We start from the raw sequence: 72089 nt of genomic DNA on the forward strand, positions 1-72089 counted from the left end.
AGTGCCTAAGCCATGGGCCCTGAACATGGGGGTTTCAGCAACCAAACCCCTTTCTCTCTCACTCCCTATTCCTGGTCTCCTCCTGCTCCCCACCAGTGGCTGGGGTCCCCAATGCCAGCTGCCCATCCACAGCTTACTTGATTTTAGTATCTGCACAGAGTCAACTGCATCGGCGCCCGACACTTTATTAGTGTTCTAAATCTTTGTTGACAGTTACCAAGACTCCCCAGGTGGCAGCAAAAAAGTCAACAAGGAAATAAAACTCCACCAGCTGGTGTATTAGTTGGGGATAAAACCACCACACAGGTAACAGCTGGCTATGCACCCATGAGCCCTGGGGCACTGCTGGCCCCGAAGGCTCATCTGGAGTTGCATGTTTTAATCCCCCTTTCCAAGCCAGCCTGTTTATCCTCCACATCTTCCAGTTCCTTTGCACGGTGTGGGCCTCAGGAAGCTGAGGCAGAAATGAGCTTTGAAGCTGTTCCACTGCCTTTGACAGCCCCTGACAGTCATTTGATTCAATTGCGGACTGCTACCTCCAGCAATCTCTTGGCAAAATCTGTGCCCTTACACCCCATTATCTCCTTATTCTAAAATTCCTGTCTTCCGATGCTAAATCCTATCTGCTTCCTAGTGTATGAAATTAACACTTTAATGCAGCCCTGAAAAAACTCTCCAGCCTGTTTTATCTGGGACTAAAGAAATTAGGGTGGGGGCGCCTGGGTGGCTCAGTCGGTTAAGCATCTGCCTTTGGCTCAGGTCATGATCTCAGGGTCCTGGGATCAAGCCCTGAGTTAGGGTCCCTGCTCAGCGGGGAGCCTGCTTCTCCCTCTCCCTCTGCCCCTCCCTCCCCCACGCTCATGCTCATGCTCTCTCTCTCAAATAAATAAATAAAATCTTTAAAAAAAAAGAAAAGAAATTAGGGTGGGTCCAAAGGAAGCTGTGCAGAGGGGCCAAGAGAAATATGCTAACCATTGCCATTCCTGTTTCAGCTTGCCTAGACCACATGCATGTAACCCATGGGCTAGAGACCCCATGAGAGCTGCAGTGAGCTTGGGCTTGAGAGCCTGTGCTTGAATCTTGGTTTCAACAAGTTGGAGCTGGGTGATCTGGGGCAAGTGACTTATAATCTTCATGCATCAAATTTCTTCTCTCTAAAATAATAGAAACTATTACACAATTGTTATGAGGATAACATTTGAAAATACATATTGAACATTCTGCTTCAAGGCTGTATCTACATTTGGTGGGGCCTGAAGTTTCTACAAATATACCCTCCCACAAATTAAAACAAAGAAAACATTTACATTTGCAAACTTTATGAAAGCATGACCATGTGAACATGCTCAATCACCTTCCAGAGCCTTGGGAAGGGTCCTGCATGTAAGGGGCCCCAAGTTTCAGCTTCACTGGCTTTACTGTAAATCTGCCTTTGCTTGACACAATGACTGGCATTTAGCCAGTCCTCACTAAAGGTTAACCATCATGGATTTTTTCTGGGAAAGAGAGGCCCCTGCTTCTTATACATGTGCTCCTAGTTAGACCCAGTGCCTCTTGGAAGTGGCCCAAAGACCTGTCCAGGAGGTCTGGAATCTAGGGGGAGTTTAGGCTTTTTTTTTTTTTTTTTTAAGATTTTATTTATTTGTTTGTCAGAGAGAGTGAGCAAGCACAGGCAGTGGGAGCGGCAGGCAAAGGGAGAAGAAGGCTCCCTGTTGAGCAAGGAGCCCGATGAGGGATTTGATCCCAGGACCCTGGGATCATGACCTGAGCCAAAGGCAGACGTTTAACTGACTGAGCCATCCAGGCATCCCCTAGGGGGTGTTTAGGAGAATGTATGTATGTCTGTGTGGAGCAGTACCTTAGGAAAGGGATGTGACCAACTGTATTACTTAGGGTAAATAATGTTAGCGCTGTACCAAACAACCTCTGCAATTTCAGCAATCCAACAATATAAAAATGTATTTCTTATTCATATAAATTCCACCAGATTCTCCCGGTTTGGTTAAGGCCCAGACTCCTTCATCTCATGACTCTTCATCTTAGTTTGTTAGAATCCTCTCCATTCACCTGGTAGATAGGAAAAACAAAATGGTAGAGAGCTCATGGAAAATTTTCATGGGTCACATTCTGTTGGCTAGAACTCAGGTATATGGCTACAACTAACTGTAGAGGAGTCTAGGAAATGTAGTCTAGCTGTGTAGCCAGGAAGAAAGGGAAATAGATTTGGTGAGCCAATTTCATCTTCGCCAAGTTAACTTTCCTCTAAGCTTGACTAAGGACCACAATGCTGGGGTGAAGTAGTTTATCGGAGCCTGATAATGGGGAGAGTATTGTCCATAGACTGAGTAGGCAAGAGTTATAGGAAACATGGGAGATCAAAAGGAATCATGAGAGGCAGGTCCTTAGCTTTAAAGGTTAGTGAAGGCTTTCGTTGACCTTCTGTTGATGCTACTGAAAGACACAGTCAGGGGCAACTAGCTGGCTCAGTTGGATGAATATGTGACTCTTGATTTTGGGATCATGAGTTTGAGCCCCATGTGGGGTGTAGAGATTACTTAAATAAATAAACTTTTTAAAAAATGGAAGACACAGTCCATGGGAAGATCAAGGGAAAACCTCTCTACTTCTAGGATGTCCAAGAAGAACAAGGGTCTGCTGAAGTACTGGAAGAAGACCCTGGACCAGACCATGTAGACTAGCGAGAGATAGGAGAAAAGGGTGAAAAATAGTCCCTACCCCTGAGAGGTAGAAAGCAATTCATGCTCAAGGAAAATTCCAGTTTTGGAGAATAGACCAAAGGAAGAGAAAGCAAAGAGAGGTATCAGAGAAGAAGCAAAAAACATCATAATCTTGGTAGGGAATATGGCAGAACCTGCAGTGGAAAGCAGAGAGTCAACTCTACACTTTGGCCATAGCATCTCAGAAAAGAAGGAAATCTGAAGGCATTCCACATCCACAGAAAGCAGTAAGCAGGCCTTACTCTGGATTAATAGCCTCCATTATGTGAGGATGTACAGCAGTTTCTTCCAATAGAATCACCAAGCCCTACAACAACCTCAGGAGCCGAAAGCAAGATCTTGGCCTCATGATGTAGTAGGGTGAATTAAGTGACTTGCAGTGAATTAAGGTGATTTGGGATGAATTAAGTGATTTGGGGATTTCTGTGTATTATGGGGCCCCAAGAAACTTTGGGTTATTCTCACCTGCCTACTGCAGAACAGAAAACATTGGATCCTTTATCTTTTTTTTTTCTTTTTAAAGCTTAATTCCATTCAGACACACTTTAGTTAAAGTTTATACAAAGTCCAGTCCTCTAGTACATTTCCAGGATGGCAGATTAAGCCAAGAAGGAAGCAATCACCATCCACCTTCACTGCATAGAATGAGGTCCCCTGACCCTCAATTCTGAAAACTGGTGGACTCCAAAGTTAAACTTGTCAGACCCTTTCTGCTTCAAGGCCTCCACATCTCTTCTCAGCAGCTGCTGAACCTCACCATTCAGCTCAGTTTTACCCAAATCTCAAAGGTCAATCTTTACCTGTGAAGGTAGAATTTACCCAGCTTTCATGGTATCAATTTTTCCCCAATGCTCTGGCTCTGAGCTGTCTGTAATCCTGTTTAAATAGCTGGATCATTGCTTTCCAGATACAGCCCACTACCAGATGGCTCAGCACCAACTGGGTATGTGCTACTGAAAGTTCCCCTGCTCCTTGTACCTCCCTGTTTGTCCTGTCCTACTGGGGGATCACTTGCTTTGTTCCATGCTACCGTCTCTGCCTGAAACCTTCCTGTAGATCCCCGCATGACTCACTCCTTCATACTCTTCAGATCTGGCTTAAATCTCAACTCCTTAGAGTATCGTGTTGTGATTCATTTATCTCAAACACAACCTACCTCTGTCATTCTCTTTCACCTTACTCTGCAATTATAGAATTTATTTATTTGCATTCATTTCTTTTCTCTCTCCCCTACTAGAATACAACTTGCACAAGGGAGTCATTTTGTCCTGTTTACCACAATGACCTTAGGACCTATGGGAAATTAATAAATATTTGTTGATTAAATGGATACTGTATTCTACCTGCCCCTTGATTATTTTTCCAGCAAGAGCATCTTGGACTTTCCCTTTTAGCTTAACCCTAAGTTAATGAGTCCAATCCAGCTCTGTCCCAAGCTACAAAATTTCACATTGATAGAGAATGACAAGCATGCACTTTGAACAAGTATTTGTGATTTTCTATCTTGGGGAAATTTAACTAATAGATTCAGGCTTCCGGAAAACATTTGCTATTATATCAGCCATGCCTGGGGTTCTCTGTACTTTGTCTAGAAAGTATTACAGGACTGGGGGAAAAGGGAGAGCATCACTCAACTGTAAAGCTCAGAAAACTTCCTCTTGGTCTCCCTCTTGGCTTTACAGTAGAAATGAATAATGTATAGAACTTCCCGCAGCCAGTTGTTTTTCCAGAAAGACATGGTACTAAATTATACGTTCCATACATCAAAACTATGACTGCCTTGTTGATTTTTGTAAACCAAGTACCGAGAACAACCGCTGGCATGTGGTGGTGCTCGATAAATGCACGTTGAATGCCTGTGGAATGAACCCCAGTGGCCAGCATCATAAACATTTACCAGTTAACCAGAGTCCCAAGCCGTGGGAAGAAAGATGTTGGCTGTAGCATTCCCAAGTTAGTTCTGCCAGAATCACTAGTAAGAGGATGGATTTCACAGGCCCAAATGTTAGCACACTAAGGAGAAGAAAACCAAAGACCTTCTTTGCTGGTTTTATAATTTTACCTAGTACTCTTTACTCAGCAGAACTTAGCTCTGAATAATAAGCCAATTCTATAATGGAGAATTTTATTCTTCCACTATTTTGAAGGCATTTAGGGTCCAATGAAATGGGTTAGGCCTGGGCTAGGTGTCAGAAATTACAAGGAAGACAATTTGCATGTCTTTTGCCTATGCAGTTCCTTCTTAAACACCATCACAAACATGTGAGAATGAGGATTCCTTAAGCCACTTTTAAGTGGTTTCCTCTGAAGGGTTAGGTAGATGCATTCCTATCTTGCTTTCTCCCTGCCTTCTGATTTTACATACATGCTGGGTAATGACCACAAGATGGACTGGTTGCAGAAAGCAGAGCATTGAGCCTTGGTGCAGTCAGATGTTTGTATATTTTCCCTTTTACTCTGAATATGAAGACATGCCAAAGTTTTCAATTAACACTAGAACTCATCTTAAAGATAACATTGTTTTTTCCAGAAATGATCAAACTCCAAGTAATAACAGATTGTATCACAGTCCCTCCAGAGTGCCTGACTACTATTTTTCTTGAGTTTAGTTGTATTCTGTAGCAAAAGCTCAAACTACTCGGGTGACGTATTGCAATATTTTCACAAATGTTGAAAAGGATCCCGACTATCAAAAATATGTCAATGTACCCAGATGGAGACCACTACATTTGCATGTGATGTCTAAGCCTCTTTTCTGGAACATGGTTGTTTAAGAAACCACTTTTCTTGCTATGCCCTGATAATCTCACCTCACTTCCACCAAGAGCAAGACAGAATCAGAGCAGCATGACCAAGGATAATCCCTGAAATGTGATTTTAAAAGTGTGAATTGGTTTCTTGGAGACCTGGAAAGCATGCATTGTTTAGGTTGACCCAAAGTCATCCCCAGGGAGTAAGATGGTTTTAAGAGGGCTGTACATTCTTTGACACATCTCCCACTAAGAGTTAGAATCTATGCTCCCACCCCTTGAAATTGGATGGGTTTTGTCATTGCCTCAACTGAAGGAGTGCAACAGAAGTAACACTGTGTGACTTCCAAGGCCAGGTATGAAAAGGGGCATATAGCTTCCTCCTAGCTCTCTTGGAACACTCATTCTTGGTGTCTTCATCTGCCCTATAAGAAATCTGACAACCTGGAGGCTGCCCTGCTGGGGATACTATGTGGAGACACCATTGAGATGGAGAGAGAGATGAACAATGAGCCCCAGATGTTCTAGCTCCTGCCATTTGATCTTCTCAGCCTAGGGAATGCAGTACATATATGAATGAAGAAGACTTCAAGAGGACTCTAGCCCTAGCTGCTGTCTGTAACCACTAAGAGCTGGAAGCCAGAAATGTCCAGAGGAGCCTATGAGACAGTAATAAATTATTATTGTTTTAAGCTACAATAAATGACTGGAACAGGAGGCTCATGGCACAGAGTGTGGTGTAGAACTCAACCCAAATGATTCTCCTACCTATTACTGTACACAAGTCTATGATAGCACTGATGAGGACACGCAGAGACAAGGCAATGCCTCATGGGACAGCAGAGCTGGTAGCTGTCAGCCTGCTACGATTTGAGAGATACTCAATGGAACCTCCCTCAGGGGACTGCTCAGGCCCCTGACTGCTCCTATGGTAATTGCTCTGATAGGATCTGCAAGCTGGCAAACTTGCAGAATGTAGAGATCCTTACATCCAATGGGCTTCAAACTAGGAACACTTGGGATTTTGAGAAGGGCCTGCCAAGGAGGTAGGGTGCAAAGCAAGCCTGGTGGGTATAGCTTATTCCCTTTGTCTGTTCTCAGGGATGGGGCTTCTTCCTTCTTCCCAGCCTCACTGGTGGAACGTGTGACTCAAGTAGCCAATCAGCACGACACATTCTTCTGGCCTTCATGAGTGGTGTAGCCTCGGACATATGGCCCATGCCAGGTCAATCAAAATGAAAGTCAGGACATTCATAGCGAATGCTAGAGAAAATATGCTCTCTCTTTTTCAGTATATTAGAATTGAGAAGGATATTGTTCTGGAGCTGCTAGCAGCTGTCCTGTGATAGGGAGGGACAGGTGATCCTGGGGATGGAGCAGAAAGAGGGAAAGCAGAGGGGAAGAGGAGACAGAAACAAGCAAACAAAACTGATCTTGATAACTTTGTACCTGTATTTCTGGCTATTCTTGAAGCTGGATCTTCCTGGGCTATTTTGTAGTATGAGCCCACAGATTTCTTTTATTTTTCTTGTTGATTTAAACAACTAGAATCAAAGAACATCAATGAATATATATATGCTAAGATCCTTTTGAATTTTATGTTTGAAAATTATTTCTGGTGCTAAAACTGTATTTAGAAATGGCTGATCTTGGTCCAGTTTATTTACTACTTTTTGTCTTACAAAAGGAATGGAGTAAAGTCAAATTAGTACCCTAGTCACCTGACACCACTCCATGGAATAATAATCATAATGATGATGATGATGATGATACTAACATTCACTGAGCCCTAATCCTGAGCAAGACAGTATTCCAAGTGCTATGAATATATTAGCTAATTTAATCATCTCACTAATATTATAGAGTACTCCATTATTATCCCCATATACAAATGATGGAACTGAGGTACAAAGAGGATAAATAACATTCTGCAGATCACACAGCTGGTAAGTGGTGAAGCTCAGATGGAACCCAGCTTATTCTCTTAGCTATACTCTACACCACCTCTGACAAGGTAGAGTACATTTTGTCGAGCAAAAGTTCTGGAACCTTTGTCTTACATGCCACAAAGTACCTACCTGATTCATGTCTACTTGGTTCTGACATCTTTACCAGAGGTAAGAAAATGCAGAAATCAAAGAGAAGAGTCTTAACAAGTTGTCAACTTGCCTCTGTTTCCCAAAATTCTCATGCTTAAAAATATGGCACAATGCTTTATTCTTCATTAGAAAAAAAAAAATCAAATTGTAGCTGACTCCAAGTCTTCATTTCACTTGGGTTAGGGAGGATTCAATCACAGTGGGTATGTGGGTTCTTCTCTCCCACCTCTCAGCTCACAGAAAGTTCCAGGAAGTTGCATGCAGAATAGAATTGGGGGTTGGGGTGAGGTCAGGATTCTCCCTGGTATTTGGTCACCCTGTATGCTCATTGTTCAGACTTGTGCAATCCCTGGAAGGAAGGTGGCTCTGACAGCCGTCTGTCATTCTTGGATACAGGATACTTACTTTGCTGAGACTGTTTTCCCAGAGCATGGTGTCAAGCTTTCCTTTGTGGGGAATTCTAAGGAGATGATAGGGTACAAGATCAGAAGCCACCATCCCTTTCTATGTCTCCATTAATTTCCACCTATCCCTTCCCTTTGATGAAGAACACAAACGCCCATACTGCCCCACTCTGTTCTTTGTAGTGCTTTTTATATTGCATAGATTTCAGCCTAAATTAAAGTGGGCCTTTAAAAGAATTGTGGGGCTCTTAACCATTCAAGCATCATTTACTTTCATATCCCCTTAACTACCTTTTGAAAAATCTCTTAGAAGTCCAGTCGATTTAAGGGTTAGTTACTGTGTATTTTAATTGACCATTCAATTCAAATAAATGTGGAGGAAATTATAACCCTCTTTAACAGCTCAATGACAATTTAAGGAGAAAGAGACCTTGATTGAAACCATTAGGAACTTAGGAACCAGACTCGGATGTGGTTGGATGTGGTCAAAGAAAACAGCCTAGGAACTTTTAAATCCTCTCCTACTTTGCTTTTAAGGAAAACTTTAAAACCACAAAACTAGGAGAGATACTACTTCAAATTTTGAAACCATTTAATAAACAGATTGAAAGCAATTATTATACTTGGCATTGAAAAATATTGATAATCAAAATTTTATCTTTTAAAAATAAAAATGATGGTTCTCATGTAGCCTATAGGCTTGAAGCTGGGAAAGAAAACATTTCAATATCCTGTCATCTGCTACATATGTTGGTCAACCCACATAACCAGACAAACTCCTGCTCAGATGGGCCATCTGCAAACTCCTAAGAACACTCTTTTCTTTCAGCTGCGTTTTATTTATTCCCTTTTTGGATCTGTGAACAGAGGTAGTGATGCTCCAAACTTGTCCAAGGTCTGTAAACAGGCTGAGGGTTGGAAGACCACCCTGGCAGGCAGTCAATTGAACTGCAAATAAGAATGAAGAAACAAGGGGCACCTGGATGGTTCAGTTGGTTGAGCATCTGACTCTTGATCTCAGCTCAGGTCTCAATGTCAGGGTCATGAGTTCAAGCCCCGTGTTGGGCTCCATGCTCAGCATGGAGCCTACTTTAAAAACAAAACAAAAAAAACAAAGAAAGAAGGAGCCTATTATGTGTCAGACAGTGTGCGGGAGCTTCTTCATAAGACATTACATTTTCTCCTCCCAACCCTATGAGAGGAGGTGAGCATATTACAGATGAGAATCACAAGGCTAAGTGATCTGGTAAAGATTACATGATGAGTAGTATAGTTACTACTATAATATATGCATATAATATATGCATATAATAAATGCATGTAAGTGCATTTATTCATTGACTGACCATCTACCAGTAGCCAGGCTGTATAAATGCTTCTCAAAATTTAGCGCTCATTGGAATCACCTGGAAAGTTTGTGAAACACAGATTCTTGGGTCCCACCTTCCAGAGGTTCTGACTCAGTAGATCTGAGGTGAGGCCCAAGAGTTTGCATTTCCAACATACTCTCAGCTGCTGCTGCTGCTGGGTGAGAACCCCATTGTGAGTGGTGAACAACACACATCACCTCTGCCTTCTCAGAGCCCACAGCCATCAACAAGCAATAATTTAGCTCACATGTGAGGGGTAGATGGGGAAACGGAGCTATAGAAACACATGGGAGGGCCTCTACCTAAAAGTTTGGGGATCAGGTTTCCTGGGAGAAATTTCAGGCTAAGCTGACAACTTTATTTATTTATTTTTTTAAAGATTTTATTTATTTATTTGACAGAGAGAGACACAGCGAAAGAGGGAACACAAGCAGAGGGAGTGGGAGAGGGAGAAGCAGGCTTCCCATAGAGCAGGGAGCCCATGCGGCGCTCGATCCCAGGACCCTGGGATCATGACCTGAGCCGAAGGCAGACGCTTAACGACTGAGCCACTCAGGCGCCCCTAAGCTGACAACTTTAGATTGAGGAGGAATTCTTGCCACATGAAGGCAGCTGGGAGATGGGGAAGAGGAGAAGGGGGAGGGTTCTGAGAGGAGGCGACAGCATTTGCAAAAACTCAGTGATGAAAAGACATATTCAAGAAGGAAGAAGTCTGAATATGATGGAATGGCAAGAGGAGAGACAGAATATGCAAAAAATGTTATAAACTATTTAAGGAATTTGGGGTTTATGCTGGTGATAAAGAGAAGCCTTGAAGGGCTTGAAGCAGAACAGTGTCAAAATCAGATCTTTGTTTTATAAGAACATTACAGGCAATGTTCAAAACTGCAAGTCTGTCAGTCTCTGCATCTTAGAGGCCAGCACCAGTGCCACAAGACGCCTCTGACCTTCCCCCCGGGGAGAACCCTCTGTCTATAGAGAAAATGTGCCTCTGGTCTACAGAAGGAAGTCCCTACGCCAGTCCTACCAGCCTCTTGTGTTGGCTTACTTAGCTCTGCATGGGGCAAACCTTCTTTCATTCCGGTTAGGTTTAGTACCAGCTCTGCCATGCTGAAGCATTCTCCCTGGCCTTCTCCTGCTTTCAGCCCCCTCAGCCCCAGCTCTCTTCCTCCTCTGACTCTAGATCATGTGTCTCCCGTGATCCTACCTCACAAGGGGCTGTTATTTTGCTAGCACGTGAGCATATTTCTGCCCTCTGCAATTAAAATGTTCAGCCCCTTATGAGGTAACCTTCCAAGTCATTTAGGCCAAAGTAAATCCCGCCACAGTTGTGCCACAAATACTGACTCCACAAATAAGCACCAATTGGCTGCTAGAGAAATGGTTGTAATGTTTTATTAAAGTAATTATCATAATGACTACTATTTATTGAGTACTTACTATGTGCCAGATACTAAAATTTTCTAGATATCTCATTTCATCCTCATAACAACCCAAGGGACTAGAGGTATATTCTATTGTTATCTCCATTTTACAGTTGAGGCAAAGATTGGGGAGATAACTTGCCCATGGTCACACAATTAGTATAGATGCCAGAGGTTATATTTATATCTAGCCAGGTCTGTTTATTTTTTTTTAAGATTTTATTTATTTACTTGACAGAGAGAGACACAGTGAGAGAGGGAACACAAGCAGGGGGAGTGGGAGAGGGAGAAGCAGGCTTCCAGCTGAGCAGGGAGCCTGATGCGGGGCTCGATCCCAGAACCCTGGGATCATGACCTGAGCCGAAGGCAGATGCTTAATGACTGAGCCACCCAGGCACCCCTAGCCAGGTCTATTTAATTCCTGACACCTAATTATACTTCATAATGAAAATATTATATGTTCCAGAAAACTGAATCAAGCAACATATAGAAAGGAATATACACCATAATCTACTGGGATTTTTCCCAGCAATGAAAGGTTGGTTTGACCTCCTCAAATCAAGTAATGTAATGCCCCTTATTGATAGAACAAAGGCCACAAACTGCACAATCATCTCAATAGACATAGAATAAACATTTGACAAAATTCAACACCCTTTCATGATAAAAATATTCAATAAACTAGGAGAGAAGGGAACGTCCTCAATCTGACAAGGCCACCTCAAAAAGCCCACAGCTAACATCATACCAACATAAGATTGGAACATTTTCCCCCAAGATCAGGAACAGGATGGTCTGCTCTCACCACTTCTATCTAATATTTTACTGGAGATTCTAGCCAGAGCAATTAGGCATTAATTAATTAATTAATTAATTAATGAAACAAATGGCATTCAGACTGGAAAGAAAGAATTAAGACTATCTCTATTCAACTATGGACTCTGAGAAACAAACAGGGTTTTAGAGGGGAGGGGGCAGGGGGGATTGGTTAGCCTGGTGATGGGTATTAAGGAGGGCACGTACTACATGGAGCACTGGGTGTTATACGAAAACAATGGATTGTGGATCACCACATCAAAAACCAATGATGTATTGTATGGTGACTAACATAACATAATAAAATTAAAAAAAAAAAAAGACTATCTCTATTCAAAGATGACAAAATCTTGCATGTAGAAAATTCTAAAGAATCTACAAAAAAAACCTACTAGAACTAATAAAAAAATTCACGAGTTTGCAAGATAGATCAGTATATGTAAATCAATTGTATTTCTAGATACTAACAATTAGCAATCCAAAAATGAAATTAAGAATAACATGCCATTTATAATAACATCAAAAGAATAAAATATGTAGGAAAAAATTAAGCAAGAAAGTACAAGACTTGAATGCTGAAAATAACAAAATATTACTGGAAGAATTGAAAGAATACCTAACTAAGTAGAAAGACATCTCATGTTTAGGGACTAGGGGGCTAAAGACTGTTAAGGTAGCAATACCCAGATTATCTGCAGACTAAAAACCAGTCCCATCAAAATCCCAGCTGCACTTTTGCAGAAACTGACAAGCTTATTCTAAAATTCACACAAGCTTATTCTAAAATTGAGAATAGCCAAAACAATCCTAAAAAGGAGTAAACCTGAAGAACTTACACTTCCTCATTTTAAAGCTTGCTGAAAAGCTTCAGCAATCATCTTGAATACAAGCATAAGGATAAAGATATAGATCAATAGAATCCAATTTAGAGTCCAGAAATAAATTCTTACATTTAGGGTCAATAGATTTTTGGTAAGCCAACACAATTCAATGGGGAATAAATAGTGTTTTCAATAAATGATGCTGGGACAACTGGATATCCACATGCAAAAGAATAAAGCTGGATGTGTGCTTCACATCATATGCAAAAATTAGCTAAAAATAGACCCAAGATCTAAATATAAAAGCTAAAATTATCAAAATTGTGGCAGAGAACCTAACAATAAATATTTATGATACTGCATTAGTCAATGACTTCTTAGATATGACACCAAAAGCACAAGTGACAAAAGAAAAAATAAATTGGGCTTCACCAAATTAAAAATTTTTGTGTTTTGAAGGAAATCACAAAGAAAGTGAGAAGACAACTGTAGACAGGAGGAAATATTTGCAAATCATATATCTGACAAGGGACTAGACTGTATAAAGAACACTTACAAGTCAAAGACAAAAAGACAAAAACTAACTTAAAAATAGGCAAAGGATCTGAAAAAAACATTGCTCCAAAGAAGATATACAGAAGGCCAATAGCACAAGAAAAGATGCTTGACATCATTAGTCATTACCTAAATGCAAATCAAAACTACAATGAGATACCACTTCACACCCACGAAGATGACTAAAATAAAAAAGACAGAGAATAAATGTTGGTGAGGGTAGAGAGTTTGGAACCCTCACATTTTGCTGATGGGATTGTAAAGCAGTGCAGCCACTTCTGAAAAAAAGCCTGGCAGATCCGTAAAAGTTAAACATAGAGTTACAATATGATTCAGCAATCCCATACCTACGTATATACCCAAGAGAATTGAAAACATGTTCATATGAAAACTTGTACATGAATGCTAATAGCATCTTGACTTATAATTACCAAAAAGTGAAAACCACCAAATGTCCATCCACAGATGTCATGTATCCATACAATGGAATGTTATTTGGCCATAAAAAGAATAACACACAGACACATTCTAAAACATGAAGGAACCTGGAAAACCTGATGCTAAGTGAAAGAAGCCCATTACAAAAGACTGCATACTGTGTAATTTCATTTATATGGACTATCCAAAATGGACAACTCCACAAAGAAAGAAAGTAGATGAGTTGTTGCCAGGCACTGAGGAGAGGAAGGAGTAGCGAGTGACTGCTAATGGGTATGGAACTTCTTTAGGGGTGATGAAAATGTTCTGGAATTAGTGATGATGGTTGCACAACTCTGTGACTATACTTCAAACTATTGAAATGTATATTTTAAATTACTGAATGTTATGGTATGTGAATAATATCTTAATAAAACTGTTCCAAAAACTATATATGTTAAATATCACATATTATATAAGACATGATCAAATAGTGTGCATTACACTGATATATATATCATATATACTATGTATTGTCAATTATATATTATAAAATGCATATGTAATTATAGTGTACAAAATGATAATAAGTAATGGGGCATGTTATAATTGTTAATGAGCCCTATACCTCTCCTGGTCTGGTTTTGAAGACACCTAAGCTCGTTTGACCCTCATAAAACTTCCTCCTTACATAAATATGCCATCTCAACTTCCTCCACAGGGAGCTTTTTATTTGTTGGTTTGGTTTGGTTTGGTTTGGTTTGGCTTGGCTTGGTACATCGTGTGGTTAGGAGGTCTAAGGTCAGCCTGCTGGGCTGCTAATCCTTGGCTTCACCACTTTACTAGCCATGGTTTAGGTTAAATTAACTGCCTCTCTTTGCCCTATCTGTCAAATGGGATGAATAATTGAATTCATCTCACGGGGTCATTAGGAGGCCTAAATGACTTCCTAAAAATTCAGGGTTCAGTCATTAAAACAAGGATTTATGCTCAATGCATGATAACAGCAGTAGTATTTATATAGTTACTCTTTGGCAGATTCTCAAAAACATCTTAAATTTTAAACTACTTAGCCTTCTTATTGGAGCAGACTCAGCCTTATTCCTAACTGGGGAAATACAAAGAATGTGAAGGGCAAAAACAAAAACAAAAACAAAAAAAAGGAAAGAAAGAAAGAGAGGAAGAAAAAAGAAAAAATAAGAAACCAACAAAAAACAAAGAATGTGAAGGGCAAAGGCTCAATATTCATAACCTGCGGATAGTGCCTGAAAACCCAAATTTGGGGCATCCCTTTTTGCTGCTCTGCAAATGGTGTTTATTTCCTTTGCCTATCTAGCCTCAAGATTAATTACTGAGTTTAGGGGGAGGACCTTGAAGTTGGTCCATAAATTTTCAGCATTTAAACGGAAGATTTTTATCACTGAATATTCTGCAGTGAGCATGAGTCCAGGAGAGTGACTCAGGCCATCTTCTTAGAGGTGGCTGGCCATAAATCAGATTTTGCAGAAAACCAATTTCCCCGGAATCCTTTGGAAAGTCAGCAATTATTAGTAGCTAGTGTGAGAGAGAGTCTTCAAAAGAGGAATGGTAAGACAATGTCACCTTGAGTTTCTTCTAAACTCACTGATATTAGAGAAAAGTTTTTCCCTCAAGTAAGCTGTGGACAGGAGTGATTCCCGCAGGCAGGTGCAGCAAAAGGAAGTCGCTGGTGCCTGAAACTCACTACATATGTGAACTGGATCCCAAGAAATACCCTGGTATGTTAAGGGAAAGATAAGATTTCATGAAGCTATTTGACCCAACCACAGATTGTTTTTAGCCACTGCTAAATCCCTAGGATGTCTTGAAAATATTTAGCCAGCCACTTTGAGAGTTTGACTACCAACACCCAACAGCTGAATATGGAGAGTATTCAGGTCTTTCTGCCAGTGTAGAAAGAGTCACAGAACTAGGGGATTCAAGAAACGGACATTGAAGTATCACCCACTTTAAACTCTCAGTTGAGGCAGGCTTCCACTGAAACCATCTGAAATAGATTTGCCCTCTTTCTGCTCATCTCTATCAGTGGATTCTTAAAGTGTGATTCCCAGACCAGCAACATTGGCATCACCATGCATTTTTACAAATGCATATTCCTAGGCTTCTCCCCAGATTTACTGAATCAGAATATCTGGGGCTGGGACTCAGACATTTGTATTTCAACAAGCCCTCCCACTGATTCTGATGCATGCTCAAGTCTGAGCATTATTACTCTACCTATTGCCAGTAACAGAGCTATTTTAAAGAAAAGAGTGGATATACCAGTTGGGATTGTTTGGGGCTGCAAGGCACAGAGAGTCGCCCATTGTGGTCTCTCTAAATGAGGATTTCTCTTTTGTCACAAGAAGACTGGGCTGATGCTGCAAATCCCACGTTATCATTGTCCCAGGCTCCTTCTACCTTCACACTCTGCCAGCCTTGGTAAGTGGCTTTTGTCTTCAGGTACAACACTTCAAGGCCGCAGGATGGCCTCTCATACATGTCAGGAAAGATGAGATGAGAAGAATGATTGATGAAGAGCAAGAGGTAAAGGGTACAAGCAAGCTGGATCTCTCTCCACTTCTGAAAAGTTTCCTGGAAGCTTCAGCTAGTGATCACCACTAACATTTTGCTGGCCAGGACTGGCAGCTGCAAAGGAGGGTGGAGTGGTGAGCATTTTTAGCTGGGTACTTTGCTGCTCTGAAAAAGAATCAGGGTTCAGTTAGTGAGGCAGAAGTGGAGAAAGGACATGGGTGTGCAATTAGCAAAGTTGCTAAGTGGGCTTGGTAAAGAGGGCTTAATGATTCAGGTCAATATAAATACTAATTGTAGACATTAAATCATCAGGGCTGAAAGAGACTTTAAGAAAGCACAAAATGTTTAAAAAGAGTGGCTAAAAACTTTATGGAATAAGATCCAGTTCTGGCAAAATGTCTATAAAATGGTTGAATTTATTTTGGAAATTGCTCCTCTTAAGATGAGTAATGCAACATTTGCAACTGTAGTTGAGACTTCCTTTATTATTTCTTCATCCCTGGATGGTTTTCGTTCTTGGGGACATTTCAGAAGTGGAATGGCTAGCATCAAGTGTAACATCTGCCTGTAATGCTGGGTCACTGTACTCGAGCAAGATGGCTTACGTTGTCTTTTCTTGACTGAGTTCATTTCACTTATTTGTGGAAATTGTTTCATATCATGTTATTTCCTGATCACAAATTTTTAGTTTGCCAAGAAGCCAAATAAAATATCTGTATCACAGAGAAGTATTCTTAAATCCACTTACTCTGAAGTATACAACTTTCATCAGTGACTTTTTTTTTCCTGGCAGCAGAGGTTTAAATTTGAGAAAATACTCCATTCATACTTACAATAGCACCCCCTTCTCACCAGCTCCTTTTCTAGTGCCAAATGAAGCCACTTAATGCTCATCACTGCCTATCATGCATCCCAGTGAATTTATACTCCTCTCCACCCACCCCCAACACCTAGGACCCTGCCAGGAGAAAGTTAAAACTCCCAATGAGCACACATGGGATGGGATGGGATGGGGCTGGTGCTAAATCTAGAAACCTAGACTCAAAGTATTGTGTTCCCACCAGCAGCAGCAGCACCACCATCACCTGGAAGCCTAATAGAAATGCAGAGTCTCAGGCTCATCCCAGATCTGTTGAATCTGACACTCTAGGGCTAGAGCCCAGTGACATGTGTTTTAACAAGCCCTCTGGGTGATTTTGCTGTAAACTAAGGTCTGTAAACTAGACGAATGGTCTTCACCTTTAATTACACAATGAAATTAAAAATTATTATGTCTCCCACCCTCAGAAATTCTGATTTTATTGGTTTAGGGAGCAGCTGGACAGTAGGATTTTTAAAAGATCCCCAAGTGGATTTATTGTGTAGCCTAGAGTCTAGAGGCATAAGAAAATGCTCCCAAGCAGAAGACCCATGTATCTGAGGGTACATCTCCAGTGAGACTCAGAGCCAGGACTGGACCATAGAGCTTTGACAGGGATGTATCTAGTGACCCTTCTTCTTAGGTTCTATCTTGATCTTTCTTTTAGGGCCCACCCTTTCTCTTTTCCTTTGTAGCTGGAGCTATATGTACCCCAGGGCTCACTGTAATTGCAAGAAGTTCCCTTCAATCCACTTCTCAGGGGCATGTGGCCCATGGGGGTAATGAACAGGGGATTCATTCATAATAAACATGCCAACACCCTGTATTAACAGAAGTGTATTTGCCCTGAATCAATGTCTCCATTGTATACTTTCTTCTTAAATCTCTGGTCAGAATGTCAAGAACTCCTAGTCAGCGTCTCTTTCTTTCTTTGAGGAACCTAACTAATGTCCTATACTATCTTCCTGTCAAACTGTGTCCATTGTCTTTTTGGGAAACTCACTACTCCTAGGATAGGCCTTTTCATGTTCATAAGACTCTAATTGTATAAAGTCTTTCCCTTATGTTAAGCACAAATCTGCTTTCATGGAGGGCCCAATTATGGATCCTACATCTGCCTACAGAAAGGGGTTATCTACATGACATTACAACTCATCAAACATTTAGACAATTTTCAAGCCTTGTGATATTGTGATTTATAATAAGAAATACATACTTGGTCTTTGTCCCTATTTCTGGCACAGAGCTCCTGAAACCTTTGGAATTTCCTAAATGATGAGAGCAATAAAAGTGTCTTTATGTTAATAGATGACTTTTGGACTGCACCTAAGGATGGGGGCTGCTTGCCAGGAGAACCAACGAGGTAATTAGAGGGTTGGAACTTTCAGTTCCATCCCCCTAACCTCTGGGGACTGGGGGAGGGAGTGGAGGTTGAATCAGTTGCCAATGGCCAATGATTCAATCAATCTTGCCTGTGTAATGAAGCCTCCATAAAAACCCAAAAGGCCAGGGTTGGGAGAGGTTCTGGGTGGTAAATATGTGGAGATTTGGGGGAGAGAGGTATACTCAGAGAGGACATGGAAGCTCCTTGCCCTTTCCCCATAGCTTGTCCTATGCATGTCTTCCATCTAGCTGCTCCTGAGTTATATCCTTTTATAATAAACTCATAACCTAGTAAGTAAAATGTTTCTCTAAATTTTGTGAGCCATGCTAGTAAATTACTCAAACACAAGGAGGGAGTCATTGAAACCTCCAAACTATATCCAGTTGGTCAGAAGTACAAATAACAATCAGGACTTGCAATTGGCTAGCTTGTGAAGTAGAGGGTAGTCTTGTAGGATTGAGCCCATAGCCTGTGGGATCTGACAATATCTCAAGTAGACAGTATCAATTGAATGAATGTTGAACATCCAGCTGGGGCCTGAGAATTGCTTCATGCTATGGGAACCCCAGCCCCTTCCCCCACACTGGAATTGGTATCAGAACCTTTAAACCTCCTCTATATTTTCTCTAGTTCTTCTTTGAGTTCAAAGTTCACTTTTTAGGGGTGCGTGAATGGCTCAGTCAGTTAAGCATCTGACTCTTGATTAAGAGTCAGCTTTCAGCGGGGCGCCTGGGTGGCTCAGTCGTTAAGCGTCTGCCTTCGGCTCAGGTCATGATCCCAGGGTCCTGGGATCGAGCCCCGCATCGGGCTCCCTGCTCGGCGGGAAGCCTGCTTCTCTCTCTCCCACTCCCCCTGCTTGTGTTCCCTCTCTCGCTGTGTCTCTCTCTGTCAAATAAATAAATCTTTAAAAAAAAAAATAAAAGAGTCAGCTTTCAGCTTTCAGAGTCAGCTTTCAACTCAGGTCATGATCTCAGGGTCATGAAATGGAGCCCCACATCAGGCTGTATGCTCAGCCCCTGCCCCTCCAACTCCTGCTCACAGGTACTAAATAAAAAATAATAATAATAAATAAATAAATAAATAAAACTTTTTTAAAAATTCACTTTCAAAATAGTGCTTCTCTATAATAGATACTGTTGGGGTCTGCTCCAGACCCCATTTCCTGGGCTGTATTCCCATTCCCTGCCTGCTCTGAGAGTTCACAGCTATATCTTCTAGAAAATTGAGGCTGATGGGTGCCACAGCAATGGAGATGTGTGCCACCCCTTACCCAGGGACAGCCACAACCAATGGCTGACATACATGGGGACAAGAAAGCCCAGCTTCCTTGTCTCAAGGTGGGACAATTCTGATCTCAAGGGGTGAGATCCTAGGCATGTCCATGCCTAGCCCCCTCCCCTTTTTCTGAGAATCTTCCCTCAACAAATCACTTCACAAGAAGCCCCATTTTAGGCTTTTCTAGGGAACTTGACCTAAAACAGCTTCTCATAAGCAGAAACATTTAAGACTGCTCCTTTTATGTGATCACCCACATTGCCACACATTTGTTTGACCAGTCAGGATTAAAACAGCCTGCTGAGCCCCAAAGGAATAATGCATAAAAGAGAGTTGGAGAACAGATTTGACTGTTTTTGTGGGGCGAGGGTCAAGGATGTCTCCTGGGAAGCCTGGAGAGCAGCTGCTACCCTATAGATGCTTTGCAGAAAGGAAAAGACTTGATTCTCAATGCCGCTGTCTTGATGCCCCAGCCACATGGAGCAGATTGATTACCAAAAATGGCACTGATTTTCTACCCCTCTCTGTACGCACACTCCTTGCAATGTGATTTTGCAGTTCCTCCAATTTAGATGTTAGAGTATGTTTCCCACTTCTTGAACCTGGGCTGGACTGGTTTTAACCAACAGAGTCAAGGAGAGCAAGTAGTTTGGCAGTTCCAAGCCTGACCCCCGGAGCCCTCGAACACCTCTCCTCTCTCTTTTGGACCCTCCAGCCACCGCTATGTGGCAATGAATGCCCAGACTAGTCTGCTGGAGGATGGGAGTTGTGTGATCCAGTCATGCTGTTTCCCCAGACAGCAGCCAGCTGACCACCAGCCATGTGGGTGAGGCCATCCTCCAGCAGTCATCCTCCAAGTGACCACCAACTCACAACTAACCCCAGCCGAGATCAGCAGAGCCTGGCCCTGAGCAGAAAGAGCACCCAGCTGACTCATAACCTTGAGACCTAATTATGGTTGTAGCTTGAAGACATTGAGTTTTGGGGTGGTCTGTTAGGCAGTATTGTGACAACAGTTCACAGATACCCCACAGCTTTCAGACCCCTCTTGGAGAAACCCAAATATGGAACAGAAACATTAAACTACAAACTACAAACAGCTCTGCATGCCTGATTCTGGTCTGGGGAGACAGGTTTGCAGCTGACAGCCATGGAGGGAGCAGGGATTCTGGTGGCCAGAGAAAAGCACTGGAGGCAAGAGCAGGATTTGAGCTCAGAGGGGAACCTGTGAACAGCAAACTCCACAGTCTGAGGCCTCCCGTGCAGTCACAGGGGAAGTGATGAGAAAGCATGTTCTATTTTTGTTCCAAGGTCTAGCAAAAGTACCTGGGAAGCCAGCAGGGAGCAAAACAGGGAAGTTGACTAATATGGCCAACAGGTGTTTCCATTTTATGAAAGACGTGGGATGGAAGGAGAGGAGAACAGAGCCCAGAAATGTGAAAATCGGGGGTAAAATTAGAAACAGGCTTTCTCTTTTTGTAGTTTTAAAGTGTCTTCGGAATGTAACAAGCATACAGTAATTAGTACAAATCTTAGAAGTCCATAGCAGTGAATTGGTAGTGTAAGCACCCAGACCAGGATGAAGGATCTTTCCAGCACCCAGAAGGCTCCCTTATGCCTGTTCCCAGTCCACCACCCCTTTATACAGAAGTAACCCTGTTACTTAATTTTGCCTGGTTTTGAACTTCATATAAATGGAATCATGTGGCATATGCTCTTATGTCTGGCTTTTTCTGCCCACTGTTTCGTTTCTAAGATTCATATATGAGGGGTACATGATATAGTGTTTTGTTCTTTTTTTTTTTAATCATTCTGTAGTATTCCATTGCATGAATACACCATGATTTATTTATTCTACTGCTATTAGACATTTGGGCTCTTTCCAGCTTTGTCTTTATGAATAGTGCTGCTATGAACAGTTTTGTACATGGGCCTTTTGGTGCACACACATTCTCTTTCTCTTGAGGAAACAAGGGCTTTCAATCAACTTCTCTTTTGTCCTCTATCTGGTCCAGGTAAGGACCCAAAACCCTTGGTCACCTGTTGATCACAGGCTTAGGTAAGAATCTACATTCGAACCCAGATTCAATCTTTCTGGGAGGAGGAAAAGAGAAGAAAAAGGGAAAGGAAAAGAGGAGGCAGCTCCAGTGACAACAGAAATGATAATCAGTCCCTTTCAACTTTACATTTTCTCTCTGGTAGCCATCTGAGATGCCTAAAATAATGACATTCATTTGAATTAAAGATGTGAAGAGTCCTTTTAAGATGCAAATGTGCTTTTTTGGGAGGGCAAATACATAAAATAATTAAAATGTTACAGTTTCCTGGTGTTTTGTAATGTTTACATTGTCCCCTTCTTTGCTAGCTCAACCTACTCAGAGTGATCCCCCGCCCAGCAGTATCCATTAACCTGGAACCTTGTTAGACATACAGACTCTCCTCTCCCCAAACCTATGGAATCAGGATCCATATTTTAACAAGATCCCGGGGTAATTCCCATGTACATAAAAGTTTATAAGCCCTCTTCTATCCCTCTTTATACTCACAAGACCCTATAAAACAGAGAAGGGAAGGGTAATTGTTCTCATTTTACAGACGGGAACATCAAGACACAGAAAGTGAACTTAATGTACCAAGGGCACCCCACTGGTTCCATGCCAGGGGAAGTTCTCTATATGGAAACTGCTCATTTTCCATTACTTCACGCCAATACCCACTGACATGCCTAGCTTGTCATCAGGTCAACTAGCCTGTTTCTCCCTAGAAAGCACTGTCCCGATAGGAAGCACTATGTCTGGGTCACTTTCTCTGGAGGTTGGCCTGAAGAATTATCAGAAGGACACAGATGAGGCAGCATGGGGGGTGGGGGGGAGAGGAGTGGGGTGGAGGGAAGGAAAGGGAATGAGGAAACGCATGAAACAGCGGAGAGGCATGGAAAGCATTCGAAGCAGCTCCAGAGACACATGCAAGTCCCTGGTGTTGCTGTCTTCCTCCTCCCTTGCCTGTAAGCAAGAGGTCTGTGCTGCGATGCAGTCTGCAAGAGACTGTTGGCAGGCAGCCCAGAGCAGGCCCGGGCCCTCACTGCAGTGCTCTCAGCTACACAGGGAGACTGAGGCTGCCTGGTGTACCTTTGCTGGGCCCCGCAGAGCATCAACACCACCTGCGCCAGAGGGGACACAGCTCTGCAGCAAACAAAACAAGCGAGACTGCAGAGCTGGCTGGAAAGCTGGGTGCAGTAACCCAACACAGGTGCAGCTCAGGGCATGCCTGTATATGCTGGCAGAGTCTAAGGACCCTGGGGTTTCACCCTCCCGTTCTGTCCCTCCAGGAAGCAGCTCCAGGCTGCAGACTTGCTCCACCTGGCCTGGAGACATCTGAATGTTCCCTCTTGACCCTGAGCCCTGTGACAGTCCGACAGCCAGGATGATTCTGGCTCAATAAGGCTCAAGGTTCAGACCAGTGAAACCCACCTCGACTCCATGGTCTTTCCTCAAATCCAGCTGGAGGGGGCTGGAAAATACCCAGGGCTCTTTCTATCTGGGTACTGACATAGGAAGACTCCAATGAAACCTAAAGCCTCCCCCTCACCAGTCCTATAGATGCCAGACGTCAAAGGAACAGGTAACAGTGGCCCTTCAACGCCAATGTCTGATTTGTTTCCTAACCCAAATGATGGCTCTGATGGCAGAGATTCCAGAACAGGCAAAAGGAGGGAGTTACCATGGGCTGGAAAGAGGTACTTCAGGCAGGTGAAGAAGCTTATGGGGAGTTGGAGTGGGGACCCAAACATCTCTCTAAGTCTAAAGAGCAGAACTCCAGCTATTGCCTTGACCTGCAGCCTCCTGGGTTCTTCCCACTGCCAATTTCCATAACTTCCACCCTTCTGCCATCAATGGCTTTCTTTCCCCCATGTTGGGAGATGGCTGCCCCTCTCTACGAACAGCTGTGGCCTGTTTATTCAGTCAGGGTCCAGTTGTGTGGCAAGGACACTGAGCCAACCAACCTCCTAGCTGATAAAGCTATGCAAGAATGAAGATCAGTTTCCAGGCCAAGGTCAAAAACTGGTCTGTATGTTGTGCATGTTGGTGGATGGTCAAAAGTGGAGAAAGAAGGAGATGGAGGTCACTGGAAAGAATCCATCAGAAATCACTGTTTGAGGATGAACTGTTTCTCAGGCAGCCTAGGCTTTCCTTCCCACTGAGCTCCTCCACAGTAAATGTTCTCCCCCACCCCTACTATGGACCTCTACACAGTTCCCCAAACAGGACAGATCAGCGAATTCACTCAAACCTTCTCGTGGCAGTGGAAATACGTTTAAAAATCTTCATGACAGAAATGGTCTGTCAGCGTATGTGTCAGATGTCACATGACTAGGGTGTAAATCAGTTAATTCCAGACACTGTGTTTCCTGAATTTGCATCCATGTTTTTCCTACCTGTTTGATTCAAGTAGCCAGAGCTTAAAATCTAAGCCAGAGCTTAGATTTCGTCTTCTCTCTGTTGTTATTCTCTCACCAGCCTCCTAGATACTGGCGGTTCATTCATTCATTCAATTAATAATTATTGAGCACTTGTGTGTGAGTCATTGTGCTAATGAAGAATATAGTTTCTGCCACATAGGAGTTTCTTTATTCTACAAATATTTATTAGTGCTGCCTGCTCACATCGCACTGTGCAAGGTGCTAGAAAGGGTGAAAAGGAAGAGAGTATATAAGCCCTCATGATGATTCAGACACATCTGGAGAAATGTGCAAGATCACAGACAGCCCATTTCTGTTGTCAGAGAAGTGGATTCTTGCTACAGAAGTGTGGATTCACTGAAAACTTGTGTGAGACACAGAGTCTCAGCCCAGCCCCCCACCATGCCCCACACCCCAGACCTGCTGAGTAAGAACCTGTATTTTAACTGTATCCCTAGGGGACTCCAAGCACAGTAAAATTTGAGACCACTGATGGGTACAATTGAAGCTGTAGGAGTTCAGGGGAGAGACAGATTATCATGTACTTCGGTGGTCAAAAATATACCCCTGCATCAGTTTGTCTCTCAAGAATGACTAGACTTTGGCTGGGTACAGAGGGCTCAGGGAATATTAATTTCCCACTTCCACCAAATTAAAAAATATATATATATATGTATATATATATGTCTGCAAACTGCAGAAGGCAGTAAATTTTGCAGACACACTTTCCACAACAGCAAAAGCTTTGAGTCAGGTAGGATGAGTCGGCAAATTCTTGTGGCTGTCGGTGTCAGGATCCCCAAATGGCAACTTGCCCAGTTTGGACGACTTCAAGGTCAGATGGCCTTGTGTCCTGGAATGGACCAGCCCACACAAGACTCCTGGCCTTGTCCAATCTGCCTGTTAGTCAAACAGATGACCAATGAGATGCTGGCTCATTATTCTCCAGCAGTTAACTCAGCCAACTGGCAGCTCCCAGCAAATCGAGTCCTGGAGTGGCATCATACGAACATCAGTGAGGAGGCTGCTTTATCAGGCCAGTCCAGGAGAGCAGATAAATCACCGTGAAGTTTCTGTTAGAGGCAGTCCGCACCATGACTATTGCTCCCTATCGGATCAGCTGAAGTGGATGCCGCAATTTTCTTGCACTCACCCTTCCTACATCCAATTTAAGAATTAAGCTTTTTGGTCTAAATATAAAAACTGAAACAAACAGATCAAAACATGACTGCCTCGGGGCGCCAGGGTGGCATAATCAGTTAAGCGTCAGACTCTTGGTTTAGGCTCAGGTCATGATCTCAGGGTTGTGAGATCCAGCCCTGTATGTGGCTCTACGCTCAGTGTGGAGTCTGCTTTGGGATTCTTTCTCCCTCTGCCCCCCCCCCCCCCCCCACCTCTCTCTCTCAAATAAATAAATTAATTAAAAAACAAAACAAAACAAAACATGACTGCCTTTAGTGTTATCCCTTGTTTCTACCTACCACCCCAAATACCTATGTGTGTCCATTAATTTAATCAGAAAAAGATGATACAGAACTTCACAATGCCATCAAATTCATTACTTAAAATTCAGACCTGCACTCCATAGTGATAAATCCTGCACATCTTTTGAGAAGTCATGCCAAGGAGAATCTGCTCTAAAGAAGGTAAGTTCTAAAGATAATGTGTCCCGACTCATCTATCATCAGGCAGATTTCTCCTTGGGATTCTTCTCTAGCAGCAGGGATGGGTTTGTGCTGAGTGCTGAGTCCTTCATACCCTCTAAGCTCTGCAACCATGGTTTGTTTTATGAAGCAGCTGACAGGGTAAGGAGCTGAGCAGACTCTGGGTAACAAGTCCCAGCTGGCTGAATCACAGGAAATGGAACCTAAGGTCTTTGACTCATAACTCTATTCTAATCCCATTGATCTGACACTTAATTAATAACATGGCAGTAACATCTGTCCTGAACCCACCACCCCTCGGGACAACCCTCTTCTGTTTTCTCCACTCCAGTCTCCAGGACACTGGAAGCATGGATTGGTCAGCTACTTCTCTTAACTATTACCATGGATGTGATTTCAAATTGGTGTAGGCTGAGTTTATGCCTGAGCAAGAGGGCAGGTAGGGGCAACCACACACCAAGAAGAGTAGACCTACTCCTCTTTATCTAGGGACTATGCTTTTAGGAAAGAGCTTTTGAGTGGGGAAGTTTGAGCCTCAAACACTAATCTCATCATTTTGCCTCCATATTTCCAAGACCAAGCCTATTGTACTGTGTTTTTGAAATGATCAAATGAAAGTATGAGAAATCTGGAAGTCATATAGGTGAGAAATGTTTGAAGGTACTCATGGTGCTCAGATGAAAGTTATTTTTGAACTCTGGAGATGTTGTCGTGTGTAAGAGGGAGCAAGTAAGTCAAGTTAAGTTTTTATTGTTCCCTGGATAGGGTGTAAGTTCAGTGGAAGGAAGCACTTCCTCACAAAGGAAAGCCACCCAACAATGGAGGCAAGACCCTGCTTCTTGAAGTAGGAGCTCCTCATCATGACAGGTACTTCAGTTCCATGACTATTTTAGGAGATACCTGCACTCTAAGGGAAAGGTTGAATAGAACTTTATCATTCTTTCAACTCTGATTCTAAGATATATGCAAAGCCAACCTTTACAGAGTAGTTTCTACGGTCTTATTTTATATGCATTATCCCATTTAACTCCCACACCATAAGATGAGTATAGTTGTTATGTTTTGTTTTACATTCCTGATCCCTCTACTTGGAATATTCTTGCCTCCAGTACTGCGTGGCACCCTCCCTTCACAATATTCTGGTCTTCTCTCTGTTTTATCTCCTCCAAGAGCCTTTCTTCTCTGCTCTTCGTAATGTGGCCATCCCTTCCTTCAACATCCCCTCTCTTTCTCTGCTTTATTTGACTCTATGGCACTTAGCACTATCTAAAATTATGTTACAAATAGATCCATTTATCTTCTGTCTCCTCTATGAGAACGGAAGGACTTGGATGGTTTTGTGTAGTGCTCCATCCCCAGCCTCTGGAATCAAGGTTGTGGTACATGGCAGAACATATGTTTGGAATGAATAAACAAGCCTGTTTTACAGATGAAGAAACTGAGGTACTGAAGAGGTAAAGCTAAATCCCCGAGGTCACGCAGTGAATAAATAGCCAGTGAGTGCTCAAGGATTTGAATAATATGGTTCCAGAGTCCACACATGTAACTTCTATACTCCATTTGATTCTTTGAAGAAACCATGTTTTCTTGAAGAAAGGCTTGGACCCTTAAAATTTCAATGGCTGGCTCTGGCCAGTTACCTCTTGTTTTATTACTTCAGATGACTAGTGCCTATAAGCAGGCGGCCACTGGTTGCCACCGACATGGTGTCAAAAAGCCCAGTGAGAAGGTAGAAAGCAAAAGTCAGAAGGCACAAGGCCACCTTTGCCTCACTGATCTTCTGCCGGCACAAAGATTTGGTGAGTGGAGCAGGTGGGTCAGAAGGGGACAGTGAATAGCTTGGCAGTCACCTGGTCCTAATCTGCCGATGGGCAGATATATTGACTCTGACACCGGTCCCATGCCTGGAGTCCTCAAAATCAAATTTGCAAATTCAAAGTAGATTCCTTGCCTCTCCATGTGATTTGAAGGAGCTGAATTTATATTCCCTGCTTCCTCCCTCTGGGTAAGGCTTGGATTTTTCCATGACAAAAATCATATCGATTTGAATATTAACAGGTCATAAAAGAGAGTCAACATTAGCTTTTGTAGTTAATGAAAAAGAATACAGACCTGAAAATCAGACACGCCTCAATTAAAATTCAAGTTAGTTACCCTCTGGGCACTTCAGTTTTCTTACCTGAAAAATAGGAACTAAGCCTTCCCACATGGTTTTAGTAAGGATTAGCTGAGAAAACATAAAGGAGGACATCTGCCATTGATTTTTTCTTAAGTGTCAGACCATTGTTTTCCTGCTAGCTGCCTTCTACTCTTTCTGTGACTGGGTACAGAAAAGAGCTTTATCGGAAGGAGATACTGGGGTTGAATCCAAAACAGCAAAATCAAATTAGGAAGAAAAAAAAAAAAGGACATTTCAGTCCACTAAGGCCAGAAAAGTACTACCTTTGTGTGTTGTCTGCACCTTCAGCTCTTTGGGTCAGGCTCTGTACCATCTTCCTGCTTGAGTCCTTGGCTCTCCATACCCTGGCTCATGTTTAGCTCACTGTGGCTTCAAATGGCAGAGCTAAGAGAGGGCTGGAGCAGGAGTTTTCATAATCAGAGCCTGCCATTGGCCATGCCTTCTCCTGGAGCCTGCAGTGGGAGGTGAGGACATTTTTGCTATGGTAGACATTTTCAAGGACCCAACTGGGCCTGTGGATCTGCCAGAAAATTCTTCTGTTTCAGGTGGATAAAAGCCCGGTGCCCAGCACTTTTAGGCTCAACCTATTAAGTTTTCTTTTGGGGTCACCATTGTTCTTCAGCTTAAAAATCATCTTCATTCACCCAGTGGTATCAGATTCTGCTGGAAAGCTCTTACTAACAAAGCATATGAAATATTTGCTTGTAAAATACGATACATGAAATACACTGAGAAATATGTCTATAAAGTGAACGGTGCTTATATTGCTACCACTAAAATTTTTGTACCTACCTCTAACCATTATTGGGACCCACTGGAGTCTAATACAAAGTTGTATGCAGTTGTATTGGGTTGTTCCTAACGGAGGGTAAGAGAATACATCTTATACATCTCTAGTGAGAGGCAGGCTCTACCTCTTTTTGAGGTTCAAAACACAGGGAAGGGTGTTCAAAGGTGTAGGGTGAACAGAAAGATTATGTTCACTCTTGGGGCGCTTTAAAATAGATGTGAACTTCCACACACTCATATACTCAGTTTCAATCAAAACAAAACAAACAGAATTAAACCTGACATCTTGGAATGAGAAATCTTAAGATTGCCTGGCACGAGTAGGTGCTCCATAAATAATTTGAATGGATGAGAGAGTAAATGAATAACTAAGTCATGAGGCCTCTGATGTTTGAGTGATACAGAAATATCCTGAAGTGCTGGTGAAAAAGGAAAGCCTTTTTTAATCCAATTAAAGAATTTTAAAACTCAAAAAGGGAGCAGATAATTACTTTTGCGGTATGTTTTTCAATGGGTTAATAAACAATAAAAGAATTCTGGTCTCTTCTCAGGAGGCTATCTGGAATGATACAATAGACTTGGTCAATTTTTCCTATTTGTTCCTAATGAATGATATCAGTTTTAATGCTGTGCTACCCAAAGATAAATTTTTTTTTTTTAAGATTTTATTTATTTATTTGACACAGAGAGAAAGTTAGCAAGAGCAGGAACACAAGCTGGGGAGTGGGAGAGGGAGAAGCAGGCTTCCCGCTGAGCAGGGAGCCCGATGCGGGGCTCGATCCCAGGACCCTGGGATCATGACCTGAGCCGAAGGCAGACGCTTAACGACTAAGCCACCCAGGTGCCCCCGCAAAGATAAATTTGATATGCCCCGAGAGAAAGAATATATAGTTGGCCCAGCTTTTCTCAATCTTGACGCTGTTGACATTTGGGACTGATAATTCTTTGTTGTGAGGAGCTGTACCTTGTAAGATGTTTAACAGCATCCCTGGCCTCTACTCAACTAGATGCCAGTGGCACCCCACCCTGAGTCATGACAGTCAAAATGCATCCAGACATTGCTAAATATCCCTAAGAGGAAAAATTGCCTTTGGTTGAGATTTAGGCCTTAAAAATGGTCAACTGTTAGAGATGTAAAATTGACTCCTAAGCTTTAAAAAATTGTAAACCAATTTTTTGCTAAGTACAGCTTTGCATTGATTTCTGCTCCAAGTCAGTTAGGCCCTGAATAGAGTAGTTACAGAGACCAGAGTTTTCCCAGGGGTTTAAATCTACAAGTAAGGTTGTTATGCCAAATGATACTGTCTCAGTTAACTATTGACACAATCATATTGCATACCACACCAATGTGGAATTCAGAGATTTCAAACAACAATCATTTATTCTGATGCTTCAGGGTCTACAAGTTGGCTGGGGCCACTCTGAGTTGGTAGGCACACTGGGGCAGTTCTGCTCCATGAATCTCATTTTGAGACTCGGGCTGAAAAAGGAGCAGCTCCTAGGGAGAAGCCCTTCTCATGACAGAAGAAGTTTCCACAAGCACTAGCAAAAACATGCATTATCTCCTTCAGGATAAGACACCATTTCAAAGAGGGAGAAGCTGAAAGTGTCAGATGTCAGAACGATATCAAGCAGCAGTAACACTGTCACCTCCACACATATTCCATCAGTCTAAACAAGGCATATGATCAAGGCCAACATGGGTTGGACAGGCAAGTACACACTTCACCCTTCCCTTGGATGTTGGGGGCAGGGGGAGGAAGGAATGGAGATAAGCTAAATAATATACTATAGTTACACACATGAACTTCAAAGACCACATTTTCAATACCACCACGTTTCTTCAGCTCTCACTGGCTCCATGTTTTTGAGAGACAAAGAGGGGGAAGTACCACTGGCATTTGAGTCATGTTTGCAAAATATATTAAGATCTTAGCTGGGAAAGCACACAACATAATAGCAAAATTTTCTTAGCTACCTTTAAGAAATCTTACTACTAAATCAGTAGATGGGTGGTTTTATTGTTGTGTTTTGTTTTCAGGACCCTTGGTGAATATTGTCTTAATTTGGGTTAATTACTTTTAAAGAAAACCTAAAGTATCAATGCAAATGGTTTAGCCCTGCTTCTCTGTAACCAGAATGCTAAATAAATCAATAGCAGCTTGACAACAGCCAGCAGCCTACGACCGACCGAAGTATAGTTTGTATTTTCTTCTGCCTTCTTATGTACTCTGCTGCATTAGTCATGACTGTGCTAGAGAGCTCTGTGTATTGTTTAGGTTTCTATATGCTTTAAAGAATATATAGAGGAACTGGAATGGGTCCAGCAACAAAATCATCATTGGAATAGAATAGAAATTGGATGCTTTATAAGATATTTAATAAATATCTACTCTGGATTTCATTATTTAATCACTCAAATGCTCCTGATACATCTTCCCAGAGACCTGATGGAGGCTAATCCCATAATTTTACAGATGAGGAAATGACCTGAAAGAAAAATCCATGTGTTGTTCAAGGTCACCCTTTAGCTATAGCAGATATTAAGTTAGATCAGCCCAGGTTTTCTGGCCCCCAACCCCAGAACTATCTAGCACACCATTTTTGTTAATTAAGTAGAAGAATTGGGGTGCCCAGGTGGCTCAGTCAGTTAAGCATCTGACTCTTGATTTCAGCTCCGGTCATGCTCTCAGGGTCGTGAGATAGAGCCCAGTGCATTGGGCTCCATGCTTAGTGGGGAGTCTGCTTGAGATTCTCTCCTCTGCCCCTCTCCCCCCACTCTCTCTCTTCCTGTCTGTCTTTCTCTCTCAAATAAATAAATCTTTAAAAAATAATAATAAAAATAAAGTAAAAGAATTGTGGGTATTTGGCCTCAAGGAGACTGTAGTAGTCTTGGATTTTAAGTACATGAAAGTTTTTTTCCATCATCCATGGTGTCGAACTCTGGGGTCTCAAATGGAATAGATGAAAAACTAATTTTTGAGAATAAAGGGGCCCTCCCCAGTGGTCTCATCTATGGAGAGGTGGGATAAGAATATTTATCCCAAAAGATGATATCCTGTTGACCCTCCCCTATCCTTACTCTGCATGTTGTCCCTGGAGCCTAAGATTATGGCTCTCAAATCTTTTTCCCCAGCCTAAATTTCTCTTCTAAATCCAGAGCCATAGGGGCACCTAGGTAGCTCAGTCGGCTAAGCGTCTGACTCTTGATTTCAGCTCAGGTCCTGACCTCAGGGTCATGAGATCGAGCCCCAGGTCTATCCCCACCTCCAACTCCATGCTCAGCTGGGAGTCTGCTTCAGATTCTCTCTCTCTCTCTCCCTCTGCTCCCCCACCTTTCTCTCTCTCTTTCACTGTCTAAAATAAATGAATAAATCTTTAAAAGACCAAAGCCTCCTTTTCATAAGTAAATAAATAAATAAGCCCAGAGCCATATACTCAACCTCTGGGTAAACATCTGTTGACCTATAGTCACCAAACAATAAATTCTCTCCTCCTGCTTGTCCTTCAAACAACTATATCCTTCTCTAGTCTCCCCATCTCAGTGAGCATCATTTTCATCCACCCAGTCGGCCAGCCCAGAAACTAGGAATTCAACGTAGATTTCACTTTTTCCCACCACACCTCACATCCAAGGAGCCAAACCCTGCAATTCTATATCCTCAATATTTTCTAATTGTCTCCTTCCCTTCACTCATTGACATTGTCTTGAGTTCAGTCCCTTTGTCATTTCTTGCCTGGATTATATACTGGCCTCCTAATTGTTCCTTCAGTGCAACTCCAGCCCTCTGTACAAACCATCTGTACAGAACACACATTCTTCAGTGAGTTTTCTCCAATAAAAAATAAATTTGAGTTTTATATGGTAGCCTGGTTTATATCAGCACTTGTACTCTGAGCATGGGACATTTGTTTATTCATTCAACATTATTTAATAAGTGCCCACTATGGGCCAGGCCCTGGAAAGACAATAGCAAAACAAAACAAAACAAAACAAAACAACCCCAATAAAAATTAAAAAAAAAATAAATCATCCCTCTCAGGGAGCTTAAAACATTGTAGGGGGAGACACACAATACAAATTAAATAGATACTTATAATAAATAATATAAATCAATAAAATATCTTTTAAGTTAAGAAATGAAAGCACTTGTTAGAAAAATAAAGCCAAGAAGAGGATTAGTGGTGTTGAAAAATCAGGGCTGAAATTTTACATAAGGTGATTATTAAAAGCCACATTAAGAAGATGACATTTAAGAGACTTGTACATAGTAGGCACTCAAAAAACTACTTTTTAAATGATAAAATACATAGGTAAATGCCTAATTTCATGTGACCCCATGCAACAAGCAGTGAATTAAGCAAAAAGTAAGTCTTCCCCTATTTTACAGGTGAGGAAATGGGGGCTCAGAAAATGAAAGTGACTTGCCATTCAGGAGATGGTGGCATCAAGTCTCAACCCAATTTTTTATTCTCTAATACAAATGAGGAAGCTACCAACATTATCTCAAAATTCAGTGTACAATAACTTGAAGGCCTACACTTGATTCAGGTGGTCTAGAACCTGGAGTGCATTCCATTGCAAATGGTTTTGGTCAATCTGGCATTCTGTGAAACGCAGTAAGGTCCAGAGTGAGTCTGGGATGGGTTCGGGCTTCATTCTGGGTTAGCCTGGCTGAGCCAAGCAGGCTGACTGCTCCCTTGCCCATTTGTGATTTGTTCACATGGTGGGAATTGAATGTCTGTAACAAGCAGTGTTCTAGACGTTATGGGTTCTGCTGTGAACAAAATAGACATTCATGGAGCTCTTTCAAAGGCAAAAAATAATATGTAATGAAGATGGTAGTGGTAGCTCTGGAAAAAAAAAATGAAGGACAGTTGGGGACAAGAGGTTAAGAGGTAGACTGACCAAGGGCAAGTGGAAGAAAACGATGGTCTTCACGCAGAGAAGGGTTTGGCCAGCTGGTAACATGAAGGGTAGATGCAAAGTGCCAGGGAAGGAGTTGGTTAAGTCGACAACTCTTGTCCAGAGGGTATAACTCCACCTGTAGGAGTGTCCCCAGGTCCCCCACCTCCTGCCCTCAGCAAAGGCAACAAGGTCCTGCTTTAAACTGCTGTTGGTATTTGTTTCACTCTCTGAAATTCCCTGGGTCACCTTTCCTGATGTTTTTGCTTCTCAGATTTGTAACTCCAGGTTGGATGAAAAAAAAGTGAGGTCTATCCTAGAAATTAAGACAGAGGAAGAGATCAAAGCACCTTCAAACTGATTACAACCTAATAAAGAGTTTCCCAAAGTTCACTGATATATACACTGCTGGTAGGACTGGTTCTGTGTGGTCCTCTCTATCCCCCCACCAGGAAAAAAAAAAAAAAGACAACATGACTATGACTTGCATAGAAGCCTGCCTTAATTCAAACATGACCTGTCATTTAATTGCAAATATTGACTTTTGGCTCACACAAAGTATATAGAGTGCAGTTTAGGGAGAGCCTGGGAAAAGAGCCTTTTATAATTACTCTGTTCTCTCAGGGAGGAAAAATATTTTTGGTAAGTGTAAAGCAAAAAATTTCCTTGCATTTATTTTGACAATACCTTCTGTTAATGGCAAATTATCCTGGGTTTTCATTTACAGTATAAATATAAGGTCTTCTTTTTTTAAAAAAAAAAATTTAATTTGTAAAGTGAGTACAAGTGACAAGTTCTTGGATTCCTTCTCTCAACCTCTTCTTTTCTTTCCAAGGTTGGAAGTCTTAAACTTATACTTTCCAGATGCCCTTGCTGCTAAGGTTCTGGATATGAATTATATTGTGCCAGTTAGATGCAGTTACCTGAGTTTTATAAGGCAGAAATAAAGTGGAGGCAGTCTTGCTACAGTAAAGGCAGTTAAAGTAAGCTTTCAAAGATTTGAGTGCACACAAGAGTCAGACTCAGGGCTCTGCTTTTCAGTCGGCAGCCTCACCGGAGTGACACTTAGGGAGGCAGCAACAGTGGAAAATGTGATGACCACATTTCTTTTTTACTTTGACATTGAAACCAAGATCCCACTGGTGCCTCTGACTTCCATTCTTCTCACCATTTTGTAAGCACTTATTTCCCTGTATTAAATCACCTTCTGCTTGAAATAACTAGAATGGTTTTGCTTTCCTTCACTGAAGCCTGATGATGTGGCACATGTGACCAAAACTGTGAAGGTGGTAAATACTGGTCTTATGGAGCCATAATCAGAAACACACATTTTCAGAATTTACACACAAAGGAGAAACAAGTGGATTTCAGAAATGTTACAACTGGCGAGGCAAAGTAAAGCTGTGGATGCTGAGGTAAATACTCATTGGTGGATGCTCTGTGACCTCAAATAATCTATCCAGTTTTTCTAATGAAATGTGTTTTCAATTAACTTAATTGTTTTGGAGTTCTTTATCTGACTCACTTTTCCGTTGGCTGAGAAATATCCATGTGGGAGACATTTTTGTGGAGTGTAGGAAAGCGGTTTGTTTCTTTGATTACCTTCATCATGGAGTAAAAACTACGCACTTACTGGAAGTTGCCCCTCCACACACACACACACACACACACACACTATTTGGCTTGCCATTCCCTTTCATAGCATTTGAACTTCACAGGAAAGCAGTCACCAGGCTCATGGTTTCTTTAATAAACATGAAGAACAATTTTAAAAAGCTGTGGATGAACCATGGACTGGAGAGTCTGTGAGGAGGACAGAACCATGGTAGTGGCTGCTGATCCTGTGAGCTCTTATATACCCAAGAAGTCTGCTAAATTTCTCAGGGGAACTTGGGAAAATCTAGCTGCCTCGGGAGGCCAGAAAGAGAATAAGTAGAGATTTTGGAAATATCTACAAATATCTGCACTGTCAATACAGCATGCAGAGGGGCCTTTTGAACACTGACCTGGCAAGTCTTGCTCTAGAATTGAGGTGCCCTAGGTTTTAGGGGGATTTCACAAACAGAAATTGCCTCTTCTGGCTGCTCCCTTTTCTTTCACTTTGGTAGTACATCTTTGTTGTTTCTCCTGCCACTATCTACTCTACCAACTTCTGCTTTATCATTCCTAACTCCTCCTTTGGGAACCACTCCCCTGCTATTCCCAGCCCATGTTCACATGGGCTGACTGGCCTGGCCCCTGAAGACTTTTGATAGAACCATTTGGGAAAAGGGAACTCTTTCTGTTGGTATCAATAAACAGGAAGATGTAAGCTTATAACTGCAGGAGGATCTCCATGTGAAGAAAGCCAGCCTGAGAATGAAGCCAACAGGAAGGAAAGATAAACAAAGAAATGGAAAGAGAAAGACAGAAACAGAGACACAGAGAGTTCTTTAAATGCCATATGAGTCCGGAATCCTGTCATACCTGAACTCAGAACTACCCTCCTAGACTTAATTACATGGGCCAGTGAATGTCCTTTAATGCTTAAATCAGTTTGAACTGAGTTTCTGTCACAATCCAAAGCATGCTGACTAAAGCTTTAATTGTTTGTTCTCAATATTAGTACAGTGCTAAGTACAGAGCATGTACTTTTTCTTTCTCCTTTTTTCTATAATTCTAAGTTTTGGACTTCTTCTGACTCTCAGTTTCATCATATAATCATTCAGCAAATATTTATTATGCACCGACCATATGCCAGGCATTGTTCCCAATGGTTTTAGGAAAATTAATAAGGTTTGGACTTGCCATTTAAAAGTTCAGAGTCATCTCAATATGATAAGCTGGTCATTTTTGTTTCACCAAAATTTCAGTTCTCAAAAAAAGAAAAGAGGGAGAGATTCAGCAATCAATTTCAAATGTTTTTAACTCTTACCAATAATTTTACTTTATTGCATATGAACAGTTTGACTTAGTAGCAAAAGTCGCCTTTCCCCAAATTGCTTCCTATTTTCAATGTGGTTACCTCATTTTTTCCCTTAAGTTACTTATTAGGCTTTCTGAGTCTTAGTTTTCTCATCTGTAAAATAGAGGGTGAAATGCAGTGGCTCATCTGATTTCTTCTCAAACTGAAATTCTGGCATTAGCTAACTTTTGTAAATCCCTTTCTTCCGTGGGAGCAATGTCCTACCCTGCCCTGTAGCAGACTTCACCACACATATCTCTCCCACCTCCCAACCCCAGGAAATCAAATGAGTTTCTCAGATAACTTCCATTCTTATTCCATTCTTAATACCTATAAGCCATTCTCTATGCAGCAGCGAATTGATCTTTCCCAACCATAGGTCAAATCAAACCACATACTCGCAACCCCTACTTAAGATCCAGTGGAATGCTATCACCTTGGAATAAAATTCAAATTCCTTAGGTGTCCCTTGTCTTCCTTTTCCTCTCTCATCTGACCTCCTTTCCTCTTGCCCATTGCTCACTATACTCCAGCCACACTGTCCTGTTTGCTCCCCCTTGAATCTGCCATTCTTGTTTCCCTCTCACAGTCTTTGGTCTTGCAAATCTCTCTTCCTGGAATACTTACCCCCAGATCAAGGCAATGCTCCCTCACTTTACTTAGGTCTTCACATGTGTCACTCATTCTGTGATTTCCTGACTCCTCCTCCTACCATCCATCTAAAATAACATCCAAATCCACCTCTTCTATTGATTTATTTTCTCTCTAGCTCTTATCACTCTCTGGAATTATAGTAGATCATGTTATGACAATACTATGTTATATAATTAACATTGAATTTAATATAACTTAATGTAAATTATATTAGTATAGAGAGGAGCAAATAGTAGAGGCTCATTTGGTGTTTGTGGAATGAATGAGTAATTCTACTCTAATTCCCAATTAGCCATCTGTTTAGCTCTGAGGCATATATGACAATATCCTGTTGTAAGCATCTTTTGCTCTAATTCATGGACAGTTTTTCTATCCAAGCAAATTTTGAGAAATGTAAAGGTCCCACAAACAGATATCCCTTCTTTTGTGAATTCTCACAGAATGTCACTAGCTAATAGAATTGTAATAATATTCTCATAAGAGACTAGATATTTTATTTTTGAAAGAACAGTTTTTTTTTTCACATTGTTAAAAGATTCAATTGGGACATGGCAGAATTATAAAACAATCTATATGGGCAGTAGATATAATTCAGTTCACCAGAAGAAACTACAAAACAATGTTCAGATATCAGGGTATAAACCCAGGGATTAAGCCAAACTGAGGCACTCTGCCAATGGGAATTTTCCACCATTTTGTCAAACCCATCCAATTTAACCACTAGAGTCTGGAGATAAAGCTCAGACAAAAGACCACAGTCAGCTGGACAATATGCTCCTGGCTAATCTAGGAAGGAGTTCATGGAAATCATCTGTCTTCATCTGTATTTGGTCCAAATTAAAAGATCAGGGACAGAAATCTGGGTCCCAGTCCTGGTGAACAGGATGAAATTTAGAAGATGAAAGGTCAAGAATCTTCCTGCTATCTGTATTTACTAAAAGGTAATAAGAATGCACAAGAATTTTTGTAACAGCACTGTTCCTAAAATGGTGAAACTCCCCATTATCCATCGAAAGTAGAAATGATAAACAAATCACATTACATTCATGCAGTGGATTACTATACAAAATGCAAGAATGAATGATTTACAACTGCATGCAGTAATATTAATACATTCTACAAATATAATGTTGAGAGACAAAAACCAAACAACCAGTCACAAGAGTATATACTAAATGATTCTATATGTAAAGTTCAAAAATAAGCAGAATTAATCTATAGTATAAGATCAGGATAGTGGTTACCCTTGAAGAGTTAGTGACTAAAAGGGGGATGTAAAAGAGATGCTGGTAATGATCTAGTTCTGTTTTTGGGTTCTGGTTACATGGATATGTTAACTTTACCAAAATTCATTTAGCTATACATTTACATGTGCATGTTCCTGTATTTATTCCTATTTCAATAAAAGTTCACTAAAAAAACTTCATGTTTTAAGGAATTCTAAGCCAAGAAAATTAAGAAAGCCTCTTTTGCAAGTACTCACAGATTGATATGCCAACTTTCAAACCCATCAGAAGCATGTGTTGAAAAGAAGTTGAATCTTTAGCTGAATCTCACAAAAAGAACACATTTGAATCTGAAGATGTCGCATATCCTGAGTTTTTCAAAAGAAAATGGCTTGGTTTTCAGGATCCCAAGTTATATATTTTTTAAAAATCTCATACCTTCTCTCCTGGTCATTCACCAAAACATATCAATCAATCAATCAATGTATATTTTTATTATAAAATATATATGTATATTTAACTGAAGAGGAAGAGTATTAGTGGATAGACATCTTTTTTCTCTTCTAGCTCAAGTCATATATTGCTAAGAGTTTTGCATCATAAGTATGGCTCTGGAGTGGGTTAGGAAAAAGAGGGCAGGAAGTGGCTATCAGAGTGAAATGAGGTAATCACCAAAAAACAGGTAATAGGGCAGTATCTGAGAAAGGTAGTAGTTCAGATATTGTTCTCCTAGCCAGTGTATAACCAGCCTTTAAAGTTTATACACAGGTGACTAGTCTATAAATCTCATTAGCTTGAGACATCTGCCTTTAGTAATGGAAGACAAGGTAATTTGAATTAACCTCATCACTGAGGACAACTAGAAAAAGCTGGGAAAATATATTTTAAAAATTAACAATAGGGACGACTGGGTGGCTCAGTCTGTTAAACATCCGACTTGACTTTGACTCAGGTCATGATCTTAGGGTCATGAGATAGAGCCCTACGTTGGGTTCAGTGCTCAGCGGGGAGTCTGCTTGGGATTCTCTCCCTCTGCTCCTCCCCCCCCATGTGGGTGTGCATGCGCACTCGCTCTCTCTCTTTCTCTAAAATAAATAAATCTTTAAAAAAATTAATAAAAGTCAGCTTGAAAGCATAAAAGAGTAAATAAGATAGCAAGAAATTACCAACCAAATCCAGGGGGAGTTGCAAATCCAGAGACGTGAACCATTATTTTTGCCCATATGGAAAATGCATGTGAGAGCATAAAGGGTTTTTGTCAGTCTCACTGTATCAGGAAGACAAAACTTGGGATCAAAATCCCTCTGCTCTCATACATAGTTTAGCTTTGAATTATCTGGATTGCCCAAATAAATCCCTAACTTGGATTAAGGTGCTCTCAAATTGCTAGTGTTCCAGGCACATGACAGAAAAAAAATGCAATTCCTTTCTAGAGGAAGATAACTTCCACAATTTTTTTTTTCAAATATAATGTCTTATATAAAATGAAATTAGGTAAAAATGAAGACCTTTAAAAAGAAGCATCAAAAACTTCAGACAACAGAAAGAAAACCACAGGGTCTCCCTTATATATGAATATAAGAAACGGACTTGAAAATAACTTTTTGCTTTATTGAAGAAGATAAAAATTAAGATTGAAAAATTTTACAAAGAATTGTAAATTTTTTTAAAAAGGACAAATGAAATTCTAGAACTGAAAGTTACAATAGCCAAAGGAAAAACTAGAGGATGATTATAACAGTAGAATTGATGGAGCTGAAGAAAGAATTTGTGAGCTGGAAAATAGCTTGAAAAAAAAAATAACCCAAATGCAGCATGGGGAGAGTGAACTGATAAATCACACCCATTCACCAAGAGATAGGCTGCTTTGTAGCAAAATCCTCCATGTTACCCCATTCTATGCACCATGTCCTTCTCTACCGTCATCACCGCCAGAACTCTGAACCAATATCCTACCACTCTGTAACTTTTTTCCTCACTGGTGCTATACTGTATGGCAATTTTAATTTGATTTGACTAGTGTGAAAAGATTCAAAGATGACAAACTTGGAAGTGGCTATAGGCTTCATTTCACCTACAGATAATTTATTTGGGGGGCATTTTACAAAGATTTTATTTATTTATTTGAGAGAGAGAGCGGGGAGGGGGGAGGTGGTAAGGGCAGAGCTAGAGAGAGAATCTCAAACAACTTCCACACTGAGCACAGAGCCCAACTCAAAGCTCAATCTCAGGACCCTGAGGACATGACCTGAGCCAAAACCAAGAGTCAGAAGCTCAACCAACTGAGCCACCCAGGTGCCCCCACAGAACATTTTTTAAATGTTTGAATGTAAATGTCTTTAGACTTATAAAGGTGGAGAACAACACTCCTTCCTTCTACTACTTACTTCTGACACCAAATGTGTGTGTGGTTTTTTTTTCCACACCAAGCAATTCTTCAATTCTCTGCAAACATTGACTGAGCCTCCTACAATTTAACTCAGTTATGACACTAACCACCCAGAGTTAGCACAGACCCCACAGGTTAAAGGCTCAGTTCCAAGACTGCTCTCTACTTCAGATGTCAGTCAAAAGTTTGAGATTGTCACTGTACTTCTGACCAGCCTGCCATAAATTAGAGGTTCTCACAGCCTCTCTACAGGTTTGATAATTTGCTAGAATGGCTCACAGAATTTAGGAAAGTGCTTCATTTACTATTACCCATTTATTACACAGGATACAACAAAGGAACAACAAAAAGGAAAAGATGCATAGGGTAAGGAATGGGGGAATGGAGCATGGAGCTTCCATGCTCTCTCTGGGCGTGCTACCCCTAGCCAGCACCTTAATGGCTCAGCAACCAGGAAGTTCTCCAAATCCCTTCAGTTAGGATTTTTTATGGGGTTTTCGTTTAGTAGGCATGATTAAGTCATTGGCCATTAATGATTAACACAACCTCCAGCTCTTCTCCCCTCCCCAGAGTATGGAGGGTGGGGCTGCAAGTTCCAACCTTCTAATCACAGGGTTAGTTCCTTTGGCAACCAGCCCCCATCCCCCCAGAGTCACTTCATTAGCATAAACTCAGGTATGATTAAATGAGCTTATTATGAATAACAAAAGGTGCTCTTCTTATGCCTATCACTAAGAAATGCCAAGAGTTTTAGGAGCTCTGTGCCAACAACCTGGGACAAAGACCAAATATGCATTTTTTATGATATTACAGTATCACAAATGAGCAAATGACCTCCAGTCAACAACCATGGTCCCCCACTACTTTTTGCACACTATACTCATATTTTCTACCTGGAATAGAAGACATTTGAGTTCTCTACCTTTGAATTAATTATTAGGGATCCAAAAATGCTGTCCTTACCCTCTTGCTTATGAAGGTCAAGAAAGTCTTTTTTGGGGAGCAAAAAGTTACATGGAGGAGTATAGACATTTGTGTGACTATTGTCTCCATCTTTTGGTGTTTCCAAGGTACCCGTGTTAATTGGCTTATTGATGTGAGTGTGTGTGTGTTTGTGTGTACCAAGACAAAGTTGAGAAACAGAGAGACAGAGAGAGAAAGAGAAATAATGCTAATGACAGAATTACCAAGCCCAGATCTCAATCCTACTAGGGAAATTATCAGATATAATCCCAACATCCCACCCTTCCAACTAAAACTGTCGTTGGAATAAAAAGCCACTGAGGTAGAACTCCAAACCACGTCTGACTCCAGATTTCATAAGATTTCACTAGAAATCTTACGATACTCAGAAAATGTCAACTCTAAACATGAGCCAAGTTGGTGATGAAAAAGAAAAAAGAAAAAGAAAGAACTCCATGCTAGAAATCTAACCATTCATGAAATTAGCAAGCACCTTGAGGATAGATCATCAGTGTTGCCTTCATAGAGAGCTTCTAGAAAGAAAGACAACAGTCCCTTCATGAGAAATTTAGCTCTTATCCCCTCAACTCTGACTGCAAATGTTCATGTAGGAGCCCAGACAATCTGGTGTGAGAAAATGAGTACCTAATCTCTATGGGGCATGCTGGTTTAGAGTTAAAAGATTCTGTTACCTCCACCAGTAACTGCAGTATGGCCTGTATAAAACCACTTGCCAACTCGAAGCCTTAGACTTCTCATCTATACAAAGGGTGCAAACCAGGTGATTTTGGTTCTAAAGGTTGCTTTCAGTTCTAAAACCCCACTTTCTAAAATGCAACATTCTATTTCTTAACCTAGGTAGTGGTTACACAAGTATTTGCTTTTAATGATTCTTTAAGCTGAACGTACATGTTTCATACAACTTTCTAAACAAGTAATGTTTGAAAATGTGTTGAGAAGGGAAAAAATCCTATCAGAGGAAGCCAGTCTAGTACCATTCTTGAATTCATAAAAGTAGGTGTGAAAATTGAATGTCGGAGGCAAAAAGCCAAGAGCAGATTGAAGCTTGTAAAACTCCTGAGGCTTCAAACCATTTCAGTGATAAGATAGAATCGAAGAAAATGGAATGAATGGGAATTTGCAGGGCATGTAGGACTGTTATGAGCTCATAAAAGTCCCCACAATGATCCTCGAGGAAATTGAAATCCAAGGGTTGTTACTTAACAGTTACATTTCCTCTTAACCAAATGTGACCACGGACATATATTGAATAGCCTAGGAAACAATTTTCTTTCAGTTTACAATAAGGAGCATCTTAACATGCTCAAAATGGCTTGGTTATAAAACTTTTTTCTTTATAGCATTTATTTCTTTTGCTAAGTCCTGTGCTGAGTAGATAGGTCTGCTCTCAAGGAGCTTGCAGACTTAGAAGCCTCTATGTCATTTAGAATAAACTCCAAACTCCTTACTCCTCTCTGACCTTGTCAAAGAACACGTCTCCACTGTCCCCCACTGACCTTCTGTCTTTGCTTCAGCAACCTCCCACCTCAGGGCCTTTGCACTTGCTCTACCCTCTACCAGACAGTTCCTTACCCCCATTGTTACCTGGCTAGTTCCTTACTATTCAGGTTTCAACTCAAATATCAGAGATGCTTCCCCTGACCTTCCAATTAAAAAACATAATGTCCTTCCTCTCCTTCTCTTCAGTCATTCTCTATCACATTTCTCAAAGTAATGGTCTTCCAAATACTCAATATTTGTAAGTATTAGTTTTTAAAAAAAAATTATTTCTAGTCTTTCTTCTCCTAATATAAAGAAAGTTCCATGAGAGCAAAGGCTCTATCTGCCTTGTCCACCACTATGCCCCAGTGGCTGGATCAGTGCCTGGCATACAACAGTTGCACATTAAGCATTTTTTAAATGTTATCATTATTTACAAATAAATGAATAATATGAGGCAAAAAAAGAGCTTTACAAAACGATTTTTAAGGTTCTGTTTAGTCTTAAGATTTACATGCTCCTAAATGCTATCAAAGAGATAAAAAAAAACTCAGGAAGTTGTAATATAAAGAAAGGTGAAATGAATCCTGAGTACATTTATGTCATCTACATTGGTTGGGGTGATAGAGGGATTCACAGAAGGTGCCATTAGTGGGATAGGGAAAGTCGTACATAATTCTTCAAGATAGGAAATGAAAAAGATATTCCAGGTCAAGTGAACATCTTGAACAAAGGCATGAAGAAATAAAAATACTCAAAATGTTGCTAGAGCAGAAGATGAATGGAAAGGAAGAGTACTTTGAGCAATAGTCATGGAAGGCTTTCAACTTCATTCTGGAGGTGACAGGGATTAAGAAAGTAAGATGACTTCACTCATCCTATAGAACTATTAGTCTGACAGCAGTATGATGAATGGGTCTCTGTATGAGCATGAATGAACACTTTGAAGTTGTGGCCAAAATTCTGTGCATGTCTATGTGTGTGAATGTGGTATTTGGACATTTTACTGGGGAGAGAGAATTCGTAGCTTTCATCAAGGTTCAACATAAAAGAAATAAAAAATAAAGCAATAAAATATAAACACTGATGTAGAGGGAAAGTAAGAAGTACCCATCCTGAAGATAAAGGGATGATCCATCAGAAGAAATAATTCCTTTTTTTTTTAAAGTTTTTTTTTATTATTTATTCATTGGAGACACAGAAATACAGAGAGAGAGAGAGAGAGAGAGAGAGAGAGAGAGAGAGCATGAGCAGGGGGCGAGGCAGAGGGAGAGGGAGAAGCAGGCTCCCCGCTGAGCCAGAAGCCCAATATGGGGCTCAATTCCAGGACCCTGGGATCATGACCTGAGCCGAAGGCAGAAGCTTAACCGTCTGAGTCACCCAGGCGCCCCGAAATAATTGCTTTTTTTTTTTTAAAAAAAGGTAATCTCAATGAGTAGTATAAGCCCCCTTTAATTGAGTCTTGATACTTTTGGGAAATGCTCAATCATACATATTATAAACATTCAGGTAGACTAAACATTTCTAGAAGATAGGAGAAAGTCAATTTTTTATTGATAATATAGGAATAGACCACCTTATATAAGACAATCTTGCTTAAAGATAGGAAAGAGAGGCAAATTCAGGTCTTAACAACCTAAGATAAGAGAGAAAAAGAAAAAAGTATGATTCATACTCAGGTATGTTCTATGTGATTCTTGCCTCTGCCTCAATGATCCGTTCTGTAGTAGATGCTCCCCGTGCTAAACAGTTCCTCCCAAACCCCCTTACCGATGAAGGGTCAATTCTTTGGTCATCCTCAAGCCAGTTCTCTGGTGATATAATTGGCAAAACTGCTTAAAGTGTAAAATTATCAGAGTTAATCCATCTGTTCTAAGTTATTATAATACTATTATAGTGAGGAAGAAACGGCCCCAAAGTAGAGAATAGCAGGATATTATTAATGGTAAAGATGAGAGAGAAGAATTCAGAAGAGAAGTTGACCAACAGGAAAACTTGATGCAAATCAAGCCAATGGTCATCTCTCCATGGAGACCAAACTGGGGAAACACTGAAGTCAAATAAGGACACTGGCAAGAGAAGGCAACAGGCATTGGAGTCAGATGGCCTCATCCTTGAAGAAGCTATGCACATCCCTTTGAAGAGGAGGAAGTTGGATTACAGGAATTGGCTCCAGTTCAGTAGGAAGAAGTTGCAGGAGCCAGGAGGCTGAAAGATGTCTGCCATCTGGAGAAACTGGGGGAAGGAGAATTGGAAGCCATGCAGATCAGGGGTGGGGAAATGAGAAGAAAGACAGGCTATTTGGCAGGGATACTTGGGTGGGGTCAGATGCCCCACAGTGCTCTAATTCTGGGATGCAGTTTGCACAGTCTTGACATCCAGTAGAGTCAGCAGTAAGAGAAAATCCTTTCGTTTCCAAATTCTGATAAATCTATATTTTGAAATGACATTTAGGAAAACTGTCTTTAAATATGTAAATGTAGTGTTTCACTGTGATCTTCCAAAAAAAAAAAGTACCAAATCTCAAAAGTCATTAATAGCAATTCTAAAAAGTACAGTAAATTTATGATCTTTTTTAAAGATAAAGGAAATGATACCAGATCTCTCTGGATATAGAATTTCTTCTTGGAGAAGCAAAATCCAGTGGAAGTCATTGAAACTCTGGCAGGGCTAAGAGAAAAGTTAAGGTTGGGGTGGTTACAGGTACAGGCTTGGCTCTTGAATGCAAATACATGAGATCGGAACTCAGCTCCACCATTTACAAATTGTGTGTTCTTGGGCAAGCTCATAAACCCTGTATACCTCAATTTCTTCCACCTTACAATGGGAGTAATACTCATATCAAAGAGTTATTATAAGGATTATAATTCAAAATAATGCATGTAAGTTGTTTAGCACAGCTCCTGGTATATTTTGAGAGGCAAATAATTATCCATCATCCCTATCATCACTATTATTAGTTAATTAGAGAGGGCTTCCAGAATTATTAATGGACAATGTCAATTAGGATTGGAGTCTTCTGTTTTCTACTGAATTGCTGTATGAATTCCACAAAACGATTCAGCTATAAAAGGGGAACAAGATCTATGTCCAGACTGAATCTCAAGAATTTAGATCATAGACATTGTTATTATTAACAGCGAATTTTCACATAGGGGTGTTGTGTTCCTTGTGTCAACTCTACAATGAACTCACTGTGATGCTAAATAAGCCACACATCTGTATAGGTTTCTGTTTTTTCATCAGTAAATACAATTGAACTACACAATCTCCAAGGTTCATTTGAATTCTAACAGTCTTTGATTCTGCAACTACTATTTCAAACGCAGCACTTGTGAGCTAAAACCACCATAACTGGCTGTATAGGTCTACACTCATGGGTAATGAAAATGCAGTGTGTATGTGACCTTCCACAATCAAGAGGTGGGTTGCCCTTCTCAGCCCAGCCTGCTTGCTCAGAATAGCCATTTTGTTTTGCCCTTGGTTAGCTGCCTCTCTGGTAATTTTCTGCAGCAAGCTCCATCCTTATCCCAGCCAGCAAGAGGAAAATGAATTTGCCCAGGAGTCCCAGGCATCTCTTCGGATGATGCAGGGAGAGAACAGGCTAGGCATTTCACTGTTAATTATCAGCAGCCTGGCTGCTGTGGCCCCTTGCTGTGCCAATTTGAGAGATGAGACTCTTTACACTGCTTATTAGGCTCAGCTAAATAAATATTACCCGGCATTAGTGTTGTCAAAGATACAGTCTGAATTCAGCTCCCTGGAGTGGTTGTTGGTACCCAAGTTTTCACCATTACATTTTCTTCCTGGCCCTCCCTTACCACACCACTATTAATCTTTCTCTCTTCCCTGGACATTCAACTGGATTCTCAGGGAGTTGAAATATAATATCATTGATTTAGTTGCTTCCTTATGGTTATCAAACACCTATGCTGTTAGACTTACGGCCTTAGTATTAATTACCTCTATTTCCTGTCCCAACAGACTAAATTTCTCAGCCATGTGTTCTTGAGTTAGAGTAACCTTGCCCCCACCCACCAACAGCTCAGAAATGAGTGTAGATAGATTTAAGCCCCCTGGCTGCAATGATTGGGATGGGAAAACAGAAACTTGACCTTAATCAGGACAATCATAGCCCAAAAGACTTAATTCTAGGACTTGTTTAAGCTATTTGAAAAACACACCCTCTCTTCTTAGTTGGATGTTGAACCTAGAGAATAGAACCCTAAGGAGCTGCTATGCTATTTTGTAATCATAAAGGTGGAAACTACCAAGAATGAAGCTAACACATAGTGAGTGGTGCAAAGAAATAGAGAAAAGAGACTCATACTTGTCAAACCATTTGAAAGCCTGGATCAAGCTTTACCTGAAGCCACCCCAATCTTTGGACATTTCAGTTCTGAATCATTATGCCCCCTTTATTATTTAAGTTTGAGTGGGGAATTCTAATACTTTCATTTCAATTCTAACAAATAAATTACAAATATATCTATTTGTTATATGTGGTCTCCCTTATGTGTCTATACGTATTAAGTGCAGGTAGAGCCCTGCCCATCTCCTTTCAGATCTTACCATTGTAATGCTCTTCTACCTGAATTCCTACTCCTGGGCTTACTGTAGTGCTTCTGCCTTAGTACAAGACAGACCAAAAATGCTGGGTAATTAACACCATTCTGAGGCAGCCCTCAACCAATGAGTGGGAGGGGTTGGTAGGGTAAATACCCTAGTTGCCTTGCTCCCTTGGGATAGTTAAGATACATGTTTCATATGCGCTTTCAGAGTTCCCAGCAGGACTGAGCCTAATTTGTTTGCAAATGCACCCTGCATTGGCTGCCTTCCTTTCCCTGTCTCACTTCCTCACTTCTCTATGGGCTTGTTGGCATCACCTTCCAACTAAATTACTTGCACTTGGGTCCTTGCAAGCCAAGACACTGTTTAGCAGAGAAGCAAACTAAAGCTACACTGGTCCACAGAAATTTATAAAAAGTAACATCTACTTATAACTTTAAAAATGCACCCCAAGAGTTGTTTGGCTTACACAATTTTCATCTTTCCACTCCCAAGTAGACTGATATATACACAGACCATTTTGACATAGACTCAGTCTAGAAAGAAGCTATGAATTCAAAATCCAGTAAGTCGATGCATTTTTTTTCCCTGTCAGTGCCAGCCAAACAGAAGGTGACGTACTAGATGGAAGATTTCAGAGAGAAAGAGAAGTAAAAGCATGAACAGCCAAGGTGCAGAGGATACTCATTAATCCTCTAGCAGTGGCCATGAGCTGTCTAGATTCTTCATTGGAAGAATCATGATCACCTAGATTATTAATTTGGTGGTGCTAAAAGATAAGCAACACAGATATGTTTCGTTTCTGGATATACTCCTCTCTCCCTGCATCGTCTCTCTTCCAGTTCCTAAACCTTCCATGCTAAGAAAAACATCACCAGGCACGGGGCTTTGCCAAAAACATGCATTTGCACTCCAAATGGTACCTGTCAGATGAAAAAAGCACTTTTAAATAGTGTACTTGCTGCCTAGTCTCACTAATGGGATGTTGTCTATTATTTACATGAAAAGTGTTAGAATGCAGGCTTCTTTGTTTTATTTTTATTTGGGGTATTTTAAACAAAACATTCACTTTAATGCCAATGGGAAAAGGTCCACTTCTCTTTTTTGTTCTTTTCCAGCTTCCAATACTAAATTCTTGCCAAAGAGCACATATGGCCAACAAGGCTCATGCTGAGCCCAGTGTAATTCCATTTCACTCCTGTGAGAAAGTACCATCATGGGATAAAGGAGTCAGCACCTTCCAGGTAACATCGTACAACCTCTTTATTTCACCAATAAGGAGAGGGAAGGCATGAAAGTCTTAGATGACAAAGCTGGACAGGACTTTAACAGCTAATTCACTCCTGTCACAGGTAAGGAAACTGAGGCACAGATCAGTGAAATGATTCACTAAGACTTCATAGTTAGTTAAGGACAAAATTGGGGCTAGAACTAAGGAATCTTGATTCCATAACTGCACCTCCATCAGACCACTCTCATTAATTTTGGTTTAATGGAATTTTTGTTTCACCTGCATGCTTGTTTTATCTTAAGCTCATGTTTCTCTCCTATAACCTATTCTGGATGTGGTATGGGATTTTTCTTCTTAGAGAATGTGAAATTATACCACTGCATTTAGTGGCCTTGCCTAAAGAGTCACACTGGGGAGGAACCCTCCCACACAGTGAGTTTTGTCATGGGATGTCACAAGAAAAAGTCACATGACCTTTCCTTCTCCCTTCAGAAACAGCCTGAAAAGTCAGATTATACTGCAGATCCAACCTTAGTCCATTTGGTTTGATGTTTTCCCTAATCCCAAACCATTTCCTGGGCCTGAGCCCAGGTACTGGTGTGGCCAGGAAAATGCCAGAAGCCATATGGACTCCCCAGGCCACCTCCTGGATGAGGTTGATGGCACATACCTAGGAACCAACTCACTCCAAGAGATAGAACAGATGGTATTCCAGATATGAATATGTAAAATTTAGACTGCTAAGGTTGTTAAATAAGTATGTGTTTTTAGGTAGATTCATGAAAATCAAGAATTTTATAACTGAAATGAAAGCCAAGCAAAGAAAACCACGAGGCATTTTCCAAGCTGTGCATTATTTCATATTCGTTGGTGTTGGTCTCCATAGCATGCTGCAACCTCCAGAGAAACCACTGGAAAATAACCAGGAGGAGAGAAGTCAAAGCTGCAACAAAGGACCTCAACTTCAGATTTCCATGCTGTGAGACCCCAGAAAGGCCAGTCATGGCAGAACAAGAAGTGAGCTGAATTTATCCTTGGCTTTACCATCTCTTTCTATGGCCCTTTCCTGAGAAGTCAACCCTGAGTATCCCATCCCCAACTCAAAGTACTTACGCTTCAATCTGGCTGCCCAGGAACAAGGCCTGAGGGGCACAGCAGTAGTACAGTCATTCAATCAGTGGAACTGGATAAGTTCTAGATGGACTTCCAGAAATCTCCAACACAAACAGTACCCAGCAATAATACTGTCTTGTATGTGCAGTTATTTCCAGTTCACAAAACACTTTCATACTTATGATCTCCTTTGACTGGATCTTTATAACAACCCCATGAGATAAATTGAGCATGAATTCTTACCCTCATTTTAGAGATGAGGAAATAGAGGCTCAGAGAGGTTAGATGACCCCTCGGGGATGCACAGAAGGTAAATGGTGCCACTGGGACTTGAACCTAAAACTTTTTGATTCTATGTCTAGTGATGCATCTGATTTGGCATTTGCCAATGAATCAACAGCCAAAAGAGCCTTCACTGGGGAAGAATTCCAACTGCTGCGAGAACAGCCTAATCCACGGATTAACTGCTTTAATGAGTTAGAACATCAGGGGGTGGAATAAAGTGATATTCCCATTTTCTGGAAACATTCCAAAGACAGAAACTGGATTCTTATTATGCATCATTGATAAGAGTGCTTCACCTTGCGGCACCTGGGTGGCTCAGTCGTTAAGCGTCTGCCTTCGGCTCAGGTCATGATCCCAGGGTCCTGGGATCGAGCTCCGCATCGGGCTGCCCCCTCAGTGGGAGCCTGCTTCTCCCTCTCCCACTCCCCCTGCTTGTGTTCCCTCTCTTGCTGTGTCTCTCTCTGTCAAATAAATAAATAAAATCTTTAAAAAAAAAAAAAAGAGTGCTTCACTCTCCTTGTACCCATGACCTTTTGCTATTCCTCCAACTAGAGGCAGAATACATTTCCCTGCTTCACTCATGATGGATGTGGCAATGTGATTTGCTTTACCCAATGAAATGTTAGCAATCATGATGTAAGCAAAGACTCAAAATGAACTTGCTTAGTTGGGTTTGCCCTCTTGTATTCCTATTACCTGCCCAATGTAGCTCGCTAAGCCAAGGGAAAAAAAAAACAAAAAACAAAAAACATGTGTGCGGATATAGGCCCAATCTGCAACTTTAAGCTGAGCCCATCTGAAGCTGAAGTGAAGTTATCTTCACTCCCTGTTTTTTTCCAGGCAGCAAATCACCACCTCTTCTTAAGTCTTAGATTGGCAAGAGTTTCAATAATGGGATTGGTATCATCATAGGATTATGAAAAGCTATTATTAAGGACCCAAATGGTACTAAAAACAAGGTAGGTAAAGTTATACTCACAAAAAAAGAGCACCATAGAAGCCAAATAATTATTTAATGAGTGATTGAAAACTTTGGGCATTTGAAGGCTATTTTATAATTAGCATGCTAGAGAAAACACATTGCCATTAGACAATATTTCCCCTGTGCCTCTTTACATAGTGACCTGGTGCTCGATGTGCTAGGAAGACAGATCACCCATCCCCTAGTGGCTTATTGACTAAAGCAGACAACACAGAGGCAGGCAATTGGTAGAAAACATTGTATAGGTAACAGATAAATAGATAAATCAAGGGCAAGTTTAGATATTTTATTTGGTCTGATTCTACCATGTTAACTTTGTTGGATGCATTCATAATCTCCAAAGCCCCAGAAAACCCAATTCTTCTGTCTCTTTAGAAACCTGTGGCAGGCTTCCATCTATAGAAAGTTATATGCTTTTCTAGGTGTTTAAGAAGTTCAAATCCCCTAGTTCTTTCATCAGCTTTTCCAAGCTGGGGTGGTTGGGGAGGGGGGGTTATCAATACCAGCCCACTGATGGAAGGACGTGGCTATTCATCAGTTGTCTGAGGACAGTTTCCAGGAGATGCTGGAAAAAGTATGCCTCACACCTGGCCAGCACTCAACAATATTTGCCAAATGAAAGGAGCGAAGAAGACAGGAACTAGCTTGCCCTACCCAGCCTTCCATCCTTCCACACTGTTTCATCTCAGTTTGATCAAAAGTCATCCATTTGTCTGCTCCCTCCAACTCCCACTGGTTCCAGCCATGTGATTCAGCCATCACAAATCTCCAAATTTGTTCACTGATCACATTTCCCCCCAGTCCCTGGCATAGTGCTTGTTTCAGATTTGATTTTTTTTTTTTTTTAAGATTTTCTTTATTTGAGAGAGAGCGAGAGAGAAAGCACAAGCAGGGGAGAAGGACAGCGGGAGAGGGAGAAGTAGACTCCATGCTGAGCAGGGAGCCCAACGACGATGACGTGGGGCTTGATCCCAGGACCCTGGTTTCATGACCTGAGCCAAAGGCAGAAGTTTAACTGACTGAGCCCCCCAGGTGCCCCCAGACGTGACTCTTGATACCTGCAGATTTTCCTTTTAGCTCTCAACCCCATTTTTATGTGCCCCAGAACACTGTATTTTGTACACGGTCTCCATCCTGGCTGTCACTTCAGAAGGATGGACCTTAATTCTCAGTTTCTTTTTTAATATTCTTTCTAACAGCATCATGATGGGTACTGAAGTACCCAGTGTTATACTGCTTACAAAACACTCTATTGCACACTAACTCATCTGACCTCACCACAGTGCTCTCAGTACAACCCCACCTGTTCAAATGAGTACTTGGAATACAAAGAGGGTCACAGAGTTGGTATACAGAGCAACCAAGATGAAAACCCAGTTTTCCTGTCTTCAACTCTGGAAAATATTTCTTTGGATTATGCCATTTCAAAAAGTACTATCCCTGCTGAAAGTCTCGGACATCCTTTATAATATTCAAACTTAGAAGAGAAAAAAACAATAATTGCTAAGAACAGGAATGAGGTATTATGGTTCAAAAAATGGCCACAATAAGACCGATCCACTTAGAATGCTTGTATTTGCCCAAATGACTGTCAGCAATATTCCAACACATTAATACAGATCTTATGATTCTGGGTTCAGTTAACAGGACTCACTCTTCCCAAAATAACTCCAGCCTTAGTGGGTAGGATGAACTTCAGTACAAAAGCCCTGAACACTATAAACCTCAACTTCCAGCCATGCTTTCAAAGGTGATTAAAGAAATGTCAGGGGAGACCAAAGGTTGGCATCATATCGTGAACCACTCAACATCTACTGGAACTTACTACCTTTATAAATATTTACATGACAGAGTAATGGAACATTTGGAGGACCCTAAAAACTGCATCTTGAGAAGGTATCCAGCTTGCCCAGTGGCCATTGTCCAATCTGATTCCACTTTGAGATCATTTCCAATAACCAGCATGAGATGGTAGAAAAGTTCTAGGTCCAGAGGAGGTGTCAAGGGTTCGGCTACTGGTTGTTACACTGACTTCGTGAAGTTGAGCAAATTCCTTGGCCTATCCCAACCTCATTCTTTCCACAAATATTAATTGAGCACCTACAAAGGTCCAGGCACTGGGAATTAGAACAGCCCACAAGACAAAGTTCTTGTCCTCAAGGAACTTACACACTAGGGGAAATGCATGATAAATAGGTAAACATATAAGGAGCATAAGAAAACAGTAAGTAGATTTGCAGAGATAGAGAGGAGAGGTGCTATGGATAGGATGCTATTTTGGATAGACGGTTTAGAAAAAGGGGGAAGAGAATTCCAGGTGAAGGGGATAGCATGTGGGAATGCCCTCAAGTAGGGGGATCCTGGTGTGTTCAGAGAACAGAGAGAAAGCCAGTGTGGCTGGAGCAGACAGGGGAAGGGAAAAGAGTGGAAAGGGAGGAGGTGAGAGGTAACCACCATCATGGAGGGTCTTTTAGGCTTGGTAATAACTTGGGATGGGAAGACATTGGTGGGATCTGAGCAGGTGACATTATGATCCAACTTAGTTTCCAGGAGCATAATTTTGGCTGCTGTATGAAGGCAAGCCAGGCTTTTCCTCGCCAGGAAGCAAACTGGTAGGGACTAGAGAAACAAAGTGGGCTTCCCACTGCCCCTGTATGAGCTGACTGAGCCGGTCACTGTGCGTCCTGGTGAGGCACATCTAGACCTGTGATAGGTCTTTCCATCCCAGAGGCCCGGAGCAGTGCCATTCCCCTGCCATTAGCCTACTAGTGACTAGGGAAGGACAGATTCCAGCCGTAGCAGCAGAGCCTGCAAAACCTGGTGACCCCACCCATAGCCCCGAAGTTAGGGTGGATTTTCAGAGTTGGACCCTTTAAGTGATTTCAGACAGAAATGACGCTATTTGCTGCTTTTCACTTCCATCCCATCACCAGACTTTCTTCCCAAAAAGTCATCTGGTAAATCCAGTAGGGTTAAGGCACTTGGCCTTGGCCCAGCAGAGTGATTATTCTGTGGATGCTCAAGACTTTCAGATCTTATTTCCTTTTCTGGGTCACCTGCTTGATGTGAATTCATCCAAATACACCAGTTTGATATTTTTAGTTATACATTATAACTGCATTTCTACTCTCCCGCAGAAATTCGAGCTAAGGGTTGGGGCAGAGCCCCCCGAGCTTGAGACTTAGAGACTGGCAAGGCCCCTCACCTCCCAGCCCTCCTTCTGGAGCCAGCCCTCCGCACCGCCGCCGCGCTGAGCGACTTCGAGAACCCTGAGTCATTTCACCATTTCTGTTTCCCCCCCTTTCTCCGGGCAACTTTCCCGATACAAAGGAACACTGCAGCTCTGCGAGCGCCTCCCTCCAGCAGAGCGGGCACCCGCACCCCCTTGGCCTCGCTCCAGCAGCCGCGGAAGGTCGGGGAGCCAGCTCCCCCCGGGCGAGCAGAAGGCGAGGGCGCGGGAGGCGAGGCGCGAGCGGGCCGGGGAAGGAGGGACACGGCGAGGGGCGAGGGCGTGGGCGGGCGGGCTCCGGCGGGCAGTGCCGCAGTGAGTCGGGTGGCGGTGACTCGTTCGCGGGTGCAGGCGGGGAGGAGGGGTTCCTGACTCACTGCGGCACAGGCGGGGCTGGCGCGGGCCCAGGCTGGAGCTGGGCCTCCCCCGCGCCCCTGCAATCTGCTGGAGGGGTCCTCCTGTGGGCTTTCCGAACAGCCTGTGCTCCTTTCCGCGGGAGCCCTCGGGGCACCGTATTGTCACCATACAGTCACTGTTTGTTTATTTCCACATCTGCCCCAGGAGACTCCGTTAGGGCAGAGCTTTCTAATCCACCCCCTGATGGGGACTGGGGGGCCCTCGCACTTGGCCCAGTGCCTGGCACGTCATCACGACTTGGGGGATCAGTAAACAGCAGTGGAAGGAAGGGAGAAGGAGTGGGGAGGAGGGAGATAGGGCCCGAGAGGAGAACAGAAGAACAGAAACGGAAGGAGACTCGAGCCTCCATTTCTGCAGAAGTGCCAAACATCCCCGTGTGCTACAGGAATTAAAGCCGTGGGTATACGTGGGATTTGGCTTAGCTGCCCCTCACATATTTGGGCATCATCCCCAGTGTTTTTGCTCCTAGAATGACAGTGATGGTGGTCAGGAGGGAAGAAAGGACAAGGAGGGAAGGAGTTGTCTCACCCTTAAAAATGGCCAGGGTCATAAACACTCCATTGGCCCCAAGCCAGCAGTTGTCCCCAAAAGCAAAGCAGGTTGGTGGCCCCTCCCTTCTTTATCATCACAACCTCGGAATTTGCAGAGCCTGGAGGATTCTCGAACAGCATCCCATTTTACAGGGCGGGGGGGCTCCGTCATATGCCCAAGTAGAGGAAGACAAGACAGGAATGGATGTGTTGGGGCTTGGATTTCCAATCCATTACCTTGCCTACTGCACCCCACTGCCTCTCCCTGAGCATTCTCCACTCCCGGTTTCTCTAAGATAATAGTTCTGGGGGAAGCCCCACATTGTAATTTGTTCAGGGCCTGGACCCTGGTAAAGGAAAATGGGGAATTCTGGGCGCAGATATCCAGGCAGCCAGAAGCCTCTGAAGCCCCCTCCCCTCCCCCACCCGGGGCGGTGAGCAGCTGCCAGCCCCCGCCTGATAACAAGCTTTCTGGAGCGGCTCTTCGCTGGGAGAGGAGTGTCTCTTGCAGCTCCAAAAACAGATTTTGCCATCTCATCCCCACATTTGCAGTCTCAAGTTGGCTTCTCGTGATTGGCCAGAACTTTTCCTCACTAGAAAGATGAGGAGAATCTGCCTCCTCCCACCAGCTGGGAGGAAACACTGTGCAGAAGCCAAGGTGCAATGGCTGTCCCACCCCCCTCTGATGGGGTACAGCGGAGTCAGGCAATGATGCCAGGGACCCCCCCCCAAGGGTCTCCACACTTGACCCTGGGAGCCGTGGCATCTGACAGGGCAGTTAACCTTGTACCTTTCATTCTGCAATTGGGGGTGTCATAATGGGTTCTTTGGCTTTCTGGAGCAAAAGGTTTCTCAAATTTAATTTTAAAAGTTGTCATCAGGACTGGCAGCTTGTGTACACAGCAGATGGTTGCTAATATGGTTCAAATTGGGGGCAATCAGAGCTTCCTGTCTGCCTACCCCCATTCACTCCCACATTACTGCACCACACTGATTCTTAGCCTCCTCCAGTGTGGAAAGCTCTACCCTGAGAGATGCAGTCTTTTAGAGTGACCGACAGCACTTCAAGGCATTCCCCAGGGTTAAGGCTTAATTAGCTATTAATATCTCTGATGCAGCCGTTCTTTGCCTCGGCTGTTCATTAGAATCACCTAGAGAGTTTAAAGGAAGGCTGATGCCCAGGCCACACCTCAGACCAAGTAAATCACTATTTCTGGTGGTATTGTCGGAAAGTTCCCCCAGGTGACTACAGTGTGCTGTAAGATTGAAAACCACTGTTGTAATGGTAACTGCTGGTTTTGCCTGCCCACAACTGTTCTTCTTTCTAGTAAGAGCACCTGATATTCTTCTGGAAGCCCCATTCTCTCTGGATCCCCTCAATTTAGTAATGCTATCCCCACCATCACCTCCTGTACCGTGTTTTTCCTGGCCGGGGGGTGGGGGGGCCGGGGGGGTGGGGGATGGGGTAGGGGGTGGGTTAGGTAACAGGTCACCAGTTTGACCAAATAGCATGTTCCATTCCCCTGTAGAAAGTAAATGGTTCAGGCATGACATGTGACCCAAAGAGGTCCAGTGAGAATCAGCCTCAAGACTTTTGCTGAAACGAAGGGGACGGTCTCTTTGTGCTGCGATTATTCAGCAGAGAACAGAATGAGTCTTGGGCTCACAGCAGCCATTTTTTGTCACCATATGGAGAAAGCCTGCCTGTAAATTAAGGAAACATGGAGGAAAAGAGAGATTAGTGATGGAGTGAAAGAGCCTGAAACCTAATTAAAACCATGCCCGAAGCCAGATACCCTTCAGTAGCAGAAACAAATTCTCCTTTTCACTCAAGCCAATTTGAGCTGAGTTTTCTATGATGTGCCACATCATAGCAGAATTAATCTGTTACATAACTAGATGTTACCTTGAAATGCAAAGAACAGGGTTCTGATCTGAATGAGCTTAGATATTCATGGTGAATGGTCCCAGGCACCTAAAGACAAGAGGATGCTGTCCACCTTCAAGGTTGGTGGCTCTCAAAACAGACGGGTGCTGAAACTAAAGACAGACATATCCCAGTCCATTGTTTTCTTTCATAAACATCAGGAGTCATGAGTATCTCAGTCTTAACTAAATAAGAAGATGCTTGAGGCAGAAGTAGATAGGTCTGAGGGATAATGTGTGAATTAAATTTTAACCCTGTCTGCTAGAGCTTTTTACTTATTTATTTATTTATTTATTTATTAAAGATTTTATTTATTTGACAGAGAGAGACACAGCGAGAGAGGGAACACAAGCAGGGGGAGTGGGAGAGGGAGAAGCAGGCTTCCCGCTGAGCAGGGAGCCCGATGCGGGGCTCGATCCCAGAACTCTGGGATCATGACCTGAGCTGAAGGCAGACGCTTACATGACTGAGCCACCCAGGCGCCCCTGCTAGAGCTTTTTAAATAGCCAATATAAGAATGATACAGGAAGTCATATGGCCAAACAAAAGCAGGCCACAGACCATCAAGACAAGGTACCAGATGCTTTCTTGGTCAGGGGCACTCTCCTGGAAAATGTACCCTCTGTCTGAAGGTACAAGTGGGAGCCAAGTCATTGACTCACTGAATTTTCAATTTGGAAGTCATATCAGTGAGCAATAGCTGCAAAATAAACTACCCCTAAACTTAGTGGCTTAAACAAATGATTTATCTGGCTCCTTATTCTGTAGGTCAGCACTTGGAGTTAGGGTCAGCTGGAGTGTTCTGGTCTCAGCTGGGCTCACTCTTGTATCTGCAGTTTCTGTTCAGCTAAGTGCCTGTTTCTGAAACTGGCTGGTTGTTGGTTGGGGCCATGGGTGACTCGGCCTTGTGTCTCTCATCCTTCAGCAGCCCAGCCTGGGCTTATTGACAGGGTGGAGGCAGGATTCCAAGAGTGAGAGGAAACTCACACAAGGAATCTTGAGATCTAGGTTTGGAACTTGCACATTGTCATTCTATTTGTCAAAGCAAGTCACAACTCCACTTTCTGACAGGATAAGTTGCAAAGTCCCATGGCAGTGAGCCAATGAGAACTCAGAGATGATGTGACCCAACCTTTCCCATTGACGGGCAGCCAGGGGGCTTATTCAAGTCCCCCTCTGACTATGGAGGATTAGTCTGGCCTCCACACTGATGCTGTGTCCACGCCAATGCTCTGTTTTCTACACTTCTTTTTTAGTTATTTCCCATATAATGTAGGTTTGCTTGACTCCTAGCAAAATCTCTGTGAAGTAACTAAGGCAGACAATGTCTATATTTGCTACTTAATAATTAAAGAAACAGATACTCTTATTCTCAAGGTCACCCATCAAATATATTGGGATTCTTTCTCTGGACCAGCTACTGGGACACAAGAGAAAATAGGGCAGATGTGTCTATCTGCACAAAGCATAGAGTTTACCATTTAAACGACAGGTCCAAGACCGTTCTGAACCAAGACCATCCTATTCTTCCTCTGGACATACTTCTCATCCCTAGTTGCTGTTATGGATCTCCTAAGGCTGGTCGGCATATCAAAGCCAACTGTTTATATTTGTGATGGGAGTTATTTATGTTAATTTATGGAGTTGTCAGCCTACCCTCATTCCCTTTCCTACCCCTGCTATGGAGAATTTTCTCTTTGACTACTCAGCTTTGTTACCTCTCCCCTGGGGAATTGTCTTTCCTGGGTAGAGTCCCAGGCTTCTAGTGACAGCTGAATGTGGATAATGGGGAGAACAAGTTGAGAAGAAGCAGGAGGAAAAGACCAAGAGAATGATGACACAGGGGAGTCATGTGTGGTGGGGCTTCAGAAAGAGCAGAGGTAGGGAATAGAAAGAAAGGGATTTAGAGAATAGGAAAGTCCAGAAAAGCTACAGGTTATATGAAAACTAGAGAGAAGAAAGAATTTTTTTAAATGCTATGCTGAGTTTAAGTTGGATCTCTTTTGTTTTGTTTTTCTTTCAGATATGCAAGTAAAGTTTGCTCTACCTTTTATTTTGATAACTTTTGGTTACTAACTTTGTTGAGTTTTTTTTAATGTAACATTTTGGTAAGCTTAGACCACATGAAAACTGGAAGTTTAGCTGGGGCAAATTTAATTAAGAATTATTATGTCCCCTGGCAGGACAACCAAATTCTGTACCCTCACTAGATACATGGTCCAGATAAAAAAATCAGTCATCCTTTTCTTAAAAATGCAAAAACAAAGACAAAACAAAACCCCGCAAACTCCATATTTCTTTCAGATTTCATTGATTTTTCCTTAAGGATTTTTTTTTTTCTGCTCCAAGATCCTAGTTAGGATGTCACATTCATTTAGCTTTTTTTTCTCTGGATTGTGACACTTGCTCAGACTCTCTCTCTCTTTTTTTTTTTTTTTTTGGATAACCTTGACAGTTTTGAGGAGTCCTGGTCAAGTGTTTTGTAGAATGTCTTTCCATTTGTTTGGGGTTTTTTTCTCTCTCTTTTTTTTTTTTTTCATAGTTAGGCTTGGGTTATGGATTTACAGAGGATGACCACAGAGGCAAAGTGGGATTTTTTAAAACACATCATATGAAGGGCCCATATGAATCAATATGACTTATCACCGATGATATTAACCTTGATGACCTGACTAAGGGAGTGTTTGCCAGGGTTCCCCACTGTAAAGGTACTTCTTTCTCCCTTTCCATAATCCTATTCTTTGGAAGCAAGTCACTCAGTATAATCCATCCTTTAGAGGTAGGACATTCTGCCTTTTACCACAGTAAAGAATTTTATTTCCTGGAATTTCTCTTCAAGTTAGGAATGGAAAAGGGCATAACTCTCCAAGTGTAATGTGCTGGGAATTCCCACGTCCAGCACAGTGGGCGGGCATATCAGAGAGTCTGAAATGAGGAAATGGTAAGCCACATGATGCTGAAAGGGATGTGTGGGAAGGAAGGGAGAAAGTTTAGCAGTTGTTCTTCCTGGAGACTTGGGAGACAGGTACCTGGAGAGGATATTCCCAATGTTTTCTGGGCCACTCACTGTGAGAAGCCCCTGTACTGCATCTTTGAGGAAATGTATAGTAAAGATTTCCATTTGTCTCCAAGGCCTCAGAAGCCACACTGCTATCTTTTCCAGGCCAAGAGTGGACCACAACAGAGTCCTATCACACTTGGGTTGTATGGGCAAATGATAAATCAGGCTAGGTCTGGCCCTGAAGTGAGAAATACGTAGTCCAAAGACTAGATCAAGCCTATTGTGTAATTTCTTGACCCTCATGGAAGTTTTTAAACGGTCTCATGGAAGTAGGTTTTTGCAATAGCATTCCTTCCGGAGCTACTCCCCATTATTTATCTGAACATGCAAACGGTCAAGTGGCTGGTGGTGACATTTTTGTCCAAAGATTGGACTTTTGTGAATCTTGTATTCCTTGATTATTGTGACCCCTGTATTCTTTGATCATTGCTATTTACCAAAAATTTTATATATATATGTATATATATATGTATAAGTAGATAACAAACATATTTATATATACATGTATGTATATAATATGTATATTATATATAAAGTTATATATATATATATATCCCATAATTGTCTTATTATTTTTCTACCACAGAGAGAAAGATTGGTCCCCACTCAACAGCCTCTGAGTGGTTGCTTTGTGTTTGCTCTTTTCATCATGTACATCTGTATTAAAAGATAAAGCATCAGTAACTTCTACCCAGCAGTCCAGCATGTTGCAAGAAATGAAACGTAGGATCCATGAGTTTCCACAAAGGATATGCAAGCTTCCACTAGAAAGATTATTTCAGCGTTTAGGGAAGAAATAAACATGTTCTAACAAGAACCTTGCAGTCAGCAAAACAAGGTGTGTGGTAAATAGGTCCTTTCTTGGGAATTGGCAGAGCCCCAGGGTGTGTGCTGCTGGTGCATCCAAGGAGACCAATTAAATTAATAGTCTGGTAGGTATCCAAAGAGATCTTTGGCTGGGGGGCAGAAGCAAGACCCTAAACAGGTGCCACTTCCCACCATTTCTGGGCACAAAGTCTCATTCCCAGCCCAAGCGGAGGCAGTAGGAAGTGCAATAGTTCAACCAAGCTTTCTTTCATCTCAGCATCCTCTGTGTAGTAATAATGCAAAGAAATTTAGTTCATAAAGAAAAGAAATGCCCATAGTTTTTAAAGAACCAGTCCTAGTGATAAGCCTGGGATGGGCAAACATTCTCAGTGATTCAATTACTCTTAGACAGAGGCCAGTTTCCAAGTGACATTGTGTGCCACATGCAGCCTTTTTTTCGTTTTTTTCTGTGGGCTTATTAGAGTGAAGACATTTGCATGCTGTTTGTTATCCACTAATATCAGTAAAGCCATCAGTGACAATGGAGCCAGCCATCTAGTGTTTGCCATCGGTGTGCTGGGAGACAGGTGTCCTTTCTTCTTCCATCTATGTTTTTACTGGTTTCTGAAACCATATTTGCTTTGAGAAGGAGCAAGGTTGGCAGCCTAGATGCTCATCTGAGTTAGTGTCTGAAATATGTTGGTCACCTAAATCTAGACTTCACGGAGGTCTCCAACTGGCTAATTCCTGGGCCCCCTGTGCTCCAGGTTAGCTTTTGTTTTGTTTTGTTTTATTTATTATTATGTTATTTTAATCACCATACATCACATCTTTAGTTTTTGATGTAGTGTTCCATGATTCATTGTTTGCGTATAACACCCAGTGCTCCATGTAGAACGTGCCCTCCTTAATACCCATCACCGGGCTAACCATCCCCCCATCCCCCTCCCCTCTAGAACCCTCAGTTTGTTTCTCAGAGGCCATAGTCTTTCATGGTTCATCTCCCCCTCCAATTTCCCCCCCTTCATTCTTCCCCTCCTGCTATCTTCTTCTTCTTCTTTTTTTTTTTTAACATATAATGTATTATTTGTTTCAGAGGTACAGGTCTGTGATTCAACAGTCTTACACAATTCACAGCGCTCACCATAGCACTTACCCTCCCCAATGTCTATCACCCAGCCACCCCATCCCTCCCCCACACTCTAGCAACCCTCAGTTTGTTTCCTGAGATTAAGAATTCCTCATATCAGTGAGATCATATGATACATGTCTTTCTCTGATTGACTAATTTCGCTCAGCATAATACCCTCCAGTTCCATCCATGTTGTTGCAAATGGCAAGATTTCATTCCTTTTGATGGCTGCATAATAATATTCCATGGTATATATATACCATATCTTCTTTATCCATTCATCTTTTTTAAGACAGCTGAGAAATGATCAAACTCAGCAAGCTGCTTCTCTTGCATTAACAATAAAATAAATAGCGCTCCACAGGGAAACATAAAATTCTTTGTTTCAATATCAAAATCCAGAGCGGGGTGGGATATAAACCAGAGAAGAAGCCCATCCTTGGAAAAACCTATTCCAAGGCCAGAAGCAATCAGATCCTTAGCCAGGAGGAAGCACTGGTTGGGACAAATGCTGTGCTGCCCCAATAGTCTGGATGACAATGCTCTGCGAGACTAGGATGCCTCAGTCTTGGAAAGAATCTAAATTTCTATCAGATAAAAATGTCTATACCGGCCCATCCCCTTATTCTCACGGTGGTAGGGCTGAGTGCAGGATGGCTGTGCTTGCCACATTTGGCCTCATCAGCTGTCCCAACCAGCCTGTTTACCTCTCTCCATCCTGAATCCACAACGAATGGGCCCATAGGTGGGAAGGGAAAGGCAGAAAGTAACTCAATAACGCTATCATCTGAATCATTTCTAATGAACTGGTGTATTAACACTTGTCACTTAGTTTTAAAAAAAGACTTCTTATTATTTAAACTATATGACTCCTATCCATTTACAATTGTAATGAAACTAGCCTTCTTTAATTAAATTTTTTTAATTTAAAAGTAATACGTACTTATTGTAGAAAATATAGCTAACTATTACCCGTGATGCCAGCAGCCACAGAACAGTTCAATTTTATATGTGTATATGTAAATATGAACATATATGTATATATAGTTTTGTACCCCACTTAGTTAATTTAACAGTTTATTGTGAACATTTTGTCATGTCATGAAATATTTTTTAAGAACATGAATTTAATAGCTGTTTAATACTGCCCCCAAAGACATGTGCCAATTTTATTATTTGAGACATTTAGAGTTTTCCCATTTTTTCTGTAGTAAATAATGCTTAATATTTGCCTGCAGATTCCAAAGCACTAAGATTTTCTTTTTTTCTTATTTTTCTTTTTTTATTAGTTATGATAGTAAAATCAGAATTTTGGCACTGAACAAAGCCTTAGAAAAAATATCTCTCACTCTATTTTAAGGAACTGTACTTTGAGATTTTTTTTTTAAAAGATTTTATTTATTTATTTATTTGACAGAGAGACACACTAGAGAGGGAACACAAGCAGGGGGAGTGGGAGAGGGAGAAGCAGGCTTCCCGCGGAGAAGGGAGCCCGATGTGGGACTTGATCCCAGGACCCTGGCATCATGACCTGAGCCGAAAGCAGACACCTAACGACTGAGCCACCCAGGTGCCCACTTTGAGATGTTTTTAAAAGCACAGCAAATTAGATGGAATGATGAAACGAACATTAATTAATTATATCTCCTTCAGAATTTTAATTAAAGAAATTAGAATATAAAGCTGAAGCCTTGCTTATTCTATTTATCTCATCTTTTCCCCTTTCAAACTGACTGTCATAAATGTGATGTATATCACCCAGTCCAGATTTTTATATTTTTGCCACATACATATGGGAAATATATAGAGTTTCTTTTTCATATGTTTAAATGTTATCAGACTGAATGCAATATTTTTCTATTTCTTTTTCCATTCAACATTTAAAAAAAATCTGTCTATGTTGATTCATATGATTCTAGTTCATTCATTGTAACTGCTGTATAGCATTCTATCATGTGAATATATAATCTGTTTATCCATTCCATTTTTCATAGCTCTTTAAGTTATTTCCGCATTTTCTCTAGTACAAACAGTGTTGCGATTTTTATGTGACTTTGTTCATATCTCGGCCATGTGCAAGGCCAGCATTCTTTCAGTATTTACCTGATGTATCAAATGCCTTTTCCATCAACCTTTCTGGGTCTTGTTACTTAAAGTGTACCTCTGGAAAGTAGCAAATAGATGGATTTTTTTAAACCAATATGATTGTCTGTACCTTTAATGTAATCTATTTGTATTATTATAATTACTGATATATTTGGACTTCTCTCTTCCATCTTATTTTGTGCATTCCGTTTTGGAGATTTTTCTTTGCTTCTTCTCCCTGTCCCTGAGTTTTGTTGGATCCATCTCCTTCGGCTTCTTTTATTGGTTGAGATGTCATATTTTATTTCTACTATTTTAGTGGTTAACCTTACAGGTTTAAGATGTATACTTAAAAAATCTCAAGTTTGGGGTGTCTGGGTGACTCAGTCGGTTAAGCGTCCAATTCGTGATTTTGTCTCAGGTCATGATCTCAGGGTTGTGAGATCAAGACCCATGTGGGACTCTGCGCTGGGCATGGAGTCTGCTTGAGAGTCTCTCTCTCTCCCTTTCCCTCTGCCCCTCTCGCACCTCTGCCCAACCCCAGTGTGCACTCTCTCAAAAAAAAAGGAAATCTCAAGTTAATTTGCATCTTTCTCCTTCTTCCAAACAGTACAATTCTTAGTAATGTGCTAACTCTGACCTCTTGCACTCATGCTATTATTTTCTAGTACATTTGTTCTCGCATTTCTATGTGTTTGAAGTGGAAGGAGAGATTTCCTGGGTCAGGTCAACCTTCCATTGGAAGTCACAGAATAAAATTTCCAAGTATTGAATATTTGAAAATTTCTGGATAGATATGCACCAAAATATTGATAGTAATGATCTCAAAAATGGTATGATTAAAAGTGCCTTTTAATTCTTTTCTATGATTTTGTTTTTCTACATGTCCTCTTTTTTTCCATAATGAAAAAGTAGAAAGAGAGAAAGAAGAAAGACAGAAAGAAAAAGAAAAGAATGAAAGGAAAGTAACTTCCTTTACTGTTTTGTTTTCATCTGTACTGTGGTTTTCTTCTTCTTTTTTTTTAAGATTTTATTTTTAAGTAATCTCTACAACCAACGTGGGGCTCAGACTCACAACCCTGGGATCAAGAGTCATTATGCTCCACCCACTGAGCCAGCCAGGCACCTCCTTCTGTGGTTTTAATTTTAACTAATGATAGGTTACAGTTTTAAACTCACCAATAATGGATAGCTCAATTGTCCCCATGTATCAGTTATCTATTGACACAACAATGCCACAAAACAAATGATCTCAAAACCCCAATAGCACACAACAATGAGCGTTTATTTTTCACACATCTGTATCTGCTGATCTTGGTCTGGCTTGCTCATATGACTGGTGTGGTAGAATAATGGTATCCAAAGGTGTCCATGTTCAAATCCCCAGGACCTGTGAATATATTACCTTACATGGCAAGAGGGACTTTGCAGATATGATCAAGTTAAGGATCTTGAGATGAAGAGATAATCTTTGATTATCTGGGTGGGCCTGATATAAACACAAGAGTCCTTATAGGAAGTCAGCAGGAGGTCATACAGGAGAGAAGATGCTATGCTGCTAGCTTTAAGATGGAGGAAGCATTCATGAGTCAAAGAAATATAGGCGACCTCTAAAAGCTGGAAAAGACAAGGAGATAGATTCTCCTCTGTGGCCTCCAGAAGGAAGGCAGCTCTGTGTACCCATTTTAGGCTTCTGACCTCCAGATCTATAATAATAAATTTGTGCTGTTTGAAGCCACTAAAATTGCGATAATTTGTTAGAGTGGCACTAGAGAACTAATACATCTTGAGATGTCTGGCTGTCAGATGATCTAAGATGACTTCAGCTGGGATGACCAGGGTGACTCAGCTCTCTTCCACAAACCCTTAAGCCTGGGCATGTTTTCATGATGGTGGCAGACACAAAAGTGCAAGCAAATGGAAGCACAGAAGGCCTTTTGTGACCTAGGCATAGAAGGGGGACATATCCCTTCAGCTTCATTCTATTTACTAAAGCAAGTCACATGTCCAACTCCAGATTCAGGGGTGTGGAAATAGACTATGCCCTAGACTCTACCTTGTTAGAAAGAGGAGTTATGAAGTCACGTGACAAATGACATGGATATAGGATGGGCAAAGAATTAGGGCAGATGATGCAATCTACCATAAGGAATTAAACAGTCACATTTGGTTAAATATTAAGTACTTCTAATTCCAGATGCTCTAGCAAGATTATATCTCTTATTTCTCAGTTGGTCTCATAATCTGATCTACCCTTCTAATATGAGGTTTGGGTATAGGTAGAAGTTCACATTCTTCCCTAATGTAGTTCTCTGCTAAATCCCACTGACCTCAAATTTGGATATACCTCACCTTACCTGGCAAAACTCCGATCTTATTGCATCCAATGCTGATGGGTCTGATGTAATTCATGATGTTCTCTGGCTGAATTGTTCAACTTTTGGGGTCTTAGTGGTGATGCTCCTCCTCTGGGACATGGCAATGATTTCCATTCAAACTGATCTGGAGTGGCCCACCCTGCTGCCCTCTACTACAAAATCACCACATCCTTTACTACAAGGATCCCCTTCATTCAGGTCACAAGGCAGCTACTTCAATTATCTTATGTGCCCCTCTGTCCCACACTCCCTGGGGTATACAGGGGATTCTGAATGCCTTACAAAGCATTCTCAGGCTAAAGCAGGTGGTATAAGCTTTCTTGATGATTAACCACATCATGCCATGTATTCTTCTTCTTTTTTTTTTTAAAGATTTTATTTATTTATTTGAGAGAGAGAGACTGAGAGAGAGAGCACATGAGAGGGGGGAGGGTCGGGAGGGTCAGAGGGAGAAGCAGACTCCCTGCCGATCAGGGAGCCCGATGCGGGACTCGATCCAGGGACTCCAGGATCATGACCTGAGCCGAAGGCAGTCGCTTAACCAACTGAACCACCCAGGCGCCCTCATGCCATGTAGTCTTGTCTATTTTGCTTTTACCTCTTCTTGTTGGCATAGGATTCTTCTAATAATCTTGAAATATTCCTAAGATATGTTCATTAAAATTGAGACATAATTCCCCCCACTCTGGCACTTCTCCAAAACAGTATGGCTATTTCTCCCATTGTATTATCTCAGATACTTTTGGCTCTAAATAACAGAAAGTCTGACTCAAATTAGATTAGAGAAATAAAATTATTATGTCACAAAAGAAGAAGTCTAGCATTAGGGTTGTTTGGTTCAAGACCTCAGCAATATCACATTATCAGCTCTGATATGGGTTCTTTCCATCTCTTCACTCTGAGAGCCACACTGTTGACCTCATTCTAAAACTGGTTTCCTGCTAGCTCAGAAGTTGGCTGTAAATCATACTGGGAGCCTGCTTCCTCCATCACCAGTGGGAGAGAGAGGGAGAACACCCCTCTGTAATCTTGTATTAAAAAGTTTTTCATTGGATGAGCTCAAAACAAGTAAGAGTGGACAGAGGAATGGCTTGTGCTGATCGGTGAAAGCCTGAATTTCTGAACCAATTGCCATGAAGACGGTTGAGATTACCATAATTTGGTTCAATTAAAGCTCCACCCCTGTAACTGGAGGTGAGTTCAGCTTTCCTAGTCACACAGACTATGTGAAGTAAAGATGGACACCTAACAAAGTCTTCATTCTACCAGTAAGAAGATAAGCACTTATGGATGTTTGTTCTCCCACAATAATGTTCCCTAAAAACATATTTCAAAAAGGTCTTTTTTTAAGATTTTATTTATTTATTTGAGAGAGAGAGAGAGAGAGCATGAGCAGGGAGAGGGGCAGAGGGAGAGGAAGAAGCAGACTCCCCTCTGAGCAGGGAGTCTCACCCAGGCTCCATCCCAGGACCCTGAGATCACAATCTGAGCCGAAGGTAGATGCCTAACTGACTGAGCCACAGAGGCAACCCACAAAAGGTTTTTTTTTTATATCTACTAGAAAGAACCAGTACATTCATATCTGATCTCTTGTCCTTCAGTTTCTCTCTCTCCCTTTCTCTTTTAGTAGTGAGAAACTTCCTACTCCTTTCTGTCTCATTGAAACTTCTCTTTAAATATACACTAAATTCTCTCTACCTCTAGCTCATTGTGAAACCCTGTGTTTAGACTCCAATTCCCCTTACCATGTAAAGGAAAGGTTTGAAATTTTAAAATTCCTTTTTTCTTTGTCAACAAAAGCTAGTTTTATAAACTGTCGTTTAGTAGACAGAGCCCCCTTTATAATGATGACACTAACGTTTGTCTAGGGGGCATCTGCCATCCTCATGAAGATATAAATGCCAGTAAGCCAATGAGTAGAGTGTACTAAGGCAGCAAGACAGATTCAGAATGTATTATAGAAATATAGAAAAAAAAAAAAAAAACCACAGAAAAACAAAAACCACATCACACTGCCTGCCTGATTTTTCCTCCAGGCAAAGAATATTAGACCCTTCAAATTTCAGACCATGTCAACTCTGTCCATGTTGCTTAACATCCAGTCCAAAAGACTTTTCCCAGTAATTCTCTAGTTCACCATTATAATGGCTTCCTTCCTAGAAATTATTAGAATTTGTAATTATCTATTTATTTATAATTATGCCTATTTATTTCCTTGCTAGTTTATTTCCCATTTCCTGCACTAGAATGTAAGAAACATGAGGGTAGAGAGTTCAGGTATATCATTCACTACTTCATTTCCAACCTCTACCAGAGGACCTGGAACAAAAATAGACTTCCACTAGTTATTAGTTGGATGAATGAATGAATGAATGAATGAATTTTTCTCTTTCTAAATTGAACAACTCTTAATGGACCTTCAGATCCATTATCTTAGTGGATTCTCAGAATAAAGTTACTCTTTTCACCAGATAATAATAATGATAGCAGTATCTGGGTACAGAGATGTTAAGTGACTTGCTCAAAGACACACAGTAAGTGTTAATATGAATCTCAAACTCAGGTCTTCTGTCTCAAATTCTGTGCTCTCTCCATTCTGACCCATGCTTTAAAGTTCTCAAAGCTTAAGAACCACTTCAACAGGTACATATGGTAGAAAGCCCTCTCTAGTCAAAGAGAACAGAATGAGCAATGTTAGGGAGATAGGAGGCAACAGGGAGCATTCTGGGAGAACTGTGGTGCATTCTGGGAGCACTTTCCTGTACCTAGCCCCATAAAATGCCTAGGGAGATGCAAGACTTTCCAGAGAGGAGGGGAGCTTTTTCCTGCCTGTGTTTGGCTGTGAACAACCACTACTGCCTCTAGCAATGCAGAGAAGCAAGTTCCCTGCATAGTAAGAGTCTGAATGGAGGACACAGAATAGGAATCCCAAGGTGGAGGAGATTAAATTTAGCCTTTGTTTTCTTGGAATGTTCCGGAGCTAGAGCTACTCGGGAACAAGGCCAGCAATCAGAGAGCAGGGCTTCTCCTTCAGCAAAGGGAAATATCCCAGGCCCTGCAGGCATGCCCCATTTCATGCTGAAGGATTGGCCAGGGCGGGTGTCTGTCAGGAGCTTGGGGAGCTGACCACAAATCAGGAGGGAAGCTGTCAGGACGAGCAATGCTGGCTTTTTCCTACCTTGGAAACCCCAAAGCCTCTAAAACCAGAGACCTGAGGCAGCTCTGATGCTGCAACAGCTGTACAACCTCATACGTGCTTGAAGAGCTTCCTCCCAATGTAAGATATGATAAACCTTATCTCCGAATAACCACTGGTAGGACCAGAGCCCATCCTTTAGCAGCCACTGTTCTCACTGACCCTTAATGAAAAGCTTTGCCAGAGGACTTGGGCTCTGTATTACCTTCCTAGGGCTGCCATAACAAAGCATTACAAACAGGAGGCTTAAAGCAACAGAAATGTATTGCCTCACAGTTCTTGAGGTTAGAAGTCCAAAATCAAGGTGTTGGCAGGACCATGTTCCCTCTGAGACTCTGGATAGAATTTTTCCTCCCCTCTTTCTAGCTCCCAGTAGTGGCTGTTAATCCTTGGCATTTGTGAACTTATAGCTGTATCATACCAATACCTACCTTCATCCTTACATGGCATTCTCCCTGTGTGTCTCAGTCTTCATCTGGTGTTTTTCTCTTCTTATAAGAACAGTAGTTATATTTGGATTAGGGCCCACCCTAATAACTTTGTCTTAACTTGATTTCATCTGCAAAGATCCTATTTCCAAATAAGGTCCCATTCATAGGTACCAGGAGTTAGAATTTCTACATCTGTTGGTGGGACCCAATTCAACTTATCACAGGTTAGTATTATTATCTCCATTTTTTTAGAGGAGGAAACTGAGGCTCAGAAAAACCAAAAGAATTGTGTGATGTCACAGTGGTGAATCAGTTGCCTCGTGACCCCAGTTTTTTCCATGCCTCTCTGTATCTACATCTTTTGGTAGTGCCTTTCTACACTGACTCTGGGCTTAGCCATGTGACTTGCTTCAGACAATGGATAGAGCAAACATGATATAAGCAGAGGCTTGAAAAGTGCTTTTACATTAGGACTTGCCACTCTTGCATACTCTTTGAGCTCTGTGGTCATCATGTGAATAAGCTCAAACTAGGCCTGCTGGATAATGAGTGACCACATGGAGAGAGACCCCAATCATCCCAGTGTCACCATAATAAATCAGCCAGCACGAGCCAAACCTCCAGGTGACCACAGATGCATGAGCAAGCCCACCAAGATCAGGCAAGTTCAACCCAAATCACCAGAACCCATACCTGACCCACAGATTCATGATTAATCATGAATAAATGGTTATTGTTCTATGAAAAAAAAAAAAAAAATTGAGTGTGGTTTGTTATACTGAAAAAATTAACTGATATTGCCACAAAGATGGTAAACGGCAGAGCTAGTTGTGGTGAGGTGGTGGGAGGGAGCAGGTAGGGAAGGAAGTGTATTACTGAATCAGTTAGCTATTGCTATGCAAAAAACCACCCCAAAACTAAGTATCATAAAATAACAACCGTTATTTCTCATCAACCTGTGATTCTACTAGGAAGCTCTGCATCCTGGATCAGTCTTGATTGATCTTGGCAGGGCTTGCTCAGACATCAACTATCTGCTGCTAGATTGGTTATCAGCTGGCTGGTCTAAGGTGGCCTCAGCTGGGATGCCTTGGCTCTGCTCCATGTATCTCTCACATGCCTCCAGCAAGCTAGCTCAGACATGTCCTCTTGATGGTACAAGTGTCCAAGACAGAAAGTGAAGATGGGCATGCACTTTTCAGTAAGATGGCTATTATCTCATTAATCAAACACATCTCATGGCCAGGCCCAGAATCAGTGGGAAGGTCACTAACCAATGCTGTGGATAAAAAGAGGTATGGGGGCACCTGGGTACCTCAGTTGGTTAAGCATCTGACTTTGGCTCAGGTCATGATCTCAGGGTCCTGGGATTGAGCCATGTCAGGCTCCCTGCTTACCCCTCTCCCTCGGGCCCTCTCCCCTGCTTGTGTTCTCCCTCCCCCACTCTCTCTCTCTCAAATAAATAAATAAAATCTTAAAAAAAATAAAGAGAGGCATGGAAATCTGTGTCTATTAATGCAATCAATATTCAATAACAAGCTAATAATCATGAAGCTGGACAGAGAACTGGGTTCTTAG

Source organism: Phoca vitulina, unplaced genomic scaffold, assembly GCF_004348235.1.
Source record: "Phoca vitulina isolate PV1807 unplaced genomic scaffold, GSC_HSeal_1.0 scaffold22, whole genome shotgun sequence".
NCBI lineage: Eukaryota > Metazoa > Chordata > Mammalia > Carnivora > Phocidae > Phoca > Phoca vitulina.